Genomic DNA, 72089 nt, shown 5'->3' on the forward strand with positions numbered 1-72089 from the left:
TCTGCAGAGCCCTCCTGCCTTCCAGCAGGTCGACACTCCCTCCAACTTGGTGTCATCAGCAAATTTGCTGATGATGGTCTCAATCCCCTCATCTAAATCGTCAATAAAGATGTTAAACAGGACTGGACCCAACACTGACCCCTGGGGACACCACTAGTGACTGGCCGCCAGCTGGATGCAGCCCCATTCACCAGCACTCTCTGGGCCCGGCCCTCCAGCCAGTTCTTAACCCAGCGTAGAGCGCACTTGTCCACGCCATGGGCTACCAGCTTTTGCAGGAGTATATTATGGGAGACAGTGTCAAAGGCCTTGCTGAAGTGCAGATAGACCACATCCACGGCTTTCCCTCATCCACCAGGTGAGCCACCTGATGATAAAAGGAGATCAGGTTGGTCAGACAGGACCTGCCCCTCCTAACCCCATGCTGGCTGGGGCTGATCCCTTGGCCATCCTGAAGGTGCTGTGTGATTGCATTCAGGATGATCTGCTCCATAACCCTGACAGGGTTTTGATATAAAACCTTTTGGCGGGTGTAATTTTAACACCCAGAACATTGACTTTTCAGCTCAACACAGACACATCAGCTCTGGGGGAGCAACAAAGTTGTTGTTCATCTATTAATGAGAAACGGAGATTCAAAAGATACAGGATCGATCGCGGATCCTCCATCTGGTCACCAGAGACAACACAACAGGGCATTCTCTGATTTATGGGGAGGCCTCACTTCTGGCTTCCCAGCTTGACCTGGTCACAGTCCTTATCTGTGGCTTTAGTGGGTGTTGCAGTCAAATATGACTCAAATAAATTGAAAATAACTTCTATTAGAGATAAATGAGCAAAAGAGCGCTGGGGGGACGGGCAGCCCCTGCCCCAGCCAAGGCACGCAAACTGGTTACAGCACAAAGTGGTTATATCGTGTTTATACACCGTCTGGGAGTGCCCGCCCCCGATCTTCTTCCTGATTGGTCAGATGGGTTGCTATGCGGTCAGCCAGTATGCCCCGCACAGCCACGCACATCCCCCCCCATAAGCACACGACGGCTTTCCCGCCAAAGGTGCAAAGCTGGGTGTGCAACATCTTTCTTTCCCGCCAAAACGTGCAAAGCAGGGCGTGCAACATCTTTCTTTCCCGCCAAAACGTGCAAAGCTGGGTGTGCAACATCTTTCTTTCCCTCCAAAACGTGCAAAGCAGGGCGTGCAACATCTTTCTTTCCCACCAAAACGTGCAAAGCAGGGTGTGCAACATCTTTCTTTCCCGCCAAAATGTGCAAAGCTGGGTGCGCAACGTCTTTCTTTCCCGCCAAAACGTGTAAAGCTGGGTGTGCAACATCTTTCTTTCCCGCCAAAACCTGCAAAGCAGGGTGTGCAACGTCTTTCTTTCCCGCCAAAACGTGCAAAACAGGGTGTGCAACGTCTTTCTTTCCCGCCAAAACATGCAAAGCAGGGTGTGCAACATCTTTCTTTCCCGCCAAAACATGCAAAGCAGGGTGTGCAACATCTTTCTTTCCCGCCAAAACCTGCAAAGCTGGGTGTGCAACGTCTTTCTTTCCCGCCAAAACATGCAAAGCAGGGTGTGCAACATCTTTCTTTCCCGCCAAAACGTGCAAAGCAGGGTGTAGCAAACCACGCTGGTAGAACATCGCAGTTTAACATCTGCACAAGCCGGTAAATTGTTGACTGTCAGGCTGATCTTGGTTCGATTAGCAAATTTTCTTAGCTGCACGATCTGTTACAAAACCGTTTTTTACACGTTTTTAAGGCTCTTTGTCAGCCATTCGTTTTTCGCTTCCTTGGGGTTCAACCAGGGAACGTGTCGGGGCCACAACAACCCCGTGGGCGCTGCAGGGTGGGAGCAGCGGCTGCAAAGGGCCCTGGGGCGCTGGAGGCGGCGGCTGACGTGGGCCAGCGTGTGCCCGGGTGGCCAAAAGCATCCTGGCCCGTGCCAGGAACAGAGTGGCCGGGTAAAGCCTGCCTGAACACTGCTCAAAATCCGTCCAAGAGCACGCTCTCCAGCCTCCAACCCGCATAAACCCCTCAGTAATTCCCCTCACAGCCTTCCACAAGAAAACACAAAACAAAAATATAAGCAAAACAAAACTATAAACAAAACAAAGCCCCCCCCCCCCCAACAAACAGAACCGCACAGACACACGCAAAAACATTCTCTCTTGAGAAAAAATAAATCAGAAGTTGCAGAAGTTGGGTGATTCCAGGTGCTCTGTGCGCACACAAGGTGTTTTATAGCGTGCTGTGAGCATATTTGTGTGACAAACTGAGAATTAACTCGTACCAGAGCGCGGTTCCGCCGCTGAGGGGATGGGGGGGGGGGGGCAACGGCCGGCGGCGCGCGGGGCCGAGGCGGCGGGCTGCGATTGGCCGGCCGGGTGCCGCGTGCCGCCGCGCGGGAGTGCGACCGGTCGCCGTGGAGACGCAGCGGCCGTTCCCGCCCGAGCCTTCGGGCGAGAGACAGAGCGGGAGTGCGGGAGCGGCCGGGAGGAGCCGCGCCACACAGCGCCCAGGAACGGGGGACGGGAGGAGAGGAAGCGGCCCCGCTGCTCCCAGGTGAGGTGCTGGCTGCTAACGGGAACCTTTTCCTCCCACAAGGGCTGTCGGGCGCTGAACGGGCTGCCCAGGGCAGCGCTGGAGCCGCCATCCCTGGAGGGGTTTCCACAGCAGCTCCTGAGGGACACGGGGCAGTGCCGGTTGTGCTTGGACTCGCTCATCTCCGAGGGCTTTGCCAGCCAAAGCCCCTTATCACTGCACCCCCAAAACCTGCACCACCAAATCTTGCACCCTCAAAACTTCCCCCCTCCAAAGCCTGCACTTCAAAACACTGCACCCCCAAACCCTGAAACCCAAATCCTGCCCCCACAGATCCTGTACCCCTAACCCTGCACCCCAACACCCTGCACCCCCGAATCCTGCACCCCCACGTCCCAAAACCCTAAACCTGCGTCCCCAAATGCTGTACTCCAAAACTTCCCTCAACCCTGCACCCCCAAATCCTGCACCCTCAGTTCCTGAACATGCGAACCCTGCACCCCAAACCCTCAGCCCAAAGCCCTGCACCCCCAAATACTGCCCTACCCAACCCTTCACCCCAAGATCATGCTACCCTAAACCCTGCACCCCCAAATCCCGACTAGTCCTGCACCCCGAAACCCTGCACCCCCAAATCCTGCACCCTGAGGTCCCGAGCACACGAACACTGCACCCCCAAATCCTGCAACCTAAATCCCTTCCCTCACAAATCAGGCACCCCAGAACCCTGCACCCCAAACCCATGCAGCCCGAAATATTGCACATCCAAATTCTGTCCCCCAAACTCTGCCCCCCCAAATCCTACACCCCCAACACCCTGCACCTCCAAATCCTGCACACTAAACTTTGCACCCCGAAACCCTGCTGCCCTAATCCTTCCCCCCAAAACTCTGCACCCCAAAAGCCTGTACCCAGAACACTGTCCCGCACAAGTTGCACCCTAAAAACCTGCACCCCCGAATCCCGCACCTCCAAATCCTGCCCCTTAAACTGTGTGTCCCCAAACCCTGCACCCCTAATCCCTACTCTCCAAGTTCTTGCACCCCAAAATCCTGCACCCCCAAATCCTGTACCCTAAATCCCTGCAGCCCCAAATCCCATCTAACCTTGGCCCCCCCAAGCGCTGCACCCCCAAACCCTGCTCCCCAAAACCCAGCACCCTAATCTGGCACACCCAGATCCTTGCCTCCCAAACCCCGCACCACTAAACCTTGCAACCCAAACCCTGCTCCCCTAATCCTCCCCCAAACCTTGCACCCCAAAACACGATACCCCCACTGATGCCCCTCACAAGTTGCACCCTAAAAACCTGCACCCCTGAAACCTGTACCCTCAGATGCTTCCCTCCCAAACACAGCACCCTGCAACCCCTCACCCCAAACACCTCCACCCCCAAATCCTGCACCCCAAGACTCTGCTACCCTAAACCCTGCACCCCAGGGTTCCGAACACACAAACTCTGCACCCGCAGTTCCTGAACATGCGAACCCTGCACCCCCAAACTCTCAGCCCAAGGCCCTGAACCCCAAATCCTGCCCTACCCAACCCTTCACCCCCAACACCTGCACCCCCAGTTTGCAAAGACGTGAAAACTACAGCCCCTAAACCCTGTACCCCCAAAACATTCACCCCTAACACTGCCCCTCCAAATCCCCCACCCCCACATCCTGATCCGCTGATCCCTGCACACCCAAATCCTGCACCCCAAACCCTGCCCCCCTAACCCTGCTCCCCCAGATCCTGCTCTGGAAAAGCCTTCACCCAAAACACTGCACCTCAAAACCATACACCCCCAGATCGTGCAGCCCCAAAACTCTGCACCCCCTATCCCTGCACCCCCAGCTCTAAACACCTGAACCCTGCACTCCCCTGTCCTGAACCCCAACACCCTGCACCCCCAAACCTTGCTCCCCCCAATCCTGACCCCCTACAGCCCTGTAGCCTAAAGCCCTGAAGCCCAAAAACCTGCACCCTAAATCCTGCACCCCCAAATCAGGCACCCCAGATGCTGCTTTCCCAAATGGTGCACCCCCAACAACCTGCACCCTGAAATCCTCCAACTCCCAAGTCCTGCACCCCCAGGTCCTGAACCCCCAAACCCTGCACCCCCAACCCCTCACCCTAAAGCCCTGCACCCCCAAATCCTGCCTCTAAACCCTGAACAACAAGGTTCTGCACCCCCGTATTGTGCCCTCCCAGATCCTGCACCCCAGAACCCTGCACCCCCAAATTCTGATTCCTTCGCCCCAGATTCATCCCTCCCAAAACCTGCACCCTATAACCCTGCACCCTTCAAACCCTGCACCCCAAAACTCTGCACCCCAAACCCTGCACCACCAACTTCTCCAACCCCAGTTCCTTGACATGTGAAGCCTGCACCCCCAAGTGCAGCACTCCAAAACCCTGCACCCACAAATCCTCCAGCCCCACGTCCCGACCCCCCAAACCCTGCACCCCATAACCCTGTTCACTAAAACCCAAACCTCTTCACCCCCAAACCCTGCACCCCAAACCCTGCACCCCCAGCTCTGCTCCCCAAACTCCTCACTGCAAACCTGCACCCCAAATCCCTGGTACGCAGCCCGAGCGGGAGTGCGGGGAGCGGCGGCGCCGGCAGCAGCTGGTGCTGTGACACAGGCAGCGCCGGGTGCGGGATCAGCTGCGGGCCCTGCGGGGACGGGCAGCAGCGGGGCCTGTGGGGGACACGGGGCTGGGGCCGCCCCACAGAGCGCCCAGAGAGCGGGGTGCTGTGACTGTGGCCCAGGAACGGGGGACGGGAGGAGAGGAAGCGGCCCCGCTGCTCCCAGGTGAGGTGCTGGCTGCTAACGGGAACCTTTTCCTCCCACACGGGCTGTCGGGCGCTGAACGGGCTGCCCAGGGCAGCGCTGGAGCCGCCATCCCTGGAGGGGTTTCCACAGCAGCTCCTGAGGGACACGGGGCAGTGCCGGTTGTGCTTGGACTCGCTCATCTCCGAGGGCTTTGCCAGCCAAAGGGTTCTGGGGTTCTGGGCCATTGTCACAGCCCCAAGGTCACCCTGGGCTTTGGAGCAGCGTGTTCTGGAACATTCTCAGTGGGTCAGGGCTGTGTCAAGAGTGGGATGGAAACAAGCAGAGAGGAGATGGAGGGAACAGTGGGGAGATGGAGGAGCAGGAGTGAAGGTGAATAGAGAGAGAGCAAGTGTGTGCAGATCAGCAGGGATCACCCCAAAGCTGCCCCGCAAACACGGCACCCAACCTTCCTGCACCCCAAAATACTCTTTCCAAACCCTGCACCTCCACACCCTGCACCCCAAAACCTTCACCGCAAACCCTGCACCCCAAACTCTTCACCTCGAAATTCTGTCCCCCAAACCCTTCACCCCCCAACCCTACACCCCCAAATTGTGCACCCCCAGATCCTGCCTCCTAAACACTGCACCCCCAAACCCTCTACCCCCAGATCCTCCACCCGGAAACCCTGCACCCCAAAACCCTTTACCTGAAAACCTGCACCAACAAATCCATCCCCCAAAGCCTGTACCCCCAGTTCCTCCCCACCAAACCCTGCACCCCCAAAACCTTGAACCCCCAACCCCTGCACCCCCAAATCCTGACTAACCCTGCACCCCAAATCCTGCACCCAAACCCTGCACCCCAAAACCCTCCACCCCAAAACCTGCATCGAAATACTGCACCCCCATAATCCTGAATCCCCAACACCAGCAACCCCAAAACCCTGCACCCCAAATCCTGCACCCCCAAATCATTTTCCATCAAATCCCACACCCAAAGCTCATAAACCCCAAGATATTGCACCCCCAAGTCCTGCCCTCCCAAACCTGCAATCCCAAACCCTGCACCCCCAAATACTGCCCTACCCAACCCTGAACCCCAAGCCCCTTCACCCCCAGCATTGCACCCCCAAATTCTGACCCCCCAACCCTGCACCCCCAAATCCTGCACCCAAACCCTGCACCCCAAAACCTGACCCCCCAGATCCTGTCTTCCTAGATCCTGCACCCCAAAACCCTGAACCCCAAAATCCTGCTCCCCAAACCCTGCACCCCTCAAACCCTGCACCTCACGATCTTGCTACCCTAAATCTTGAACGCCCAAATCCTGCACCCCCAGGTCCTGCACCCCAAAACATTCACCGCAAACCCTGCACCCCAAACCCTTCCCCTCACTGTGATACTGTGAAATTCTCTCCCCTGAACCCTTCACCCCCCAACCCTACAGCCCTAAATCCCACAACCCCAGATCCTGCCCCCCAAACCCTACACCCCACAACCCTGCACCCCCACATCCTGCCCTCCTAGATCCTGCACCCCAAAACCCCAAAATCCTGCTCCCCAAACCCTTCTGTCCCAAAACCCTGCACCCCCAAATCCTGAACCCCAGGATCCCTCATCCCAAAAGCTTCTCCCCCCAAACCTGCACCCCTAAATCTGCACCCACACATCATGAACACCCAAATCCTGTGCCCCCAGACCCTGTACCCCTAAACTCTGCACCCACTAATACTCCATCCCCTAGAGCTGCACCCCAAAACCCTGGAAACCTCAAACCCTGCCCCCAAATCCCAGCACCCCAGAACCTTGCCCCCCATAACCCTGCTCCCTGTAATCCTGCACCCCCAGTTGCTAAAGACTTGAACCCTGCACCCCCAAACCCTCACCCCAAAGCCCTGCACCCCCAATCCCTGAACCCCCAGATCCTTCCCTCTGAAACCCTTCACCCCAAACCCTGCACTTCAAGATCCTGCTGCATTCAACCCTGAACCCTCAAACCTGCACCCCCAAATCCTCCAACCTGATGTCTTGAACCCTCAAGCCCTGCACCCCCAAACCCTGCACCCCCAAATCTTGCACCCCCAAACCCTGCACCCCCAGATCCCGCTCCCCTAAACCCTGAACCTCCAAATCCTGCACCCCAAATTCTGCTGTAACACTGCACTCCCCCAAATCCTGAACACTCCAAACGTACACCCCCAAATTCTGCTCCCCAAACCTTGCTCCCCCAAATCCTTCACCCCAAAACCCAGCATACACAGAACCTGAACTTGGAAATCCTGCACCCCCAAATCCTCAAGCCCCTCGACCTGAACCACCAAACCCTGCACCCCTAAAGCCTGCAACCACAAACCCTGCACCTCGAAACCCTGCACCCCAAAACCTGCACCCCAAAACCATACAAGCTCAGATCCTGCACCCCTAAATCTCTGCACTCCACAACCCTGCGCCCTCAAATCTTGCAGCCCTATATCCTGCCCCATAAACCCTGCACCTCCAAACCCTTGACCCCCAGATCCTGCAACCCTAAACCAGGCACCCCCAAGCCCTTCTCCACCAAACCCTGCACCCCCACTTCCTCCATCCCCACGTCATGAACCCCCAAACCCTGCTCCCCTAAACTCCGCGCCCCCAAACCCTGAATTCCCACCCCCTGCACCCCAGACTGAGCTGTCCAAACTGTGCACCCCAAAATTATGCCACCCCAAGCCTTCCCCAGCCAACCCTCACCCTAACCCTGGCTCCCCAAATCCTTCCCTGCAAACCCTGCACCCCAGATCCCACACCCCCAGATCCTGCCCCCCAAATCCTACAACCCACAACCCCACACCCCCAAATCATGCCCTACCAAACCCTCTACCCCCAAATCCTCCACCCTGAAACCCTGCACCCCAAAACCCTTTACCCGAAAACCTGCACCAACAAATCCATCCCCCCAAACCCTGCGTCCCCAAATCCAGCCCTACCAAACCCTGCACCCCCAAAACCTTGAACCCCCAAACCCTGCATCCCCAGATCCTGCCCCACACACCCTGCACCTTCAAACCCTGCACTGCCAAATCCCGTCTAACCCTGCACCCCAAATCCTGCACCCAAACCCTGCACCCCCCAAATCTGTCCCCCCAAACTCCGCACCCCAACAGCATGCACCCTCAAATCCTCCACCCCCATGGCCTGACCCCCAACTCCCTCACCCCAAAACCCTGCACCCCCAAAACCTGCACCCCAAACCCTGCACCCCAAATTCTGCACCCATACCCTGCACCCCCCAAATCAGTCCCACCCAACTCTGCACCCCCAAACCCTCCACCCCCACGTCATGAACACCCAAATCCTGCACCACAGACCCTGTACCCCTAAACTCTGCACCCACTAGTGCTCCATCCCCTAACACTGCACCCCAAAACCCTGGAAACCCCCAAACCCTGCCCCCGAAACCCTGAACCCCAAGACCCTGCATCCCCAAACCCTCACCCCAAACCCTGCCCCCACAATCCTGCCCCACAAACCCTGCACCCCCAGGCCCCTGTGCTTCCAATCCCTGTACCCCCATATCGTGCACCCCAAAACCTGACACCCCCAAACCCTCACCCCAAACCCAGCATACACAGAACCTGTCCCCCAAACCCTTCACTTGCCAACCCCACACCCCTAAATGCTGCACCCACTGATCCTGCCCCCCAAACCCAACGCCCCACAACCCTGCACCCCCAAATCCTGCACCCCCAGATCCTTCCTTCCCAAACCCTGCAGCCCATATCCTGCCCTACCAAACCCTTCACCCCAAAGCTCTGCACCCCACAATCTTGCTACCCCACATCCTGCAATCCCAAATCCTTCACCCCAAAACCCTGCACCCCTCAAACCCTGCAACCCCAAATATTGCACCCCCAAATCCTGCATCACTAAACGTTGTGCCCCAAAACCCTGCTCCCCTAATCCTTCCCCCCAAATCTCTGCACCCCAAAATCCTGTACCCCAAAACACTGTCCCCCACAAGTTGCCCCCTAAAAATCTGCAACCCCAAATCCTGCACCCCCAAATCCTGCCTCTTAAACTGTGCTCCCCCAAACCCTGCACCCCTAAACCCTACTCTCTAAGGTCTTGCACCCCAAAATCCTGCACCCCCAAACCCTGAAAACCCAAATCCTACCCCCCCCAAACCCCGCACCCCAAATCCTTCGTTCCCAAAGCCTGCAGCCCCATACCCCGGTACCCCAAATCCTGCCCCCAAAACGCTGCACCCCTAAACCCTGCACCCTAAATCCCTGCAGCCCCAAATCCCATCTAACCTTGGCCCCCCAAACCCTGCTCCCCCAAACTCTGCACCCCAAGATGCTGCTACTGAAACCCTCCAACCCAAACCCCTACACCCCAAAATCCTGCACGCTGAAACCCTGCAGCCCCATATCCCACCCAACCCTGTCCCCCAAATCCTTCACCCCAAACCCTGCACCCCCAAATCTTTCACCTTAAAACCCTGCACCCCTCAAATCTGACCCCCAAACTCCACACCCCAACAGCACGCACCCTCAATTCCTCCACCCCCATGTTCTGACCCCCAAATCCCTCACCCCAAAACCCTGCACCCCAAATCCTGCACCCAACCCCTGCACCCCAAATCCTCCCTCCCAACCCTGGCCCCCAAACCCTGCACCCCTAAATCCTGCCCCCTGAAATCCTGCATGCCCAATCCCAGCCCCCAAAATCTCCATCCCCACGTCCTGAAACCACCAACCCTGCACCCCCAAACCCTGCTCCCCAAAATCCAGCACCCCAAATCTGGTACCCCCAGATCCTGCCCTCCCAAACCCTGCACCTCTAAACCTTGCACCCACAAACCCTGCTCCTCTAATCCTCCCCCAAAAGCTTGCACCCCAAAACACGATACCCCCACTGCTGCCCCCCAAATCCCTCACCCCAACACCCTGCACCCCAAATCCTGCACCCAAACCGTGCACCCATTAATCCTGCACCCCCAAATCCTGCCTCTAAGCCATGAACAAGATTCTGCACCCCCAAATCTTGCCTCCCCACATCCTGCCCCATTAGACCCTGTACCCCAAACCCTGCACCCCCTGATCCTGCACCCCCAAACCCTTCATCCCCAAAACATTCACCCCCTAACACTGCACCCCCACACCCTGGAACCCCAAACCTTGAATTCCCAAACCCTGCACCCACAAACCTAGCACCCCCAAACCCTCACCCCAAACCCTGTGCTTCCAATCCCTGTCCCCCCATATCATGCACCCCAAATTCTGCACCCCCAAACCCTCACCCCAAACCCAGCATACACAGAACCTGAACTTGGAAATCCTGCACCCCCAAATCCTCGAGCCCCTCGACCTGAACCCCCAAACCCTGCACCCCTAAAGCCTGCAACCACAAACCCTGCACCTCCAAACCCTGCACCCCAAATCCTCCCTCCCCAAAACCTGCACCCCAAAACTGTACAAGCTCAGATCCTGCACCCCTAAATCTCTGCACTCCACAACCCTGCGCCCTCAAATCCTGCAGTCGTATATCCTGCCCCCCAAAACCCTGCACCTCCAAACCTTTGACCCCCAGATCCTGCAATCCTAACCCTGGCTCCCCAAATCCTTCCCCGCAAACCCTGCACCCCAAATCCCACCCCCGAAGATCCTGCCCCCCAAACCTTACACCCCAGAACCCGGCACCCCCATATTCTGCACCCCAAGATTCTGCTGCCCTACAACTTGAACCCACAAATCCTGCTCTCCCAGTACCTGCAAGCCCAGATGCTGCGCCCCGAGATCCTGGCCCCCAGCCCTGCACCCCGAAATCCTGCACCCATAGATCCTGACCTCCAAACCCTGCACCCCCAAATATTGCACCCCAGAACACTGCACCCCAAATACTCCACACCCAAATTCTGTCCCACAAACTCTGCACCCCAAACCCCTGCAGCCTCAAACCCTGCCCCCCAAAATCCTGCCCTACCCAAACCCTGAGCCCCAAGATCCTCATACCCTAAACCGTGAACCCCCAATTCCTGGCCTCCAACCCTGCCCCCCCAAACCCTGCACCCTCATACCCTACACCCCCAAATCTTGCAACCCCAGCTCCTTCCCCCAACACTCTGAATCCCAATTCTGCCTCCTCAAACCCTGCACCCCAAACCCCTTCACCCCAAGATCCTGCTGCCCTAAACCCCTATACCCCCAAATCATCCCTCCCAACCCTGCCCCCCAAACCCTGCCCCCAAAAGCCTGCCCCCCTAAATCCTGCACCCCCAAACCATGCGCCCCAAACCCTGCACCCCCAAATCCTGCATCACTAAACATTGCACCCCAAAACCTTGCTCCCCTAATCCTTCCCCCCAAAACTCTGCACCCCAAAACACTGTCCCAAACAATTTCCACCCTGAAAACCTGCGCCCCCGAAACCTGTACCCTCTGATGCTTCCCCCCCAAACCCGGCACCCTGCAATCCCTCACCCCAAACCCTGCACTCGCACATCTCGCACCCCAAAAAACGGGCACCCCCAAACCATTCACCCCATATCCTGCCCATTTAAACCCTGCACTTCAAAACCCTGCACCCCAAATCCTTCCCCCAAACACCATGCACCCATTAATCCTGTACCCCCAAAACACTGTCCCCCCAAACTCTGCACCCCAGAACCCTGCCCCCCAAATCCTCCAGGCCCACGTCCTGAACCCCCCAAAACCCAGCATCCCAAACCCTGCCCCCCAAAACCTACCCCCCAAATCCTGCACCCCCAGGTCCTGAACACCCAAAATCTGCACCCCCACATCCCTTAACTCCCAAAACCTGCACCCCATTTCTGACTCCCCAAATCCTGCACCCCCAAACCCTGCACCACTAAATCCTGCACCCCAAACCCCTGTACCCCAAAACCTGCCCCCCACAAGTTGCACCCTGAAAACCTGCACCCCAAATCCTGTCCTACCCAACCCTTCACCCCAAACCCCTTCACCCCAAGATCCTGCTGCCCTAAACCCTGCACCCCCAGATCATCCCTCCCAACCCTGCTCCCCAAACCCTGTCCCCCTAAAGCCTGACCCCCAGATCCTGCACCCCAGAACCCTGCACCCCAAATTTGATCCCTACACTCTTCACCCCCAGATCCCTCCCAGCCCCAAATCCTCCCCCAAAACACAATGCACCCCCCAACTCTGCACCCCCAGATCCTGCTGCCCCACACCCTGCAGCCCCAAACTCTGCACCCCAGAACCCTGCACCCCCAAATCCTCCAGCTCTGCGTCCCATACTCCCAAACCCTGTACCCCCAAAACCAAGCCCTGATGCCTGAAACACTCCAAACCCTGCACCTCCAACTATTGCACCCCAAATCCTTCCCCAACACCCTGCACCCCCAAAACATGAACCCCAAATCCCTCACCCCAAAACCCTGCACCCCTCAGACCCTGCACCCCAAGATCCTGCTACCCTAAATCTTGAATGCCCAAACTCTGCAACCTCAAAACTTGCACCCCCAAACCCTGAACCCCAAAATCCTGCTCCCCCAAACCCTACCCCCAAAATCCTGCACCCTGAAATTCTGTCCCCCACAAACTTGAACCCTGCAACCCTCAACCCCCACATCCTGCACCCCAGATCCTGCCCCCCAAACCCTTCACCATAGAACCCTGCACCCCCATATCCTGCCCATCCAAATCCTGAACCCCTAAACTCAGCTCCCCAAAACCATTCCCTCCCCAAATCTGCACCCCCAAACCCTGCAACCCCAGATCGTGCCCATCCAAATCCTGCACCCCCAAACCCTGCACCCCCACATCCCACGTCCCTCGTACCCCCAAATCCTGCACACGCTGCACCCCAAATCTTGCATCCCCAGATCATGAACACCAATACTTTCCACCCCCAAATCCTGCACCTCAGTTCTGCACCCCCAGATCTTGGCCCCCCAAGCTTTGCAACCTGAATCCCTGCACCCCAAAACCATGCACCCCCAATCCTGCCTCACCAAGCCCCATACCCCCAAAACCCTGCACCCCAGCAATCCACACCCTGAATCCTGCATCCCCAAACCCTGTACCCCAAATCTTGCACCCTGGATTCTGCATCCCTATTAACCATGCACCCCAAAACCCTGCACCCTAATATCCTGCAACACCAAACCCTGCACCCCAAATTCTGCACCCCCAATTCCGGCCCTACCAAACTCTGCACCCCTAAACCCTACACCCGAAATCCTGCACCCCCTAATCCTGCCCTCCAAAATCCTGCACCCCAAAACCCTGCACGCCCAAACCCTGCACCCCCAAATCCTTCCATCCTAAACCCTGCACCCCTGAACCTTGCCCCCAAACCCTGCACCCCAAAACCCTGCCCCCAAACCCTGCCTCCAACAATGCACCCCCAAACCCTGTACCCCAAATCCTGCACCCTAAAACGCCACACCCCCAAATGTGTCACCCCCAGGTCCTGAACGCCCAAACGCTGCACCCCCAAATCAGGCTGCCCCAAACCCAGCACCCCAAAGTCCTCCACTCCCAAACCCTGTACCCCACAAACCTGGATGCCCACATCTTGCACCCCCAAAATCATGCCCCCCGAAACACTGCACTTCAAAAGCCTGCACCCCCAAATCCTTCCCCAACACCCTGCGCCCCCAAACCCTACACCCCTAAAACCTTTCCCCCCCAAACCCTACACCCCGAGATCCTTCCCCACTTCCTGAAACCCCAAACCCTGCACCCCCAAAGAATTCACCCCCAAACCTTGCCCCCCAAACCTTCCACCTCACAGTCCTGAAAGCCCAAGCCCTTCACCCCATCCCTGCAACACCAAATCCTGTACCCCAAAACCCCGTACCCCAGAATGCTGCACCCCAAATCTTACTCTACCAAACCTTTCACTGCAAAGCCCTGCACCCCAAGATTCTGTTACCCTAAACACCGAACCCCCAAACCCTGCACCCCAAAGCCCTGCACTCTCAAATCGTGCACACCCAGAACATGTGCACCCTAAACAATGCACCCCCAGACACTGCACCCCCAAATCCTGACTCTCCAGATCCTGCACCCCCAAATCCTCCAGCCTCACATCCTGAACTCCCAAACCCTGCCCCCATAGCCCTGTCCCCCAAAACCCTGCACCCACAAACACCTTCAGCCCAAATCCGGCACCCCAATCTCTACCCCCTAAACTTCCCACCACTAAATCCTGCCCTACCAAGCCCTCCACCCCAAACCCTGCACCCCCATATCCTCCTTCCCCAAACCCTGCACCCCAAAACACTGCATCCCAAGCCCTGCACCCCAGAACCCTGCAACCCCAAATCCTGCACCCCCAAATCCTGGCCCCCAAAGCCTGCACCCCAAACTCCTGCACCCGAAGATCCTACTGCCCTAAACCCTGAAGCCCCAAATCCTGAACCCCTGGAACCTGCTCCCCCAGACCCTGTAGCCCCAAATCAGGCCCCACAAAACCCTGCCCCCCCAGCCTTGCACCCCCAAATCCTGCACCCCTAATCCTCCAGCCCCTTAACACTGCACCCCCAAAACCTGCACCACCAAATCTTGCACCCCCAAAACCTCCCCCCTCCAAGCTCTGCACTTCAAAACCCTGCACCCCCAAACCCTGAAACCCAAATCCTGCTCCCCCAGGTCCTGTGCCCCAAACCTTGCACCCCACAACCCTGCACCCCCAAGCCCTTCACTCCCCAACCCTACACCCCTAAATCCAGCACCCCCTGATCCTGCCCCCCAAATCCTGCACCTGCAAACTCTATCCCCCCAAAAGCCTGCACCCCTAAACCCTGCACACCCAATGCCTGCCCCCCAAATCTCTTCTTCCACGTCCTGAACCCACCAACCCTGCACCCCCAGATCCTGCACCCCCAGATCCTGCACCCCCAGATTCTTGCCCCATAAACCCTGCACCTTCAAACCTTGCATTCCCAAATCCCGCCTAACCCTGCACCCTCAAAAGCTGAACCCCAAACCCTGCACCCCAAAATCCTGCATGACTAAATGTTGCACCCCGAAACCCTGCTCCCCTAATCCTTCCCCCCAAAACTCTGCACCCCAATACCCTGTACCCCGAAACATTGTCCCTCACAAGTTGTACCCTAAAAATCTGCACCCCCAAATCCTGCACCCCCAAATCCTGCCCCTTAAGCTGTGCTCCCCCAAACCCTGCACCCCTAAACCCTACTCTCCAAGATCTTGCACCCCCAAACCCTGCACCCCCAAACCCTGCAACTCCAAACACTGAAAACCCAAATCCTACCCCCCCAAACCCTGCACCCCAAATCCTTCCTTCCCAAAGCCTGCAGCCCCATACCCCTGTACCCCAAATCCTCCCCCAAAACGCTGCACCCCTAAACCCTGCACCCTAAATCCCTGGAGCCCCAAATCCCATCTAATCTTGGTCCCCCAAACCCTGCTTCCCCAAACCCTGCACCCCAAGATGCTGCTACTGAAACCCTCCAACCCAAACCCCTACACCCCAAAATGCTGCACGCTGAAACCCTGCAGCCCCATATCCCACCCAACCCTGCCCCCCAAATCCTTCACCCCAAACCCTGCACCCCGAAATCCTGCATGCCCAATCACTGCCCCTAAATCTCCATCCCCACGTCCTGAAACCACCAACCCTGCTCCCCCAAACCCTGCTCCCCAAAACCCAGCACCCCAAATCTGGTACTCCCAGATCCTGCCCTCCCAAACCCCACATCACTAAACGCTGCACCCCAAAACACTGCTCCCCTAATCCTCCTGCCCAAAACTCTGCACCCCACAACCCTATACCCTAAAACCCTGCCCCCCACAAGTTGCACCCTATAAACCTGCACTCCAAAATCCTCGAACCCCTATGTCCTGCACCCCAGAACCCTGCACCCCAAATTCTGATCCCTACACCCTGCACCCCCAGATCCTTTCCTCCCAGCCCCAAATCCTCCCCCAAAACACAATGCACCCCCCAACTCTGCACCCCCAGATCCCGCTGCCCCACACCCTGCAGCCCCAAACTCTGCACCCCAGAACCTTGCAACCCCAAATCCTCCAGCCCCACATCCCGAACTCCCAAACCCTGCACCCCATAACTGTGCCCCCCAAAACCCTGCACCCACAAACACCTTCACCCCCAAATCCTGCACCCCAGTCTCTACCCCCTGAACTTTCCACCCCTAAATCCTGCCCTACCAAGCCCTCCACCCCAAACCCTGCACCCCCATATCCTCCTTCCCCAAACCCTGCACCCCAAAACACTGCATCCCAAACCCTGCACCCCAGAACCCTGCAACCCCAAATCCTGCACCCCCAAATCCTGGCCCCCAAAGCCTGCACCCCAAACTCCTGCACCCGAAGATCCTACTGCCCTAAACCCTGAAGCCCCAAATCCTGAACCCCCGGAACCTGCACCCCCAGACCGTGTGCCCCCAAATTGGCTCCCCAAAGTTCCTCACCCCAAAACCCCCCAGTCTCAAATCTTGCACACCCAAGAACCGTGCACCTCCAAACCATTCACCCCCAAACACTGCACCCCAAATTCTGATTCTCCAAATCCTTCCCCCCCAAACCCTCCATCACCAAAGCCTGAACTCCAGGATCTTACACCCCCAACCCTGCACCCCCAAATCAGGCCCCCCAAAACCCTTCACCCCCACCCTGCATCCCCTAATCCTCCACCCTGTTAACACTGCACCCCCTAATCCTTCTCCCTAACACCCTGCAACCTAAAACCCTGAACCCTAAATCCTGCCCCCCAAAGCCTGCACCCCCAAATCCTGCACCCAAAACAATGCACCCCAAAATCCTGCACCCCACATCCTTCCCCCCAAACCCTTGCACCCCCAAAACCTGAACACCAGGACCCTGCACCCCAAAACTCTACAGCTCCAGATCCTGAACCCTTAAACCCTGCACCCCCAGGTCCTTGCCCACAAAACCAATGCACCCCGAAACCCTGCACCCCCAAATCCTGCACCCAATAACACTGCACCCCAAATGCTTTCCCTCCCCAAAATCAAGTGCCCCCCAAAATTGCACTTAATATGCTGCACCCCCAAATCCTGCATCCCCAGATCCTGCACCCACAGACCCTACACCCCCAAACCCTGCACCCCCAATTCCCGTACCCCAAAATCCTGTACCCCAAATCCTGCACTTCCAAATCCTTCACTCCAAAACCCGGCACCCCAGAACCATGGGGCACCTGCTCCCCCAAACACTGCACCTCCAAATTCTTCCCCTCAACACCCTGCACCCCAAAGCCCTGCACTCTCACGTCATGCACACCCAGAACATGTGCACCCTAAACACTGCACCCCCAAATCCTGACTCTCCAGACCCTGCACCCCCAAAACCTGCAACTTCAAAAGCTGCACCCCAGATCCTGCCTCCTACAACCCCAAACCCTGCACTCCAAACCCTGCACCCCAGAGCACTGCACCCACAAACCCTGCACCCCCAGATCCTGCACCTTAACACACTGCACCCCCAAACGCTTCAGCCCCTGCCTCCCAAAACCCCCAAACTCTGCACCTCAGAGCCCTGCACCCCAAAATCCTAAACCCCTTAACCATGCCCCCCCAAACCCTACACCCCCAATCCCTGCATCTCCAAATCATTTTCCTTCAAATCCCCAAAAGTCTACACCCCAAGATCTTGCACCCCCAAATTCTGCCCTCCCAAAATTCTGCAAACCCAGGTCCTGAACCACGAAAACCCTGCACCCCCTCATCTTACCCCCAAACCCTGCACCCCAAACCCTTGCACCCCATAACCCTGAACCTCCAAACCTTGCACCGCCAAACCCTGCACCCCAGAACGCTGCACCCCCAAATATTGCAACCCCAGCTCCTTCCCCCAACACCCTGAACCCCAATTCTGCCTCTTCAAATGCTGCACCCCCAAATCCTGCATCACTAAATGTTGCACCCCGAAACCCTGCTCCCCTAATCCTTCCCCCCAAAACTCTGCACCCCAATACCCTGTACCCCGAAACATTGTCCCTCACAAGTTGCACCCTAAAAATCTGCAACCCCAAATCCTGCACCCCCAAATCCTGCCCCTTAAGCTGTGCTCCCCCAAACCCTGCTCTCCAAGATCTTGCACCCCAAAATCCTGCACCCCCAAACCCTGCAACTCCAAACACTGAAAACCCAAATCCTATCCCCCCAAACCCTGCACCCCAAATCCTTCACCCCAAACCCTGCACCCCAAAATCCTTCACCCCCAGATCCTGCCCCCCAAACCTTACACCCCAGAACCTGGCACCCTCATATTCTGCACCCCAAGATTCTGCTGCCCTAGAACTTGAACCCGCAAATCCTGCTCTCCCAGTACCTGCAACCCTGGATGCTGCGCCCCGAGATCCTGGCCCCCAGCCCTGCACCCCGAAATCCTGCACCCATAGATCCTGACCTCCAAACCCTGCACCCCCAAATCCTGCACCCCGACGTCCTGAACACACGAACCCTGCACCCCCAAATCCTGCAACCTAAATCCCTTCCCCCACAAATCATGCACCCCATACCCCTGCACCCCGCAACCCTACACCCCCCAATTCTGCCCCTCCAAATCCTGCCCCTCCAAACACTGCACCCGCAAATCCTGCGCCACATACCCCCCAGATCCTGCACCCCAAACCTCCATCCCCTAATCCTGCAGCCTTAACCCTGCACCCCAAAACCCTGAACCCCAAATCCTGCACCCAAATCCTTGCCCCCCATTCCTGCCGACCAAAAGTCAGCACCTCTAACTCTTGCACCCCAATATTTTGCCTCTCCACAACCCTACACCCCCTAAACCCTGCACCCCAAATCTGCACCCCACCCCCAAACCCTGCACCCCAAATCCTTCATCCCCAAGACCCCCAAGGCCGTCGCCCTCAAATCCTGCACCCCTGAAATCCTGTTCCCTAAGACCCTGCACCGCAGGTCCTGAAACCCAACCCCCTGCACCCCAAAATACTGCACCGCAAACCATGCCCCCTAAACATTGTACCCCCAAATCCTGACCCCAAACCCTACACCCTCAAATCATTCCTGCAAATCCTGCTCCCCCAAAACCTTGAACCCCAAAACCCTACAGCCAAAATGCTGTCCCCCAAAACCTGCAGTCCCAAAGCCCTGCACCCCAAAATCCTTCACCACCCAACCCTTCAACCCTAAACTCTGAACCCCCAAATCCTGGCCCCCAACCCTGCCCCCCCAAACCCTGCACGCTCAAACCCTACACCCCAAGATCTTGCAACCCCAGCTCCTTCCCCCAACACCTTGAGCCCCAATTCTGCCTCCCCAAATCCTGCACCCCAAACCCCTTCACCCCAAGATCCTGCTGCCCTAAACCCCTATACCCCCAAATCATCCCTCCCAACCCTGCCCCCCAAAGCCTGCACCCCAAAGCCCTGCACCCCAAAACCCTTCACTGCCAAACCTGGCACCCCAAATCCTCCCTCCCAACCCTGCCCCCCTAAACCCTGTAATTCAAAATCCCGCACCCCCAAATCCTTCCCCCAAACACCCTGCACCCATTAATCCTGCACCCCCAAGTCCAGCACCCCAAGTCCTGAACCCTGCACCCCCAACCCTTCACCCTAAAGCCCTGCACCCCCAAATCCTGCCTCTAAACCCTGAACCACAAGGTTCTGCACCCCAAACCTTGCTCCCTCATATCCTGTCCCCCCAGGTCCTGTCCCATTAGAACCTGCACCCCAAACCCTGCACCCTCAATCCCTGAACGGCCAAATCCTGCACCCTCAGTTCCTGAACACATGAATCCTGCACCCCCAAACCCTGCCCCACAAACCCTGCACCCCCAAACCCCTGTGCTTCCAATCCTTGTATCCCTATATCAGGGATATCCCTATATCAAACCCTGCACCCCAGAACCCTGCACCTCAAATCTTTCACCCCCAAATCTTGCACCCCCAGATCATTTCCCCAACACCCTGCGCCCCCAATTCTGCCTCCTCAGACCCTTCAGCACTAATCCTGCACCTCCAAACCCTGTACCCGAGATCATCCCCCAGCAGCCTTTACCCATCAAACCTGCACCCCCATACCCTGCACCCCCAAATCCTGCCCTCTGGATCCTGCACCCCAAAGCCCTGAAACCCCAAGTTCTGAACCCCCAAGTCCCGCTCCCCCAAACCCTTCAGCCCTAACCCTGCACCCCCAATTGTGCTGTCCAAACTGTGCACCCCAAACCCTGCCTCCTTAACCCTGCACCCCCAAATCCTGCCCCCTCAAATCCTGCCCCTTTAACCTGTGCCTCCCAAAATTTGCATCCCAAACCCGGAACTCCCAAATCCTGCACCCCAATATCCTGCCCTAGAAATCCTGCACCCCAAGACCCTGCCACCCTAAACCATGCACCCCCGAATGGTGCACCCCCAAATCCTGAAGCCCCAGATCCTTCCCTCCCAAATCCTGGACCCCAAAACCTGCACCACCAAATCTTGCACCCCCTAAACCTCTCGCCTCCAAACTCTGCACCCCTAAACACTGCACCCCCAAACCCTGAAGACCAAATCCTGCACCCCCAAATCTTGCACCCCCAGATCCTGCACCCCAACACCCTGCACCCCCAATACTGCACCCCCAAAATCTGCACCCCCAGATCTTGAACCAACAGACCCTTCCCCCAACACCCTGCACCCCCAAACCCTCTACCCCCAAATCCTGCACCCTGAAACTGTGCACCCCAAAACCCTTTACCCAAAAACCTGCACCAGCAAATCCATCCCCCCAAACCCTGCACCCCCAAATCCTGCCTCACCAATCCCTGCACCCCCAAAACCTTGAACCCCCAAACCCTGCACCCCCAAATCCTGCCCCAGCAATCCCTGCACCCCCAAAACCTTGAACCCCCAAACCCTGCACCCCCAAATCCTGCCCTACCCAACCCTTCACCCCAAATCCCTTCAGCCCAAGATCACGCTACCCTAAACCCTGCACCCCCAAATCCCGACTAGCCCTGCACCCCAAACCCCTGCACCCCCAAATCCTGCACCCCGAGGTCCCGAACACATGAACACTGCACCCCCAAGTCCTGCAACCTAAATCCCTTCCCCCACAAATCATACACCCAAAACCCTGCACCCCACAACCCTACTCTCCCCAATTCTGCCTCCCCAAATCCTGCCTCTCCAAACCCTGCATCCGCAAATCCTGCACCACATACCCCCCGGATCCTGCACCCCAAAACTCTGCACCCCAGAATGCTGCACCCCCAAAATCCTTCACCCTAAACCCTGCACCCCAAAACCTCGCACCACATAATCCTACACCCCAAACCCCTGCACCCTGAAACCCTGAACTCCCCAACGCTGCAGCCCCAAATCCTGCACCCCTAAACCCTGCATCCCCGATCACTGCACCCCCAAATCCTGCCCGCCAAACTCTGCACCCCAAAGCCCTGCACCCTCAAAACGTGATCTCCAACTCCTGCACCCCCAGATCCTGCACCCCTAAACCCTGAACCCCCAAGCCCTGCACCCCAAATCCTGAACCCCCAAATCCTGCACCCCAAATCCTGAACCCTGCAGCCCCCAGTTCGCTGTGTGTGCACACGCGTTTGCGTGGGCGCTTATAAACAGGGGTGCCTGTGTGCGTGCTATAGGTTTTAAAACGCATCTGCATATATGTGTGTCGAGGGTTTAGATTGCAGGGTGACATTAAAACGCTGGCAGATGTATTGTTAACCTCCACCCCCTTTCCTCCTTTTACTCCTCTCTTTCCCTGTTCCCACTCAGCACAGGTGATCGGGAGGGACAGAAGGACAGAAAGAGGAGAGCTGGAACAATTAAAGATGTTTGACTAATACGACTGATAAAATAGAGAAAATAACACAAAATACACAAAACCAATCTTGAAAGTCACAGCAACTGCAGAGCTGGCAGCCGAAGTCCTGGACTGGACTATGAAGCCAACCGGAGCTGGATTCAGGCTGTCACTGGCCTCAGTTCACAAGCTGGCAGCTGAAGTCCTGGACTGGACTGTGCAGCAACCGGAGCTGGATTCAGGCTGTCACTGGCCTCAGTTCACAAGCTGGCAGCTGAAGTTCTGGACTGGACTCTGCAGCAACCGGAGCTGGATTCAGGCTGTCACTGGCCTCAGTTGACAAGCCGGCAGCCGAAGTCCTGGACTGGACTGCGAAGCCAACCGGAGCTGGATTCAGGCTGTCACTGGCCTCAGTTCACAAGCTGGCAGCTGAAGTCCTGGACTGGACTGTGCAGCCAACCGGATCTGGATTCAGGCTGTCACTGGCCTCAGTTGACAAGCCGGCAACTGAAGTCCTGGACTGGACTGTGAAGCCAACCAGAGCTGGATTCAGGCTGTCACTGGCCTCAGTTCGCAAGCTGACAGCTGAAGTCCTGGACTGGACTGTGCAGCCAACCGGAGCTGGATTCAGGCTGTCACTGGCCTCAGTTCGCAGGGACGACTCGCAAGTTCCTCTCCTAATGTCACCATCAGGAAAAGGGACGAGATCCTCATGATCTCCCACTGTTATATGAAATATTCACATAAATGGGATGTTACACACAGTTGGTCAGGTTTTGGTCACCTGTTTCTCGCTGTCCCTCTGCCGAGATGTCCATCTGTCCTTATCAATGACCTCACAGTGCTACCAGAACATGTGTCTGGTTCTCCAGGAAAATGCAGCTGATATGAAGCTTTAGTGACAGGCAAACTCACTGAAAGATAAACTTGGTTTTAACAAACCCAGGGCATTCTTGCAGATCGCAGGATTAGCGTTTTTCTTGGTACGGGAGAAATGATGCTGTGGTCAACCCAAGACCTCCCGTCATGGTCCTGGGGTCGTGTGTCAGCCCCCCACGTGGTGCTGGGGTGACATCAGGACCACCCACATATTCAGCTAGAACCACCTTGTTGTGACACTATGGCGAGACACCACGGGGATCTGGGGGTACGGGATTTGGGGTTGGTGGGTTTGGGTGTTAAGGGTTTGGGACGCAGGGGTTTGGGGTTCAGAGTGCAGTGTAGGGGAAAGGGACCTGGGGGTCCTGGGGACAGCAGGGTGACCATGAGCCAGCACTGGGCCCTTGTGGCCAGGAAGCCAATGGTACCTGGGGTGGGTTAGAAGGGGGTGGTCAGTAGGTCAGAGAGGTTCTCCTGCCCCTCTGCTCTGCCCTGGGGAGACCACACCTGGAATATTGTGTCCAGCTGTGGCCCCTCAGTTCCAGCAGGACAGGGAACTGCTGGAGAGAGTCCAGTGCAGGGCAACAAAGATGCTGAAGGGAGTGGAGCATCTCCCGGGTGAGGAAAGGCTGAGGGAGCTGGGGCTCTGGAGCTGGACAAGAGGAGACTGAGGGGGGACTCATTCATGTTTCCAGATATCTAAAGGGGGAGTGTCAGGAGGATGGAGCCAGGCTCTTCTCGGTGACAACCAGTGATAGGATAAGGGGCAATGTCTGCAAACTGGAACACAAGAGGTTCCACTTAAATTTGAGAAGAAACTTGTTCCCAGTGAGGGTGGCAGAGCCTGGCCCAGGCTGCCCAGGGGGTTGTGGAGTCTCCTTCTGTGCAGACATTCCAACCCGCCTGGACACCTTCCTGTGTAACCTCATCTGGGTGTTCCTGCTCCATGGGGGGATTGCGCTGGATGAGCTTGCCAGGTCCCTTCCAGCCCCTGACATCCTGTGACTGTGACTGTGACTCTGTGACTCTGTGACTGTGACACTGTGGCTGTGACTCAGTCTTGGGGTCCCAGCCCAGCAGGAACAGGCTGGGAAATCTCCTCGTGAGCTCAACAGGGACAGGGTGGGACCCACATGCTGCCCCACAACCTCAGCCCCACCAGGAGGGACCCACAACTGGTCAAGCTCTGGACCTTCAACCACCCCCCACCCCAGACCCCCAACTGCCCCCCAACCTTGGCCAGCCAATCAAAAGCCTGGAGCAGCACGGGGTGGGGGCGGGTAGAGCTTGGATCTGGGGGCCAAGGGGCATTCCAGGCAGTAGAGGGGGATCTGTGGGGCTCTGTTGGGATCTATGGGGCAGATGGGGATCTGTGGGGCTCTGTGGGGATTTATGGGGTAGAGAGGGATCCGTGGGACTCTGTGGGGATCTATGGGGCTGAGGACAGAATCTGTCAGGCAGAGATCAGATCTATGGGGCAAATATGGGATCTGTGGGGCATATGGGGTTCTCTGGAGCAGAGGAGGGGATCTATGGGGCAGATGGGGGTTTTATGGGGGACAGGAGGGAATTTGTGGGGCAGACGTGGGATCTATGGGGCAGATGGGTGCTCCAGGCAGTAGAGAGGGGATCTATGGGGCAGAGTGGGATCTGTGGGGCTCCGTGGGAATCTATGGGGCTGAGGACAGAATCTGTCAGGCAGAGATCAGATCTATGGGGCAGATATGGGATCTGTGGGGCAGACGGGGCTTCTTTGGAGCAGAGGAGGGGATCTGTGGGGCAGAGAAAGGGATCTGTGGGGCAGACATGGGATCTGTGGGGCAGGGGGGGGTTTATGGGGCAGAGGAGGGAATTTGTGGGGCAGACAGGGGATCTATGGGGCAGAGATGGGTTCTGTGGGGCAGAGATGAGATCTGTGGGGCAGGCATGGGATCTATGGGGCAGATGGGCATTTTATGGGGCAGAGGAGGGAATTTTTGGGGCAGAGATGGGATCTATGGGGCAGACATGGGATCTATGGGGCAAATGAGTCTTTTATGGGGCAGAGGAGGGAATTTCTGGGGCACACATGGGATCTATGGGGCAGACATGGGATCTATGGGGCAGATGGGGGTTTTATCGAGCAGAAGAGGGAATTTCTGGGGCACACATGGGATCTATGGGACAGAGATGCTTTCTGTGGGGCAGAGATGCGTTCTGTGGGGCAGAGATGAGATCTGTGGGGCAGACATGGGATCTCTGGGGCAAATGGGGCTTTGATGGGGCACAGGAGGGAGTTTGCGGGGCAGAGATGGGATCCGTGGGGCGGGGGCGGGGATGATGTGGCACAATGGGGGGAGGGACCCAGCTGTTCCTCCCCCCCCCCCAGGAATGTGTCACCTCGCGGGGCCACTTGTCACCTCCCGAAGACAAAGTGGACACTGTGTCCTGGGGCGGCTGCCAGACCCCCCACCCCCCGCCCCCCAACCAGCCCCACGGCGCCGCGCTGGGGGGACATGAGAACAATCCCCCGCCCCCCATGTCCCGATATAGACCTGGCAGCCACCAGCTGTCACCACCCCACAAGTGACAGGACATTGGCCAGGGACCCAGGCGTCCGGGCCCCATAGACACCCCCCCCCGCACCAGCCCATTCCCCACAGGGGACCCAGGCGTCCGGGACCCACACACACCCCCCAAATCCCACCTCTAAAGGGGTCCGAGAAGCTCTTACTCTGCCCCATAGTGCTGCCCCATAGATGACGCTGTGGGGTGCGTGTTGTGGGGCCTGGGTCCCCGGAGCGACGCTGTGGGGCTGGGAAGGGGGCGGAGGGGGGGGCTGCCCATCCTCCCCCCTTATCAGCCCCTCCCCCCCCCGGAATGCCCCCTCCCCCTCCCTGCCCCACAGCGCCCTATAAATGCCGTGGGTCTGCGGGGCCGGCACAGGTGCCACTGTGGGGCAGAGAGAGAGGGTGGGAGCATGGGGGGTGGGATATGGGGGGCACAGGGAGGACAGAGCGGGGCTGTGGGGCACGGGGGATCTATGGGGGGGAACAGGGAGGTTGGGGTGCACAGAGGTGATGGGGGGCATGGGGGTGGCTATGGGGCATGGGGGATCTATGGGGTGCACAGAGAGGCTATGGGGCACAGGGGGACTCTGGGGCAGAGATGGGATCTATGGGGCAGATGGGGTGTTATGTGGCACACAGGGGGTCTGTGGAGCACAGGGGGTCTATGCGGCACACGGGTCTATGGGGCACACAGGGGGTCTATGGGACACACAGGAGTCTATGGGGCACGGGAATCTATGGGGCACACAGGGGGTCTATGGGAGACACCGGGGTCTATGGGACACGGGGATCTATGGGGCACACAGGGGGTCTATGGGGCACAGGGATCTATGGGGCACACGGGGTCTGTGGGGCACAGGGGGTCTATGGGGCACGGGGATCTATGGGGCACACAGGGGGTCTGTGGGGCACACAGGGGTCTATGGGGCACGGGAATCTATGGGGCACACAGGGGGTCTATGGGAGACACCGGGGTCTATGAGGCACGGGGATCTATGGGGCACACAGGGGGTCTGTGGGGCACACAGGGGTCTATGGGGCACGGGAATGTATGGGGCACACAGGGGGTCTATGGGAGACACCGGGGTCTATGGGGCATGGGGATCTATGGGGCACAGCCCCTCACCCTCTGCATCCCCCCCAGCTCCCTCCATCTTTGCAGACCCAGAGAGTCCAGGTGAGGGCAGCACCGTGGGGCAGCTGTGGGGCGGGGGGGCTGCTATAGGGCATGCACCTCGCTATAGGGTCCCTGTGTCGCTTTGGGGTCCAGGCTGCGCTATAGGGGTCTGCACGTGGCTATAGGGCACCCTGCATGGCTATAGGGCTCTGTGCACAGCTATAGGGTCCCTGTGGGGGGTGATGCATGGCTATAGGGGGATCTATGTCTCGCTATAGGTGCCTATGGGTCTGGGGCTCTGCTATAGGGCCCCCTGGGGCTATAGGTCCTGGTGCAGGGGTTGCAGCGCCCCCCTGAGGCCGCAGCGCAGATGTCAGAGGCGGCGCTGGGCTATAGGTCCCGGTGCTAGGCTATAGGTCCTGGTGCAGTATCTATAGCTCTGCAGGTCCCGGTGCAGGGTCTATAGGTCCCGGTGCACGGTCTATAGGTGTCTATGTGTCCAGGTCCGTGTCAGATGGCAGAGGCAGCAGTGGGCTATAGGTCTATAGGTGTCTCTATGTCTATATGATGTCTCTATAGGATGTCAGAGGCAGCATTAGGAGCAGCTACCCTGGTCCTGCGCCCGGGGGAGTGCAAACGCCTGGTGCAGGGCTATGGGTCTCTGTGGGTCTCTGTGGGTCTCTATGGGTCTCTATGGGTCTCTATGGGTCTCTCTATGGGTGTCTCTATGTCTATGTGTGTCTATAGGATGTCGGAGGCAGCGCTGGGTGCCGCAGCCCCGTTCCTGCGCCCGGGGGAGCGCGAGCGCTTGGTGCAGGGCTATGGGTGTCTATGGGTCTCTATGGGTCTCTATGGGTGTCTCTATGTCTATGTGTGTCTATAGGATGTTGGAGGCAGTGCTGGGTGCCGCAGCCCTGTTCCTGCACCCAGGGGAGCGCAAGCGCTTGGTGCAGGGCTATGGGTCTCTATGGGTCTCTATGGGTCTCTATGGGTCTCTGTGGTTGTCTATGGATGTCTCTGGGTCTCTATGGGTCTCTATGGGTGTCTCTGTGTCTATGTGTGTCTATAGGATGTCGGAGGCAGCGCTGGGTGCCGCAGCCCCGTTCCTGCGCCCGGGGGAGCGCGAGCGCTTGGCTGCGCAGACTCGACCCTTCGACCCCCGCACCGAGTGCTTCGTGCCCCACCCCCGCATGGAGTTCGTGCGCGGGCGCGTGCGGGGGCGGGACCAGGGACACGTGACTGTGGAGACCGAGCTGGGGGAGGTGGGAGAGGGGCAGGGGGATGGGGGAGGGTCTGGTGGGGGTGGGGTTAATGGGGGAGGGGCTGGTGAGGAGGGAGTAGGGGATAATGGGGAGGGGGGAGAGGCTGATGGGAGTGGTGTTAAAGGGGGAGGAGCTGATGGGGGGGTGAGGTTGATGGGGGAGGGGCTGGTGGGGAGGGTGGGGGAGGGGTTAATAGGAGAGGGGTTAATGGGAGAAGGGTTAATGGGGGAGGGGCTGATGGGGAGGGGTTGGCATTAATGGAGGAGTGGTCAATGGGGAGGAGGGAGGGGCTCATGTGGGAGGAGTTAATGGAAAGGGGGTGGGGGTAATGGGGGAGGAGCTGGTGGGGGAGGGGGGTTAATGGGGGAGTGGTTAATAGGGGATGGACCAATGGGGAGGGGGTGGGGTTAATGGGGAGGGGGTTAATGGGAAGGGGGGGGGGCTAATGATGGAGTGGGATGGGAGGTGGTAATGGAGGGAGGGGTTAGTGGGGGAGGGGTTGATGGGGAGGGTCTATGGGGGGAGGGGGAGGTTGATGGTTTGCGGGTGGAAGGGGGTGATGGAGGAACCATCAGGTGCCCCCCGAAATCCATGGTGGGACCTCCCAGCCCAGCGAGGGCGCACTCACACCCATAGAGGACCCCTCTGACCAATCAGGATACCCCTAAACCCACTGGAGAACCCTCAACCCATGAAGGACCCCCAACCCAACCACGGGAAATCCCCCAACCCATCGGAGAACCCTCAACCCATGAGGGGCCCCTCAACCCAGCCCATTGGAGATTCCTCAACCCAACCCATTGGAGATCCTCCAACCCATTTGAGAACCCTCAACCCATGAAGGGCCCCCCAACCCAACCCACTGGAGATCCCCTAACCCACTGGAGATCCCCCAACCCAACCATGGGAGATCCCCCAACCCATTGGAGGACCCTCAACCCATGAGAGATCCCCCAACCCAACCCACTGGAGATGCCCTAAACCACTGGAAATCCCCCAACCCAACCATGGGAGATCCCCCACCTGTAGAAGAAGCCCTGCCCCCAGCCCACCCCCACCACATGTGGGAGGTCCCCCTGCCCTGGGGTGCCCCCAACTGTCCCCTCATGTCCCTCTGCAGACGGTGACGGTGAAGGAGGCCGATGTCCACCAGCAGAACCCACCCAAGTTCGACAAGATTGAGGACATGGCCATGCTGACCTTCCTGCATGAGCCCGCTGTCCTCTACAACCTCAAGGAGCGCTACGCCTCCTGGATGATCTATGTGAGCCTTCCTGCCAGCCCCTGGGGCAGATGGGAGGTGGGCGGGGTCTGCCCCACAGTCTATGGGGTGGCTGGAAGCTGATGGCGCTGCCCTGAAGCTCTTGAGGTTCACTAGAAAGGGATGGACCTCCAGAAGGGTCTATGGGGCACCTAGAACCTGGGTGGGTTCTCCATGGATTTTGGGGCACCTAGAACCTGGTGGCCCTTCCCCAGCACCGTTGGGCCACCCAGACCCAAGATGTCCCATCCCTGGACCCCATGAGGCCACCAAGGCCCACCATGTCCCATCCCCGGACCCCTTGGGCCACCCAGACCCAAGATGTCCCATCTCTGGACCCGTTGTGCCACCCAGACCCAAGATGTCTGATCCCTGGACCCTGTGAGGCCACCAAAGCCCAACATGTCCAATTCCTGGACCCCTTGGGCCACCCAGACCCAACATGTCCCATCGCTGGACCCTTTGGGCCACCCACACCCTCCTGGTGAGGCAGGACGTCCTAGTTCTGACCCACCTGCCCCTTGTCCAGACCTACTCAGGGCTCTTCTGTGTGACCGTCAACCCCTACAAGTGGCTGCCTGTCTACAACGCCGAGGTGGTGGCCGCCTACCGGGGCAAGAAGCGGAGTGAAGCTCCGCCCCACATCTTCTCCGTCTCAGACAACGCTTACCAGAACATGCTGACGGGTAGGAACCTCCTGCTGGGACCTGGATCCCTCCCCAAAAATGGGTCCTGACCTAGAGCTGGTCCTCACCTGGAGGACAGAGAATCCCATCCAAGATTCCAAACACCTCTTCCAACTTCATCCCTCCTCACCTGGAGGAGGGTGAACCCCAAGATCGCAAACATCTCCCCCAGTGTCATCCCATTTCTCTCCTCCTGGCAGACCGTGAGAACCAGTCCATCCTCATCACGTAAGTCCCTGCCCCCCAGGGCCCTGCCCCACACCAGTGGGGTGGGATGAAGAAGCCACCATGATGTTCTCCAACATCTCCCGGTTGTCCCCAGCGGAGAATCCGGGGCGGGGAAGACGGTCAACACCAAGAGGGTCATCCAGTACTTCGCCAGCATCGCTGCCATTGGTGACCGCAAGAAGGAGGTGGCCAATAGCAGCAAGGTGAGGCCTCAGGCCACACCCCCTCAGTGGTGACCTTCCTCCAATGGTGGCCACACCCATTGTCCCACCCTCTCAGGGTACCCTGGAGGACCAGATCATCCAGGCCAACCCCGCCTTGGAGGCCTTCGGCAACGCCAAGACCGTCCGCAATGACAACTCCTCCCGATTCGTGAGTGGAGGGGGCGGGGCCTATGGGGCAGGTCTGTGGGGCGGAGCCTGCTGGGGCAGGTGGCCATCTCCATCTCCGGCTGCTGCTCTCCCAGGGGAAATTCATCCGGATCCATTTTGGGGCCACGGGGAAGTTGGCGTCGGCCGACATCGAGACCTGTGAGTGGACTGAGGGTCCATCAGATGACATCTGGTTGTCCATCATCCACCCACCCACCTGTCTGTCCATCTGTCCATCCAGCTGTCCGTCCCTCCACCTCCTCATCCCACCATCCATCTAACCCCCCTTCTCCATCTCTTGGTGTCTCTGTCTCCTCATCCACCATCTCCTCATCTCTCCATGTCTCCACCCATCTCCTTACCCCACCCTTGACCCACCTTGTCTCCATCCCCACCTCCAGACCTCTTGGAGAAGTCACGTGTCATCTTCCAGCTCAAGGCTGAGAGGAACTACCACATCTTCTACCAGATCCTCTCCAACAAGAAGCCGGAGCTGCTGGGTGAGTTGGGAAGAGTTAACCCTGTGGTTGCTGTTGGGTCTTCTCCTTCCTCTCCTTCTCTGCTTGTCCCCTACTTGGGGTGATTTGGGGACAATTTGGGGCTGTTTGGCTGCTGGAAACGCTCAGTTTTTGTCTCTGTCCTCGGCTTCCATGGTCCAGAGATGCTTCTCATCACCAACAACCCCTACGACTACAGCTACGTCTCCCAAGGAGAGGTGACTGTGGCCTCCATTGACGACTCAGAAGAGCTGTTGGCAACCGATGTGAGCAGTGGGGCAGGCAGGGGGACATCTCGTGGCCGAGGAGAAGGAGGAGCCGTGGGTGGAGAGGGGGGATGATAGAAGATGGATGGATGGATGGATGGATGGATGAGTCCATGGGTGGATGAGTCCTCTGAAGGACGGGTGGATCCATGGATAGATGAGCCCATGGATGGATGGATGAGCTCATGGATGGGTGGATGGATAAGTCCATGGGTGGATGAGAGTCCTCAGATGGACAGTGCTCTGATGGATGGATAAATCCATGAAGAGATGAGTCCATGGATGGATGAATCCATCGGTAGATGAGTCCATGGATGGATGGACAGGCTGGGCAGAGGGACACACATGGTGACCAGCAGCTGGCTGTGCCCTCAGCTCCGTGGTGGGGGTGGCAAGGTCCTCTCCAACCACGCCCCATCCCCCTGTCCCCCAGAGCGCTTTCGATGTCCTGGGCTTCACCGCTGAGGAGAAGACCGGCGTCTACAAGCTGACAGGTGCCATCATGCATTTTGGCAACATGAAGTTCAAGCAGAAGCAACGGGAGGAGCAGGCAGAGCCGGACGGCACCGAAGGTGGGTGCAGAGATGGGGGGGACACAGGTTTGGGTGCCACCAATCAATCTCTCCCCAAGCAGGTGGTGAGGTGGGACCTGACCACGTGTCTTCCTCTCCGTGCTCTGCAGATGCCGACAAGTCAGCCTACTTGATGGGACTGAACTCAGCCGATCTCCTCAAGGGGCTGTGTCACCCCCGCGTGAAGGTGGGCAATGAGTACGTCACCAAGGGGCAGAATGTCCAGCAGGTCTACTACTCCATCGGGGCCTTGGCCAAGGCTGTCTACGAGAAGATGTTCAATTGGATGGTGGTGAGGATCAACAACTCACTAGACACCAAGCAGCCACGTCAGTACTTCATCGGTGTCCTGGACATCGCTGGATTTGAGATCTTTGATGTAAGGCCTGTGGGGGCCACTGGGTGGTTGCATTGGTCCTCTCAGGGGTTGAGTTGAGCCAGCCGGGTGTTGAGTGAACCTCCTTAAGCTTCACATTAACCTTTGGTGGAAAGTTGCCCTCTTCGGGCATCATGTTGACCCCATTGAGTGTCCAGTTGACCCTGTTGATTCCACTGGGTATTATGTTGACCCCACTGGGTGTTGACTTGACTCCATTGATCCCATTGGGCTTAACACTGACCTTATTCAGTTCAGTTGACCACAGCGGGTGCTGAGTTGACCCCATTGGGCATTGCCTTGACCCTGCTGTCCGTCCTCTCCCTCCCCAGTTCAACAGTTTCGAGCAGCTCTGCATCAACTTCACCAACGAGAAGCTGCAGCAGTTCTTCAACCACCACATGTTCGTGCTGGAGCAGGAGGAGTACAAGAAGGAGGGGATCGAGTGGGAGTTCATTGACTTCGGCATGGACCTCCAGGCCTGCATTGACCTCATTGAGAAGGTACCACCTCCTGCCAGGTCTGCTGGGGGCTGCAGGGGCTCCTGGAGGAGGATCCTCCCAGCTGGTGCTTCCCAGAGACCTTGAAGGCGGCCAGTTGGGTGGTACTTGGTGTCCTCCATGGCCAACAAGGTCTTCTCCTCCCCAGCCCATGGGGATCATGTCCATCCTGGAGGAGGAGTGCATGTTCCCCAAGGCCTCAGACATGACCTTCAAGGCCAAGCTCTATGACAACCACCTGGGCAAGTCAGCCAACTTTGGGAAGCCACGCAACGTCAAGGGGAAGACAGAGGCCCACTTCTCCCTCACCCACTATGCCGGCACAGTGGACTACAACATCATTGGGTGGCTGGAGAAGAACAAGGACCCCCTCAATGAGACAGTGGTGGGGCTCTACCAGAAGTCGGCCCTCAAGCTGTTGGCCAACCTCTTCTCCAACTATGCTGGGGCAGATGCCGGTGGGTGGATGGATGGACGGAGAAGACATTTTCCCACAAGAGTCTTGTCCCCTGTCTCACCCCACCCCTCTTGTCCCCAGGCGGCGATGGAGGGAAGGGGAAAGGAGCCAAGAAGAAAGGTTCCTCCTTCCAGACCGTCTCTGCCCTGCACCGGGTAAGGGACCTACACAGGAGACCTGCCGTGGGGCAAAGGGAGGACAACCTCCCATGTGGAGGTTTGACCACCCAGCCCCATCCCTGCCTACCCATTGGTCAGCCTCTCCTCTCTCCTCCCCAGGAGAACCTTAACAAGCTGATGGCCAACCTCAAGACCACCCACCCCCACTTCGTCCGTTGCCTCGTTCCCAATGAGCGGAAGGAGCCGGGTGAGAAGAGCCAGGGGGACAGAGCGGTGGGTTGTGGGTGTGGCTTGGGGCTGACCCCACCCCTTTACCCACCCCTCAGGTGTGATGGACAACCCCTTGGTGATGCACCAGCTCCGCTGCAATGGGGTGCTGGAGGGGATCCGCATCTGCCGCAAGGGCTTCCCCAACCGCATCCTCTACGGGGACTTTCGCCAGCGGTAGGGATGGAGGACAAGACATGGGGAGGGGCGAACAATCCCACCAGGGCTGACTTTGGGGTGTCCTGTCCTCTCCAATCGCCAGGTACCGCATCCTGAACCCCACAGCCATCCCCGAGGGACAGTTCATCGACAGCCGCAAAGGCGCCGAGAAGCTCCTGGGGTCCCTTGACATTGACCACAACCAGTACAAGTTCGGACACACCAAGGTGAGGTTTCTGTTCCTTGTGGCCCCACCATGCACCCCATGGTCCAGGAGGTCTTGTTGACCCTACAGTCCCACCATCCAGGAGGACTTGTGGACCTCATGGTCCCACTGTGCACCTGTCCACCTGCCCATCGACTGCCCCCTCCATCCTTCCATCCACCTGCCAACCCATCAGTCCCTCCGTCTGTCCACTGATCCTTCCGCCCAACCCTTCCCCAGCCAACCCATCTTCTTGCCCATCTCCTCCTCACCCAGCCGCTTCCTCCATCAGGTCTTCTTCAAGGCTGGGCTGCTGGGGCTGCTGGAGGAGATGCGGGATGAGCGTCTCTCCCGCATCATCACCCGCATCCAGGCTCAGGCCCGGGGGCAGCTGATGCGTATCGAGTTCAAGAAGATCCTGGAGCGCCGGTGAGAGGAGGGGTGTCCCCTCAGGAGTGGGACCTCCAGTGGGCCACCAGATCCATGGGGTGGCAACATCTGTGTCCCCGTCACAGGGACGCGCTCCTGGTGATCCAGTGGAACATCAGAGCCTTCATGGGGGTGAAGAACTGGCCTTGGATGAAGCTCTACTTCAAGATCAAGCCCTTGTTGAAGAGTGCTGAGACAGAGAAGGAGATGCAGGTGATGAAGAGGACGGGATGAGCGGCGGGTGGGTTGGGACAACCAGTGACACATGTTGGGTGGAGTTGGTGGATAGGGGGATTGGACATTGTTGTTGGTCTCCTTGGGCACTGGTGCAGACCATGAAGGAGGAGTTTGGGCGGCTGAAGGAGGCCCTGGAGAAGTCTGAGTCCCGGCGGAAGGAGCTGGAGGAGAAGATGGTCTCCATGCTGCAGGAGAAGAATGACCTTCAGCTCCAAGTGCAGGCCGTGAGTGAGATCTTCCCCAAACCCAAGTAAAGGAGGTAACAACCACCCCCACTGGGGGACCCTACTTCATCCACCACCCTAACACAGGAGCAGGACAACCTCAATGATGCTGAGGAGCGCTGCGACCAGCTGATCAAAAACAAGATCCAGCTGGAGGCCAAGGTGAAGGAGCTGACAGAGCGTCTGGAGGATGAGGAGGAGATGAACGCTGAGCTGACAGCCAAGAAGAGGAAGCTGGAGGATGAGTGCTCAGAGCTCAAGAAGGACATTGATGACTTGGAGCTGACTCTGGCCAAGGTGGAGAAGGAGAAACATGCCACTGAGAACAAGGTGAGGGTGGGGAGAGACCTCATACTCGAGGAGACCAAAGGTTGGTTGAGCCCAAACCAACTATATCAAGAAGACCCAAGGCCTTTTGAGTTCTGCATTGAAGTGGTCTCACTGGCCATGGCCAACAAGAATCTCCCCCAGCTCTGCTCTACCTCTGGCACCGAGCTGGAGGCCTGATGGTCATCCTGCAGGTCAAGAACCTCACAGAGGAGATGGCCGGGCTGGACGAGACCATTGCCAAGCTGACGAAGGAGAAGAAGGCCCTTCAAGAAGCTCATCAGCAAGCTCTGGATGACCTGCAGGCAGAGGAAGACAAGGTCAACACGTTGACAAAAGCCAAAGTCAAACTGGAACAGCAAGTGGATGACGTGAGTGTGGACAGTCCCAATAGCGAGGAGCTTCACGGGGCAGAGATGATGAAAACCTGAGGTTTCTCCCCATTTCTGTGTTTCCACACAGCTCGAAGGGTCGCTAGAACAGGAGAAGAAGATCCGGATGGACCTGGAACGGGCCAAGAGGAAACTGGAAGGTGACTTGAAGCTGACCCAGGAGAACATCATGGATTTGGAGAATGACAAGCAGCAGCTGGAGGAGAAGCTCAAGAAGTGAGGCTGGGCCTCCTGCCCCATCCCAAGCCAGCCGAGGAGTGCAGGCGGGGACCTCAGTGCTCTCCACCTTCCTCTGTAGGAAAGACTTCGAGATCCACTTGCAGAACAGCAAGATCGAGGACGAGCAGGCGCTTGCCCTGCAGCTCCAGAAGAAGTTGAAAGAGCTTCAGGTGAGGGATGCGGTCTGCACCTGGTTGGGCTGCGCTGGAGCATCTCCAGCTGGTTGGGTTGAGTTGAGCAGGTGAGCTGGGCAGAGCCAACCCAGGCGATGACACCCCTGTCCCTGTCCCGCAGGCGCGGATCGAGGAGCTGGAGGAGGAGCTGGAGGCGGAGCGGACGGGCAGGGCCAAGGTGGAGAAGCTGCGCTCAGAGCTGTCGCGGGAGCTGGAGGAGATCAGCGAGCGGCTGGAGGAGGCGGGAGGAGCCACCTCGGTGCAGATCGAGCTCAACAAGAAGCGAGAGGCGGAGTTCCAGAAGATGCGGCGGGACCTGGAGGAGGCCACGCTGCAGCACGAGGCCACGGCCGCCGCGCTGCGCAAGAAGCACGCGGACAGCGTGGCCGAGCTCAGCGAGCAGCTTGACAACCTGCAGCGCGTCAAGCAGAAGCTGGAGAAGGAGAAGAGCGAGCTCAAGCTGGAGCTGGACGACCTAAGCTCCAACATGGAGCAGCTGATCAAGGCCAAGGTAGGGAGAGGCCAAGGCAGACATCTCACCTCCACCGCGGCCACCAGCCTCTTGTGTCATCGCTCCCCTCCATCTTTTGCGGCTCTAAGGTGGGCATGGAGAAGGTCTCCCGCACCATGGAGGACCAGATGGCCGAGCACCGGGCTAAGCTGGAAGAGACCCAACGAGTCCTCAATGACACCAGCACCCAACGGGCCAAACTCCAGACTGAGAATGGTGGGAGCCCCTAATCCACAGCACTCCCTAACCCAAAGCACTCCCCACCTTCACCCCCACCCTACCTGTCCACCCCCTGTCCCACCCCTCAAGACCTTCCCTACCTCTGCAGGAGAGCTGTCCCGCCAGCTGGAGGAGAAGGAGGCCCTCATCTCCCAGCTCACCAGGGGCAAGCAGTCTTACACCCAGCAGATGGAGGACCTGAAAAGGCAGCTGGAGGAGGAGATGAAGGTGAGGTTCTTGGGGTGGCTAAGACCACTGTGGTCTGGAGTTCTCCAGGAGGGCCACAGCACAAGGTCTCCTTCGCCCTCATGTTGGTGGCACCAAAAATGTGTCAAGTTCAGACTGGTTGGATTGGGTGGTTCCATCTAAGGGTGATTCCATCTAAAGGTGGTTTCAGCTAAGGGTGGTTCCCTCTAAAGGTGCTTGAGTTGGGCTGTGTTGGTCTGACAATGGGTGGGTTGGGCTGAGCAGGTTGATTGGGAGGTGGTTGGGCTGGTCTATAGGTGCCTGAGTGGGGCTGGACCAGGTGAAGTCAGACTGGATCAGCCTAAAGATGGTTGGGTGTGTCGAGAGGCGTTGAGGTTGGGATGGGATGGTCTAGAGAAAGCTGGGCTGAGAAACATCACCACGTACTGAGTTGGAAGACCTCAAGATAGCTCAAGGTGACATGGACCCAATGGTCTTACCTTCTTCTTGCCCCTTCCAGGCCAAGAATGCACTGGCCCATGCCCTCCAGTCGGCCCGGCATGACTGCGACCTGCTGCGGGAGCAGTATGAGGAGGAGACAGAGGCCAAGGCTGAGCTCCAGCGGTCACTCTCCAAGGCCAACTCTGAGGTGGCGCAGTGGAGGACCAAGTACGAGACAGACGCCATCCAGCGCACCGAGGAGCTGGAGGAGGCCAAGTGAGTCATCTCCTCATGGATGCTGAGGTTCTCCCATGGGTGATGGAACCTGCTCGACCTTGCTAGTCACAGTGTCACAGTATGTTTGGGATTGGAAGGGACCTCAAAAGATCATCTAGTCCAATCCCCCTGCTGGAGCAGGAACGCCTAGGTGAGGTTGCACAGGAACATGTCCAGGCGGGTTTTGAATGTCTCCAGAGAAGGAGACTTCACTACCTCCCCTCTTCCCTCAAGCAACCACCACGCAGGATGTTGGGTTTTTTCATGCTTGGTAGATCTAGAGCTCAAGTTGGGGACCTAGAACCTGTGTTGAGTAACCTAGACCATCCATGACCCTCATAAGTCATTGGGGGGATGGACAAACGTGTCCCTAAGGTGGGAACACCATGAGATCATCCAAGCGTTCAGGCCACCCTGAAGGACACTTGCAGGAGGAGGTCACTGTCCTGCCCAAGGGCAACCTTGATGGGGTTTGGGATTGGAGAACCCCTTGAACCTTGAAGTGTGGACCTATGAGGAGACCCCTCCACCCCATGGGCAATCCCATGTGCTGGGGCAGCTGCTGTGGGGAAGGGGATAGTGGAGACGCCACAACTGTAGAAGGATCTGGAGAAGGCTGAGGGACATGGAGATGGTAGAGGAGAAACAGCAGCGTCTTGGCAACCTCAGGGTGGAAGAAGGTCCAGTTGGCCCATTTGGTCCATGGGTCACCACAACCCATGTGGTTGTCCCCTGGGGCAGGAAGAAGCTGGCCCAGCGGCTGCAGGAGGCAGAGGAGGTGGTGGAGGCTGTCAATGCCAAGTGCTCCTCCCTGGAGAAGACCAAGCACCGGCTGCAGAATGAGATTGAGGACCTGATGGCGGACGTGGAGCGGTCGAACGCAGCTGCTGCTGCCTTGGACAAGAAACAGAGGAACTTTGACAAGGTGGGAGCACACAGTGGTGGGATGGGCAGGAGGTGGGGACACATGATGGCAGGGTGACCACTTGCTTGGCCCCAGATTGTGGCGGAGTGGAAGCAGAAGTTCGAGGAGTCACAGACGGAGCTGGAGGCCTCGCAGAAGGAGGCCAGGTCCCTCAGCACCGAACTCTTCAAGCTGAAGAACGCCTATGAGGAGTCGCTTGAGCACCTGGAGACCTTCAAGCGGGAGAACAAGAACCTCCAAGGTGAGACCTTGGGCCTCCCCCCATCCACTTGCTTGTCCTCCACCACCTTCCACATGGTCTGATGGGATCTCACCTGGGCAGAGGAGATTTCGGACCTCACAGAGCAGCTGGGTGCCAGCCACAAGACCATCCATGAGCTGGAGAAGGTCCGGAAGCAGCTGGATACCGAGAAGCTGGAGCTCCAAGCTGCTCTGGAGGAGGCTGAGGTGAGCCAAGCCATGTCCCCATGCACCCCCACATTCTCCTGGTCTCTGCAGTCCTCAATGTCCCCTGTGTCCCCATCCCAGGCCTCTCTGGAGCACGAGGAGGGGAAGATCTTGAGGGCCCAGCTGGAGTTCAACCAGGTCAAAGCGGACTACGAGCGCAAGCTGGCCGAGAAGGACGAGGAGATGGAGCAGGCCAAGCGCAACCACCTGCGGGTGGTGGACTCCCTGCAGACCTCACTGGACGCTGAGACCCGGAGCCGCAATGAAGCCCTGAGGCTGAAGAAGAAGATGGAGGGTGACCTCAACGAGATGGAGATCCAGCTCGGCCATGCCAACCGCATGGCGGCTGAGGCCCAGTCCCACCTGAAGGGAGCCCAGACTCACCTCAAGGTGAGACACACCCACCTCTATGAGGTCCTCCCAGCCCCATGGACCTGCTGGCTGAGGTCCATCCCCGTTGTCCCGCCAGGACACCCAACTGCAGCTGGATGACGTGGTCCGGGCCAACGAGGACCTGAAAGAGAACATCGCCATCGTGGAGAGGAGGAACAACCTCCTGCAGTCAGAGCTGGAGGAGCTGCGGGCCGTGGTGGAACAAACGGAGAGGGCCCGCAAGTTGGCTGAGCAGGAGCTGATTGAGGCCAGCGAGAGGGTCCAGCTTCTTCACTCCCAGGTGAGGACACCCTGGTGAAGAATTCTCCCTTGTCTCACCGAGAAGGTCCCACTGGAGAATGGCATGGCTGTGAGCGTCCTTCAGAAACCCCATGTCCCAGTCCCGTCTTTGCTCTGCCAAGCCCCTGAGATACCTCCTGGCCCAAATCCCCTTCAAGAGCTTCCACCCCCCAGTGACAACCCAGCCACTGAGTCCCCCACAACACAGGTCCTGTCTCCAGATAGACCCCTGTGATGCCTGTGGTCTTCTCTTCCAGAACACCAGTCTCATCAACCAAAAGAAGAAGATGGAGGCGGACATCTCCCAGTTGCAGACGGAGGTGGAAGAGGCCATCCAGGAGTGCAGGAACGCTGAGGAGAAGGCCAAGAAAGCCATCACTGATGTGAGTGCTGTGGTGGAACCAATATCTAAGACACCTTCCACCATAGTGCGATGGAGAACATACCTTGGACCTTCTTCTCTGGTTGCTTCTCCCCTGGGGCAGGCAGCCATGATGGCAGAGGAGCTGAAGAAGGAACAGGACACCAGCGCTCACCTGGAACGGATGAAGAAGAACATGGAGCAGACCATCAAAGACCTGCAGCTCCGGCTGGATGAGGCGGAGCAGTTGGCCCTCAAGGGGGGCAAGAAGCAGCTGCAGAAGCTGGAGACCCGCGTGAGGGAGCTGGAGAACGAGCTGGAGGCTGAGCAGAAGCGCAACGCTGAGAGCATCAAGGGCCTCCGCAAGTCTGAGCGGCGTGTCAAGGAGCTCAGCTACCAGGTGGAGCCACTGCAACCCATCCCTCCTCCATCCAGGCCCATGGCGTGACCTAAAACATGGCAGAGCTGGTGGCCAGAGGGACAGGGACAACCTAGAATGTCACCCACTGCCCTGTGTTCATGTAGATAGGACATGGTTGACCTGGTGGCTGTAGGAACATGGGTGACCCTGGTGGCCACAGGGGCAAGGATGACCTAGAACATCACCTGCTTGCCCTGTGTCCATGTATATAGAACACGGTTGACGTGGTGGCCACAGGGACATGGTTGACCCAGAATATTGATCTGTGGTTGGAGGGAGACACGGGACCCAGAAGTTTAATCTGGTGGCCAGAGGGACATGGTTGACTCAGAACATTGACCTGGTGGCTGTAAGGATGTGGGTGACCTAGAAGGCTGACCTGGTGGCCACTGGGGCAAGGATGACCTAGAACATCACCTGCTTCCCCTGTGTCCATGTAGATAGAACATTGTTGACCTGGTGGCCACAGGGACATGGTTGACTCAGAACATTGACCTGGTGGCTATAAGGATGTGGGTGACCCAGAAGGTTGACCTGGTGGCCACTGGGACATGGGTGACCCAGAATGTTGATCTGGTGGCTGTAGGGACTGTTGCCCCCAGAAAGGTTGACCTGGTGGCCACAGGAACGTGGCAACCCAGAACACTGAGCTGGTGGCTGTAGGGACGTGGCTGACACAGAACATCACCTGTTTCATAGAATGCTTCATAGAATGTCCCGAGTTGGAAGGGACTCACAAGGATCGAGTCCAACTCCTGTCCCTGCACAGGACAACCCCACAGTTCATGTTGTGTGTCTGAGGGTGTTGTCCAGTCTCTTCTTGAACACTGTCAGGCTTGGGGCTGTGACACCTCCCTGGGGAGCCTGTTCAGTGTCCAGCACCTCTGGGTGAAGAACCTTTTCCTCATGTCCAACCTAAACCTCTCCTGGCACATCTTCCTGCCACATGTTGCCTCCATACCTGTACAGGAACAAGACACAAGAAACATAGACCTCACCCATTGCTGTAGGGTGACCTAAAACATGATTGACCCAGTGGCCACAGGTTCATGTAGAAGGCAGACCACAGCTCAGCCTCTGCCCAGGAGGTGTCCAGGCAGGGAAACTGAGGCATGATGAGTGCATCAAGCCTGGGAGAGGTGGTGTTTTGGGGTCAATCTTCAGCCCTGTCTCTCCTCCCCACAGACGGAGGAGGACAAGAAGAACCTGCTGCGGCTGCAGGACCTGGTGGACAAGCTGCAGATGAAAGTCAAGGCCTACAAGCGTCAGGCAGAGGAGGCGGTGGGTGCCGGGATCTGGGGGGTTGGAGGAGGGAAAGGGATGGACACATGGATGATGGGACAGAAGGACGGGAGGTGGGTTAGATGGACCAATAAGGATGGATAGTTTTTGAGCAGATGTTTGGATGGATGGAAGGTGAGATGGGTGGTTGAGTAGGTGGTTGGATAGATGAATGTTGGTTGGGTGGCTGAGTAGATAGAAGGTTTGCTGGAGGGTTGAGCAGATGGTTGGATGGATGGAAGGTGGGAGCATGGTGGAACAGCTGGGTAGGTGGCAGCTCCACTGACACCCATCAAACCTCACCACCCAGGAGGAACAGGCCAACACCAACCTGGCCAAGTTCCGCAAAGCTCAGCACGAGCTGGACGAGGCGGAGGAACGTGCTGATATGGCTGAGTCCCAGGTCAACAAGCTGCGGGCCAAGAGCCGGGACATCGGGGCCAAGGTGGGACCTTCCCCCACCCCATGGTTGCCCCATGGCTGCCCCACAGTTGCCACACAATGACCCCCTCACCTTCCTCGTCTTCTCTCCCACCCCAGAAGCTTCATGATGAGGAATGACCTCACCACCATGAATGACCCCAGCACCACCACAAATGACCCCACCGCCACCCTCCTCCATCCAAGATGGGGGCCTAGAAATGTAGAAGTAGTTAATTGAGTAATTAACAAGGACCGGAGTGACCCAGGCATCCGGGAGTGGTGGAGGGACACAATGTCTTCTCGTCCACCTCCCAAAAACCCCATGACCACAGAGAAGCACCAGTGTCAGGCATGGCCATCGTAACCAGGAGATAGTGGGGTCTCAGGTCCAAAGGGCAGCACCTGGGACTCCGGAGGAGACGACTTTCTGCTCATTTCTCTATGGAGTTTATGTAAAATGGGAGCCTGAATCCACACGAGGTCTGTGGGAGAAGGAAAACCAGGTAGGACACAAAGAATACTAATATCACAGGTATAAAATAAACCAAAAAAAAAGGCACTATGGAAAAATAAAGACATGTATGAAGAAAAGTTAGTCCTGGCTTTTCCTGAGTTACGGTGGAAGCCCCAGTGGGGTGATAGGCACCTTTAAAATCTGAAAAATCACACATTCACACAGTTTACACAAGAAATTTCCTGGTTCCTCATGCTGTAGATGAGGGCAGCACCATGAACACAAAACACCCAGAAGTTAAACAGGCACTGACTACAAGAAGCCCAAGTTCCCTGAGGTAGGACTGTGAGCAGCAGAGCTTGAGGATCTGGGGGTTTCGCAGAAGAACTGGCCCAGGGCATTGCCCTTGCACAGGGGCAGTGAAAATGTATTGGCCACGAGCAGCAGAGCAGTGAGAAACCCAGCGGCCCAGGCAGCTGCTGTCATGTGGACAAAGAGAGACAAATAGAGATCCATGGAGAACAGAGAGAACCATAGAGACCCATAGAGACAATAGAGACTCATAGAGATCATAGAGACCATAGAGACCGCAGGGACCATAGAGATCCATAGAGAACTATGGAGACCATAGAGACCCATAGGGACCATAGAGACCATAGAGGCCATAGAGACCTATAGAGGCCGTAGAGACTGTAGAGACCATAGAGACCATGGAGATCCATAGACACCCATGGAGACAATAGAGACACATAGAGAGCCATAGAGACCATGGAGACCATAGAGACCATAGACACCCACAGAGACCCATGCAGACCATAGAGAATCATAGGGACACATAAGGACCATACAGAGCCACAGAGATCCGTGGAGGCCATGGAGACCTATAGAGACCCATAGAGACCACAGAGACTCATAGAGAACCATGGAGATCATAGAGGCCTATAGAGACCATAGAGATCATAGGGACCCATAGAGACCCAGGGAAACCATAGAGACTCATAGGGACCCATAAGGACCATAGAGAGCCATAGAGATCCGTGGAGGCCATGGAGACCTATAGAGACCCATACAGAACATAGAGACTCATAGAGACCATAGAGACCCATGGAAACCTAAACAGGCCATACAGACCATAGAGATCATAGGGACCCATAGAGACCCAGGGAGACCATAGAAACCCATAGACACCTTAGACATCCGTAGAGACCATAGAGACCCATAGGGACACATAGAGACCTTAGAGACCCGTAGAGACCATAGAGACCATAGAGACCCATAGGGACACATAGAGACCCATGGAGACCATAGAGACCCATATGGACCATAGAGACCATAGAGATCATAGAGAACTATAAGGGCCGTAGAGACCGCAGAGACCATAGACACCATAGAGATCCATAGAGACCATAGAGACCATAAATACCATAGAGATTCAGAGAGACCCATAGAGAACCCTGCGGACCATAGAGACTTGTAGGAACCCATAGAGATCCATAGGGACCCACAGAGATCCATAGGGACCCATAGAGACCCTAGACACCCATAGAGACCCATCGAGACAAGTAGAGACCATAGAGACGTGTAGAGACCAATGCAGACCATAGAGACCCATAGGGATCCATAGGGATCATAGAGACCCACAGAGACTCATAAAGACCATAGAGACCCATAGAGACCCGTTTAGACCATAGAGACACCTAGAGACCCATGCAGACCATAGAGACCCATATGGACCCATAGGGACCATAGAGACCCATAGAGATCCATGGAGACCATAGAGTGACATAGCGACCATAGAGACTCATAGAGACCACAGAGTCCCATCAAAACCCATAGAGATCGTAGAGACCCATAGAGATACATAGGGACCCATAAGACCCAAGGAGACCATAGAGACCCATAGGAACCATGGATACCATAGAGACCATAGAGACCTATACAGGCCATAGAGACCATCGATACTGTCGAAACCATAGAGACCATAGACACCCATAGAGACCATAGAGACCCATAGAAACCCATGGAGAGCACAGACCGGCATAGAGACCATAGAAACCCGTAGAGACCATAGAGACCCATAGAGACCCATGCAGATCAAAGAGACCCATATGGACCCATAGGAACCATAGAGACACATAGAGATCCATGGAGACCATAGAGACCCATAGAGACCATAGAGACTCATAGAGACCCATAGAGACCCATGGAGACCATAGAGACCCAAAAGGACCATAGAGACCATAGGGGCCATAGAGGCGCATAGAGACCATAGAGACCATAGACACCCACAGAAACCCATAGAGACCCATGCTAACCACACAGACCCATAGGGACCCATAGAGACCCTACACACCTATAGACACCCATGGAGACCTGTACAGACCAATAAAGAACATAGAGACCAATGCGGACCATAGAGACCCAGAGAGAGCCAGAGAGACCATAGAGACCCATAGATACCCTAGAGACTCAGAGAGAACATAGACAGCCATAGAGGCTCATAGAGACCATAGAGACCCATATAGACCATAGAGACCTATACAGGCTGTAGAGACCGTCGAGACCATAGAGACCCTAGAGTCCCATAGAGACCATAGAGATCCATAGAGACCCAAGGAGAAGCATAGAGATCCATAGAGAACCATGTGGACTATAGAGACCCATAGGGACCCATAGAGAGCGATGGAGACCATAGAGACCCATAGGAACCATAGAGACCAGAGACCCCATAAAGACCATAGAGACCTATACAGGCCGTAGAGACCATAGAGACCACAGAGACCCATAGAGACCCATGGAGACCATAGACACCCATAGAGACCATAGAGACCCTAGAGACCAATAGAGACCATAGACACCTGTAGAGATCCATAGAGACCCATGTCACTATAGATACTCTTAAGGACCCATAGAGTTCCATAGGAATCCATACAGACCTTAGACACAAATAGAGACTCATGGAGACTCAGAGAGATCATAGAGACCCATAGAGACCCAAAGAGACCCATAGCGACCACAGAGATTCATAGAGACCATAGAGACCCATAGAGACCCATGGAGACAATAGAGACCGCAGAAACCATAGAGATCCATAGAGACCAATGGAGACCATAGAGACCAATTGGGGCCATAGAGACCAGAGAGACCATAGAGACCCATAGGGGCCATAGAGACCAGAGAGACTATACAGACCTATAAAGACCATAGAGACCGTAGAGACCATAGACACCCATGGAGACCATAGAGACCCATAGAGAGCCATAGAGACCATACAGACCATAGGGACCTAAACAGGCTATAGAGACCGTAGAGATCACAGAGACCCATAGAAACGATAGAGACCCATAAAGACCCAAGGAGACCATAGACACCCATAGAGACCCATAGAGACACATGTGCACCACAGAGACCCATAGAAACACATGCAGATCATAGAGACCGATAGGGACCTGTAGAGATCCATAGGGACACATAGAGATGCTAGACACCCATAGGTACCCATAGAGCCCACAGAGAACAGAGAGAGTCATAGAGATCAAATGGAGACCATAGAGGCCTGTAGGGACCCATAGAGACCACAGAGACGATAGAGGCCATAGAGACGCATAGAGACCATAGAGACCACAGATACCCACAGAGACCCATAGAGACCCATGCTAACCACACAGACCCATAGGGACCAATAGAGACCCTACACACCTATAGACAACCATGGAGACCCGTAGAGACTCATAAAGACCATAGAGACCGATGGAGACCATAGATACCCATAGAGACCCATAGAGAGCCAGAGAGACCATAGAGACCCATAGATATCCTAGAGACCCATAGAGACCATAGACAGCCATAGAGACCCAGAGAGACCATAGGGACCCATAGAGAGCGATGGAGACCATAGAGACCCATAGGGACCATAGAGACCAGAGACCCCATAGGGACCGTAGAGACCCATAGAGACCCATAGAGACCATAGACACCCATTTAGACCGTAGAGACCCACAGGGACTGATAGGAACCATAGAGACGCATAGAGATCCATTCGGACCATAGAGACCGATAGAGACCCATTGAGACCATAGAGACTCACAGAGAGCATAAAGACCCATAGAGACCCATGGAGACAATAGAGACCGCAGAAACCATAGAGATCCATAGAGATCCATGGAGACTATAGAGACCCACAGAGACCCATAGAGACCATAGAGACTCATAGAGACCATAGAGACCCATAGAGACCCATAGAGATCATAGAGACCCATAGAGATGCATAGGGATCCATAGAGACCCATGAAGACCATGGAGACCGATAGATATTCATAGAGACCTATGCAGAGCATGGAGACCGATAGATACCCATAGGGACCACAGAGACCCGTAGAGACACATAGAGACCATAGAATCTCGTAGAGACCATAGACACCCGTAGAGACCTATAGAGACCCATGGAGACGATAGAGACCCGTATGGACCCATAGAGATGCACAGGGACCTATAGAGACCCTAGACACCCAGAGAGACCCAGAGAGACCCATGCAGACCATAGAGGCCCATAGAGAACATAGAGACTCATAGAGACCCATAGAGACTCACAGAGACCCATAGGGACTCATAGAGAGACCCAGAGAGAGCCAGAGAGACCATAGAGACCCATAGATACCATAGAGACCATAGACAGCCATAGAGACCCATAGAGACCATAGAGACCCACAGAGACCATAGAGACCTACACAGGCTGTAGAGACCGTCGAGACCATATTGACCGTAGAGTCCCTTAGAGAACACAGAGATCCATAGAGACCCTTGGAGGAGCATAGAGATCCATAGAGAACCATGCAGGCCATAGAGACCCATAGGGACCCATAGAGAGCTATGGAGACCATAGAGACCCATAGGGACCATAGAGACCATAGAGCCCATAGGGACCACAGAGACCCATAGAGACCCATAGAGATCATAGACACCGATAGAGACCCATGTAGACCGTAGAGACCCATAGGGACTCATAGGAACCATAGAGACGCATAGAGATCAATTCATACCATAGAGACCAATAGAGACCCATTGAGACCATAGAGACTCACAGAGAGCATAAAGACCCATAGAGACCCATGGAGACAATAGAGACCGCAGAAACCATAGAGATCCCTAGAGATCCATGGAGACTATAGAGACCCACAGAGACCCATAGAGACTCACAGAGACCCATAGGGACTCATAGAGAGCAAACAGAGACGATAGAGACCCATAGGGACTATAGAGACCATAGAGATCATAGAGAACAACATAGGCCGTAGACATCGTAGAGACCCTAGACACTCACAGAGACCCATCGAGACCTGTAGGGACCGTAGAGACATGTAGAGATCAATTCAGACCATAGAGACCCATAGGGATCCATAGGGACCATAGAGACCCATAGAGATACACGGAGACCACAGAGACCCATAGACACCCATAGAGACCATAGAGACTCATAGAGACCATAGAGACACATAGAGATCCATAGAGACCCACGGAGGACCATAGAGATCCATAGAGACCCATGCGGACCATAGAGACCCATAAGGACCCATAGAGAACGATGGAGACCATAGAGACCCATAGGGACCATAGAGACCATAGAGCCCATAAAGACCATAGAGACCTAGACAGGCCGTAGAGACCATAGAGACCACAGAGACCCATCGAGAGCCATAGAGACCATACAGACCATAGGGACCTAAACAGGCTGTAGAGACCGTAGAGACCATAGAGATCATAGAGACCCATAGAAACCATAGAGACCCATAAAGACCCATGGAGACCATAGACACCCATAGAGACCCTTAGAGACCATAGAGACCCATAGAGACACATGTGCACCACAGAGACCCATAGAGACCCATGCAGATCATTGAGACCGATAGGGACCCGTAGAGATCCATAGGGACACGTAGAGATGCTAGACACCCATAGGGACCCATAGAGCCCACAGAGAACAGAGAGAGCCATAGAGACCAAATGGAGACCATAGAGGCCCGTAGGGACCCATAGGGACCATAGAGACCCATAGAGATCCATGGAGACCACAGAGACCCATACAGACCCATAGAGACCTATAGGGACCCGTAGAGATCCAAAAGGAACCCTAGAGATCTATAGGGACACATAGGGACCCATGGTGACCCGTAGAGACCATAGACAGCATATAGACCCATGCAGACCATAGAGACTCATAAGGACCCATAGGGACCATAGAGACCCATAGAGACTCATAGACACCATAGAGACGCATAGAGACCCATGGAGACCATAGAGACCCATAAGGACCATAGAGACCATAGAGACCATAGGGGCCATAGAGACGCATAGAGACCATAGACACCATAGACACCCACAGAGACCCATAGAGACCCATGCTAACCACACAGACCCATAGGGACCCATTGAGACCCTACACACCTATAGACACCCACGGAGACCCGTAGAGACCCATAAAGACCATAGAGACCCATGGAGACCATAGATACCCATAGAGACCCAGAGAGAGCCAGAGAGACCATAGAGACCCATAGATAACCTAGAGACCCATAGACACCATAGACAGCCATAGAGACCCATAGAGACCATAGAGACCCACAGAGACCATAGAGACCTACACAGGCTGTAGAGACCGTCGAGACCATATTGACCGTAGAGTCCCTTAGAGAACACAGAGATCCATAGAGACCCATGGAGGAGCATAGAGATCCAGAGAGAACCATGTAGACCATAGAGACCCATAGGGACCCATAGAGAGCTATGGAGACCATAGAGACCCATAGGGACCATAGAGACCATAGAGCCCATAGAGACCACAGAGACCCATAGAGACCCATAGAGACCATAGACACCGATAGAGACCCATGTAGACCGTAGAGACCCATAGGGACTCATAGGAACCATAGAGACGCATAAAGATCAATTCAGACCATAGAGACCAATAGAGACCCATTGAGACCATAGAGACTCACAGAGAGCATAAAGACCCATAGAGACCCATGGAGACAATAGAGACCGCAGAAACCATAGAGATCCATAGAGATCCATGGAGACTATAGAGACCCACAGAGACCCATAGAGACCATAGAGACTCAGAGAGACCATAGAGACCCATAGAGACCCATAGAGACCATAGAGACCCATAGAGATGCATAGGGAACCATAGAGACCCATGGAGACCATAGAGACACATAGAGACCATAGAGACTCATAGAAGCGCTTTGAGACCATAGAGACTCATAGAGACCACAGAGACCCATAGGGACCATAGAGACTATAGAGACCATAGAGACCTATTTAGAACGTAGAGATCAGAGAGACCATAGAGAACCATGCCAACCATAGAGACCCATAGAGACCCATGAAGACCATAGAGACCGATAGATATTCATAGAGACCTATGCAGAGCATGGAGACCGATAGATACCCATAGGGACCACAGAGACCCGTAGAGACACATAGAGACCATAGAATCTCGTAGAGACCATAGACACCCGTAGAGACCTATAGAGACCTATGGAGACCATAGAGACCCCTATGGACCCATAGAGATGCACAGGGACCTATAGAGACCCTAGACACCCAGAGAGACCCAGAGAGACCCATGCAGACCATAGAGGCCCATAGAGAACATAGAGACTCATAGAGACCCATAGAGACTCACAGAGACCCATAGGGACTCATAGAGATCAAACAGAGACGATAGAGACCCATAGGGACTATAGAGACCATAGAGATCATAGAGAACAACATAGGCCGTAGACATCGTAGAGACCGTAGAGACCATAGACACCATAGAGACCCATAGAGACCATAGAGACCATAGATACCATAGAGACTCATAGAGACGCATAGAGAACCCTGCCGAACATAGAGACTTGTAGGGATCCATAGAGATCCATAGGGACCCATAGAGACCCTAGACACTCACAGAGACCCATCGAGACCTGTAGGGACCGTAGAGACATGTAGAGATCAATTCAGACCATAGAGACCCATAGGGATCCATAGGGACCATAGAGACCCATAGAGATCCACGGAGACCACAGAGACCCATAGACACCCATAGAGACCACAGAGACTCATTGAGACCATAGAGACACATAGAGATCCATAGAGACCCACGGAGGACCATAGAGATCCATAGAGACCCATGCGGACCATAGAGACCCATAAGGACCCATAGAGAACGATGGAGACCATAGAGACCCATAGGGACCATAGAGACCATAGAGCCCATAAAGACCATAGAGACCTAGACAGGCCGTAGAGACCATAGAGACCACAGAGACCCATCGAGAGCCATAGAGACCATACAGACCATAGGGACCTAAACAGGCTGTAGAGACCATAGAGACCATAGAGATCATAGAGACCCATAGAAACCATAGAGACCCATAAAGACCCATGGAGACCATAGACACCCATAGAGACCCTTAGAGACCATAGAGACCCATAGAGACACATGTGCACCACAGAGACCCATAGAGACCCATGCAGATCATTGAGACCGATAGGGACCCGTAGAGATCCATAGGGACACGTAGAGATGCTAGACACCCATAGGGACCCATAGAGCCCACAGAGAACAGAGAGAGCCATAGAGACCAAATGGAGACCATAGAGGGCCGTAGGGACCCATAGGGACCATAGAGACCCATAGAGATCCATGGAGACCACAGAGACCCATACAGACCCATAGAGACCTATAGGGACCCGTAGAGATCCAAAAGGAACCATAGAGATCTATAGGGACACATAGGGACCCATGGTGACCCGTAGAGACCATAGACAGCATATAGACCCATGCAGACCATAGAGACTCATAAGGACCCATAGGGACCATAGAGACCCATAGAGACTCATAGACACCATAGAGACGCACAGAGACCCATGGAGACCATAGAGACCCATAAGGACCATAGAGACCATAGAGACCATAGGGGCCATAGAGACGCATAGAGACCATAAACACCATAGACACCCACAGAGACCCATAGAGACCCATGCTAACCACACAGACCCATAGGGACCCATTGAGACCCTACACACCTATAGACACCCACGGAGACCCGTAGAGACCCATAAAGACCATAGAGACCCATGGAGACCATAGATACCCATAGAGACCCAGAGAGAGCCAGAGAGACCATAGAGACCCATAGATACCATAGAGACCATAGACAGCCATAGAGACCCATAGAGACCATAGAGACCCACAGAGACCATAGAGACCTACACAGGCTGTAGAGACCGTCGAGACCATATTGACCGTAGAGTCCCTTAGAGAACACAGAGATCCATAGAGACCCTTGGAGGAGCATAGAGATCCATAGAGAACCATGCAGGCCATAGAGACCCATAGGGACCCATAGAGAGCTATGGAGACCATAGAGACCCATAGGGACCATAGAGACCATAGAGCCAATAGAGACCACAGAGACCCATAGAGACCCATAGAGACCATAGACACCGATAGAGACCCATGTAGACCGTAGAGACCCATAGGGACTCATAGGAACCATAGAGACGCATAGAGATCAATTCAGACCATAGAGACCAATAGAGACCCATTGAGACCATAGAGACTCACAGAGAGCATAAAGACCCATAGAGACCCATGGAGACAATAGAGACCGCAGAAACCATAGAGATCCATAGAGATCCATGGAGACTATAGAGACCCACAGAGACCCATAGAGACCATAGAGACTCAGAGAGACCATAGAGACCCATAGAGACCCATAGAGACCATAGAGACCCATAGAGATGCATAGGGAACCATAGAGACCCATGGAGACCATAGAGACACATAGAGACCATAGAGACTCATAGAAGCGCTTTGAGACCATAGAGACTCATAGAGACCACAGAGACCCATAGGGACCATAGAGACTATAGAGACCATAGAGACCTATTTAGAACGTAGAGATCAGAGAGACCATAGAGAACCATGCCAACCATAGAGACCCATAGAGACCCATGAAGACCATAGAGACCGATAGATATTCATAGAGACCTATGCAGAGCATGGAGACCGATAGATACCCATAGGGACCACAGAGACCCGTAGAGACACATAGAGACCATAGAATCTCGTAGAGACCATAGACACCCGTAGAGACCTATAGAGACCCATGGAGACCATAGAGACCCCTATGGACCCATAGAGATGCACAGGGACCTATAGAGACCCTAGACACCCAGAGAGACCCAGAGAGACCCATGCAGACCATAGAGGCCCATAGAGAACATAGAGACTCATAGAGACCCATAGAGACTCACAGAGACCCATAGGGACTCATAGAGAGCAAACAGAGACGATAGAGACCCATAGGGACTATAGAGACCATAGAGATCATAGAGAACAACATAGGCCGTAGACATCGTAGAGACCCTAGACACTCACAGAGACCCATCGAGACCTGTAGGGACCGTAGAGACATGTAGAGATCAATTCAGACCATAGAGACCCATAGGGATCCATAGGGACCATAGAGACCCATAGAGATACACGGAGACCACAGAGACCCATAGACACCCATAGAGACCATAGAGACTCATAGAGACCATAGAGACACATAGAGATCCATAGAGACCCATGCGGACCATAGAGACCCATAAGGACCCATAGAGAACGATGGAGACCATAGAGACCCATAGGGACCATAGAGACCATAGAGCCCATAAAGACCATAGAGACCTAGACAGGCCGTAGAGACCATAGAGACCACAGAGACCCATCGAGAGCCATAGAGACCATACAGACCATAGGGACCTAAACAGGCTGTAGAGACCGTAGAGACCATAGAGATCATAGAGACCCATAGAAACCATAGAGACCCATAAAGACCCATGGAGACCATAGACACCCATAGAGACCCTTAGAGACCATAGAGACCCATAGAGACACATGTGCACCACAGAGACCCATAGAGACCCATGCAGATCATTGAGACCGATAGGGACCCGTAGAGATCCATAGGGACACGTAGAGATGCTAGACACCCATAGGGACCCATAGAGCCCACAGAGAACAGAGAGAGCCATAGAGACCAAATGGAGACCATAGAGGCCCGTAGGGACCCATAGGGACCATAGAGACCCATAGAGATCCATGGAGACCACAGAGACCCATACAGACCCATAGAGACCTATAGGGACCCGTAGAGATCCAAAAGGAACCATAGAGATCTATAGGGACACATAGGGACCCATGGTGACCCGTAGAGACCATAGACAGCATATAGACCCATGCAGACCATAGAGACTCATAAGGACCCATAGGGACCATAGAGACCCATAGAGACTCATAGACACCATAGAGACGCACAGAGACCCATGGAGACCATAGAGACCCATAAGGACCATAGAGACCATAGAGACCATAGGGGCCATAGAGACGCATAGAGACCATAAACACCATAGACACCCACAGAGACCCATAGAGACCCATGCTAACCACACAGACCCATAGGGACCCATAGAGACCCTACACACCTATAGACACCCACGGAGACCCGTAGAGACCCATAAAGACCATAGAGACCCATGGAGACCATAGATACCCATAGAGACCCAGAGAGAGCCAGAGAGACCATAGAGACCCATAGATACCATAGAGACCATAGACAGCCATAGAGACCCATAGAGACCATAGAGACCCACAGAGACCATAGAGACCTACACAGGCTGTAGAGACCGTCGAGACCATATTGACCGTAGAGTCCCTTAGAGAACACAGAGATCCATAGAGAACCATGCAGACCATAGAGACTCATAGGGACACATAGAGAGCTATGGAGACCATAGAGACCCATAGGGACCATAGAGACCATAGAGCCCATAGAGACCACAGAGACCCATAGAGACCCATAGAGACCATAGACACCGATAGAGACCCATGTAGACCGTAGAGACCCATAGGGACTCATAGGAACCATAGAGACGCATAGAGATCAATTCAGACCATAGAGACCAATAGAGACCCATTGAGACCATAGAGACTCACAGAGAGCATAAAGACCCATAGAGACCCATGGAGACAATAGAGACCGCAGAAACCATAGAGATCCATAGAGATCCATAGAGATCCATGGAGACTATAGAGACCCACAGAGACCCATAGAGACCATAGAGACTCAGAGAGACCATAGAGACCCATAGAGACCCATAGAGACCATAGAGACCCATAGAGATGCATAGGGAACCATAGAGACCCATGGAGACCATAGAGACACATAGAGACCATAGAGACTCATAGAAGCGCTTTGAGACCATAGAGACTCATAGAGACCACAGAGACCCATAGGGACCATAGAGACTATAGAGACCATAGAGACCTATTTAGAACGTAGAGATCAGAGAGACCATAGAGAACCATGCCAACCATAGAGACCCATAGAGACCCATGAAGACCATAGAGACCGATAGATATTCATAGAGACCTATGCAGAGCATGGAGACCGATAGATACCCATAGGGACCACAGAGACCTGTAGAGACACATAGAGACCATAGAATCTCGTAGAGACCATAGACACCCGTAGAGACCTATAGAGACCCATGGAGACCATAGAGACCCCTATGGACCCATAGAGATGCACAGGGACCTATAGAGACCCTAGACACCCAGAGAGACCCAGAGAGACCCATGCAGACCATAGAGGCCCATAGAGAACATAGAGACTCATAGAGACCCATAGAGACTCACAGAGACCCATAGGGACTCATAGAGAGCAAACAGAGACGATAGAGACCCATAGGGACTATAGAGACCATAGAGATCATAGAGAACAACATAGGCCGTAGACATCGTAGAGACCCTAGACACTCACAGAGACCCATCGAGACCTGTAGGGACCGTAGAGACATGTAGAGATCAATTCAGACCATAGAGACCCATAGGGATCCATAGGGACCATAGAGACCCATAGAGATACACGGAGACCACAGAGACCCATAGACACCCATAGAGACCATAGAGACTCATAGAGACCATAGAGACACATAGAGATCCATAGAGACCCACGGAGGACCATAGAGATCCATAGAGACCCATGCGGACCATAGAGACCCATAAGGACCCATAGAGAACGATGGAGACCATAGAGACCCATAGGGACCATAGAGACCATAGAGCCCATAAAGACCATAGAGACCTAGACAGGCCGTAGAGACCATAGAGACCACAGAGACCCATCGAGAGCCATAGAGACCATACAGACCATAGGGACCTAAACAGGCTGTAGAGACCGTAGAGACCATAGAGATCATAGAGACCCATAGAAACCATAGAGACCCATAAAGACCCATGGAGACCATAGACACCCATAGAGACCCTTAGAGACCATAGAGACCCATAGAGACACATGTGCACCACAGAGACCCATAGAGACCCATGCAGATCATTGAGACCGATAGGGACCCGTAGAGATCCATAGGGACACGTAGAGATGCTAGACACCCATAGGGACCCATAGAGCCCACAGAGAACAGAGAGAGCCATAGAGACCAAATGGAGACCATAGAGGCCCGTAGGGACCCATAGGGACCATAGAGACCCATAGAGATCCATGGAGACCACAGAGACCCATACAGACCCATAGAGACCTATAGGGACCCGTAGAGATCCAAAAGGAACCATAGAGATCTATAGGGACACATAGGGACCCATGGTGACCCGTAGAGACCATAGACAGCATATAGACCCATGCAGACCATAGAGACTCATAAGGACCCATAGGGACCATAGAGACCCATAGAGACTCATAGACACCATAGAGACGCATAGAGACCCATGGAGACCATAGAGACCCATAAGGACCATAGAGACCATAGAGACCATAGGGGCCATAGAGACGCATAGAGACCATAGACACCATAGACACCCACAGAGACCCATAGAGACCCATGCTAACCACACAGACCCATAGGGACCCATTGAGACCCTACACACCTATAGACACCCACGGAGACCCGTAGAGACCCATAAAGACCATAGAGACCCATGGAGACCATAGATACCCATAGAGACCCAGAGAGAGCCAGAGAGACCATAGAGACCCATAGATACCATAGAGACCATAGACAGCCATAGAGACCCATAGAGACCATAGAGACCCACAGAGACCATAGAGACCTACACAGGCTGTAGAGACCGTCGAGACCATATTGACCGTAGAGTCCCTTAGAGAACACAGAGATCCATAGAGAACCATGCAGACCATAGAGACTCATAGGGACCCATAGAGAGCTATGGAGACCATAGAGACCCATAGGGACCATAGAGACCATAGAGCCCATAGAGACCACAGAGACCCATAGAGACCCATAGAGACCATAGACACCGATAGAGACCCATGTAGACCGTAGAGACCCATAGGGACTCATAGGAACCATAGAGACGCATAGAGATCAATTCAGACCATAGAGACCAATAGAGACCCATTGAGACCATAGAGACTCACAGAGAGCATAAAGACCCATAGAGACCCATGGAGACAATAGAGACCGCAGAAACCATAGAGATCCATAGAGATCCATAGAGATCCATGGAGACTATAGAGACCCACAGAGACCCATAGAGACCATAGAGACTCAGAGAGACCATAGAGACCCATAGAGACCCATAGAGACCATAGAGACCCATAGAGATGCATAGGGAACCATAGAGACCCATGGAGACCATAGAGACACATAGAGACCATAGAGACTCATAGAAGCGCTTTGAGACCATAGAGACTCATAGAGACCACAGAGACCCATAGGGACCATAGAGACTATAGAGACCATAGAGACCTATTTAGAACATAGAGATCAGAGAGACCATAGAGAACCATGCCAACCATAGAGACCCATAGAGACCCATGAAGACCATAGAGACCGATAGATATTCATAGAGACCTATGCAGAGCATGGAGACCGATAGATACCCATAGGGACCACAGAGACCCGTAGAGACACATAGAGACCATAGAATCTCGTAGAGACCATAGACACCCGTAGAGACCTATAGAGACCCATGGAGACCATAGAGACCCCTATGGACCCATAGAGATGCACAGGGACCTATAGAGACCCTAGACACCCAGAGAGACCCAGAGAGACCCATGCAGACCATAGAGGCCCATAGAGAACATAGAGACTCATAGAGACCCATAGAGACTCACAGAGACCCATAGGGACTCATAGAGAGCAAACAGAGACGATAGAGACCCATAGGGACTATAGAGACCATAGAGATCATAGAGAACAACATAGGCCGTAGACATCGTAGAGACCCTAGACACTCACAGAGACCCATCGAGACCTGTAGGGACCGTAGAGACATGTAGAGATCAATTCAGACCATAGAGACCCATAGGGATCCATAGGGACCATAGAGACCCATAGAGATACACGGAGACCACAGAGACCCATAGACACCCATAGAGACCATAGAGACTCATAGAGACCATAGAGACACATAGAGATCCATAGAGACCCACGGAGGACCATAGAGATCCATAGAGACCCATGCGGACCATAGAGACCCATAAGGACCCATAGAGAACGATGGAGACCATAGAGACCCATAGGGACCATAGAGACCATAGAGCCCATAAAGACCATAGAGACCTAGACAGGCCGTAGAGACCATAGAGACCACAGAGACCCATAGAGAGCCATAGAGACCATACAGACCATAGGGACCTAAACAGGCTGTAGAGACCGTAGAGACCATAGAGATCATAGAGACCCATAGAAACCATAGACACCCATAAAGACCCATGGAGACCATAGACACCCATAGAGACCCTTAGAGACCATAGAGACCCATAGAGACACATGTGCACCACAGAGACCCATAGAGACCCATGCAGATCATTGAGACCGATAGGGACCCGTAGAGATCCATAGGGACACGTAGAGATGCTAGACACCCATAGGGACCCATAGAGCCCACAGAGAACAGAGAGAGCCATAGAGACCAAATGGAGACCATAGAGGCCCGTAGGGACCCATAGGGACCATAGACACCCATAGAGATCCATGGAGACCACAGAGACCCATACAGACCCATAGAGACCTATAGGGACCCGTAGAGATCCAAAAGGAACCATAGAGATCTATAGGGACACATAGGGACCCATGGTGACCCGTAGAGACCATAGACAGCATATAGACCCATGCAGACCATAGAGACTCGTAAGGACCCATAGGGACCATAGAGACCCATAGAGACTCATAGACACCATAGAGACGCATAGAGACCCATGGAGACCATAGAGACCCATAAGGACCATAGAGACCATAGAGACCATAGGGGCCATAGAGACGCACAGAGACCATAGACACCATAGACACCCACAGAGACCCATAGAGACCCATGCTAACCACACAGACCCATAGGGACCCATTGAGACCCTACACACCTATAGACACCCACGGAGACCCGTAGAGACCCATAAAGACCATAGAGACCCATGGAGACCATAGATACCCATAGAGACCCAGAGAGAGCCAGAGAGACCATAGAGACCCATAGATACCATAGAGACCATAGACAGCCATAGAGACCCATAGAGACCATAGAGACCCACAGAGACCATAGAGACCTACACAGGCTGTAGAGACCGTCGAGACCATATTGACCGTAGAGTCCCTTAGAGAACACAGAGATCCATAGAGACCCATGGAGGAGCATAGAGATCCATAGAGAACCATGCAGACCATAGAGACCCATAGGGACCCATAGAGAGCTATGGAGACCATAGAGACCCATAGGGACCATATAGACCATAGAGCCCATAGAGACCACAGAGACCCATAGAGACCCATAGAGACCATAGACACCGATAGAGACCCATGTAGACCGTAGAGACCCATAGGGACTCATAGGAACCATAGAGACGCATAGAGATCAATTCAGACCATAGAGACCAATAGAGACCCATTGAGACCATAGAGACTCACAGAGAGCATAAAGACCCATAGAGACCCATGGAGACAATAGAGACCGCAGAAACCATAGAGATCCATAGAGATCCATGGAGACTATAGAGACCCACAGAGACCCATAGAGACCATAGAGACTCAGAGAGACCATAGAGACCCATAGAGACCCATAGAGACCATAGAGACCCATAGAGATGCATAGGGAACCATAGAGACCCATGGAGACCATAGAGACACATAGAGACCATAGAGACTCATAGAAGCGCTTTGAGACCATAGAGACTCATAGAGACCACAGAGACCCATAGGGACCATAGAGACTATAGAGACCATAGAGACCTATTTAGAACGTAGAGATCATAGAGACCATAGAGAACCATGCCAACCATAGAGACCCATAGAGACCCATGAAGACCATAGAGACCGATAGATATTCATAGAGACCTATGCAGAGCATGGAGACCGATAGATACCCATAGGGACCACAGAGACCCGTAGAGACACATAGAGACCATAGAATCTCGTAGAGACCATAGACACCCGTAGAGACCTATAGAGACCCATGGAGACCATAGAGACCCCTATGGACCCATAGAGATGCACAGGGACCTATAGAGACCCTAGACACCCAGAGAGACCCAGAGAGACCCATGCAGACCATAGAGGCCCATAGAGAACATAGAGACTCATAGAGACCCATAGAGACTCACAGAGACCCATAGGGACTCATAGAGAGCAAACAGAGACGATAGAGACCCATAGGGACTATAGAGACCATAGAGATCATAGAGAACAACATAGGCCGTAGACATTGTAGAGACCCTAGACACTCACAGAGACCCATCGAGACCTGTAGGGACCGTAGAGACATGTAGAGATCAATTCAGACCATAGAGACCCATAGGTATCCATAGGGACCATAGAGACCCATAGAGATACACGGAGACCACAGAGACCCATAGACACCCATAGAGACCATAGAGACTCATAGAGACCATAGAGACACATAGAGATCCATAGAGACCCACGGAGGACCATAGAGATCCATAGAGACCCATGCGGACCATAGAGACCCATAAGGACCCATAGAGAACGATGGAGACCATAGAGACCCATAGGGACCATAGAGACCATAGAGCCCATAAAGACCATAGAGACCTAGACAGGCCGTAGAGACCATAGAGACCACAGAGACCCATAGAGAGCCATAGAGACCATATAGACCATAGGGACCTAAACAGGCTGTAGAGACCGTAGAGACCATAGAGATCATAGAGACCCATAGAAACCATAGAGACCCATAAAGACCCATGGAGACCATAGACACCCATAGAGACCCTTAGAGACCATAGAGACCCATAGAGACACATGTGCACCACAGAGACCCATAGAGACCCATGCAGATCATTGAGACCGATAGGGACCCGTAGAGATCCATAGGGACACGTAGAGATGCTAGACACCCATAGGGACCCATAGAGCCCACAGAGAACAGAGAGAGCCATAGAGACCAAATGGAGACCATAGAGGCCCGTAGGGACCCATAGGGACCATAGAGACCCATAGAGATCCATGGAGACCACAGAGACCCATACAGACCCATAGAGACCTATAGGGACCCGTAGAGATCCAAAAGGAACCATAGAGATCTATAGGGACACATAGGGACCCATGGTGACCCGTAGAGACCATAGACAGCATATAGACCCATGCAGACCATAGAGACTCATAAGGACCCATAGGGACCATAGAGACCCATAGAGACTCATAGACACCATAGAGACGCATAGAGACCCATGGAGACCATAGAGACCCATAAGGACCATAGAGACCATAGAGACCATAGGGGCCATAGAGACGCATAGAGACCATAGACACCATAGACACCCACAGAGACCCATAGAGACCCATGCTAACCACACAGACCCATAGGGACCCATTGAGACCCTACACACCTATAGACACCCACGGAGACCCGTAGAGACCCATAAAGACCATAGAGACCCATGGAGACCATAGATACCCATAGAGACCCAGAGAGAGCCAGAGAGACCATAGAGACCCATAGATACCATAGAGACCATAGAGACCCACAGAGACCATAGAGACCTACACAGGCTGTAGAGACCGTCGAGACCATATTGACCGTAGAGTCCCTTAGAGAACACAGAGATCCATAGAGAACCATGCAGACCATAGAGACCCATAGGGACCCATAGAGAGCTATGGAGACCATAGAGACCCATAGGGACCATAGAGACCATAGAGCCCATAGAGACCACAGAGACCCATAGAGACCCATAGAGACCATAGACACCGATAGAGACCCATGTAGACCGTAGAGACCCATAGGGACTCATAGGAACCATAGAGACGCATAGAGATCAATTCAGACCATAGAGACCAATAGAGACCCATTGAGACCATAGAGACTCACAGAGAGCATAAAGACCCATAGAGACCCATGGAGACAATAGAGACCGCAGAAACCATAGAGATCCATAGAGATCCATGGAGACTATAGAGACCCACAGAGACCCATAGAGACCATAGAGACCCATAGAGATGCATAGGGAACCATAGAGACCCATGCAGACCATAGAGACACATAGAGACCATAGAGACTCATAGAAGCGCTTTGAGACCATAGAGACTCATAGAGACCACAGAGACCCATAGGGACCATAGAGACTATAGAGACCATGGAGACCTATTTAGAACGTAGAGATCAGAGAGACCATAGAGAACCATGCCAACCATAGAGACCCATAGAGACCCATGAAGACCATAGAGACCGATAGATATTCATAGAGACCTATGCAGAGCATGGAGACCGATAGATACCCATAGGGACCACAGAGACCCGTAGAGACACATAGAGACCATAGAATCTCGTAGAGACCATAGACACCCGTAGAGACCTACAGAGACCCATGGAGACCATAGAGACCCCTATGGACCCATAGAGATGCACAGGGACCTATAGAGACCCTAGACACCCAGAGAGACCCAGAGAGACCCATGCAGACCATAGAGGCCCATAGAGAACATAGAGACTCATAGAGACCCATAGAGACTCACAGAGACCCATAGGGACTCATAGAGAGCAAACAGAGACGATAGAGACCCATAGGGACTATAGAGACCATAGAGATCATAGAGAACAACATAGGCCGTAGACATCGTAGAGACCCTAGACACTCACAGAGACCCATCGAGACCTGTAGGGACCGTAGAGACATGTAGAGATCAATTCAGACCATAGAGACCCATAGGGATCCATAGAGACCATAGAGACCCATAGAGATACACGGAGACCACAGAGACCCATAGACACCCATAGAGACCATAGAGACTCATAGAGACCATAGAGACACATAGAGATCCATAGAGACCCACGGAGGACCATAGAGATCCATAGAGACCCATGCGGACCATAGAGACCCATAAGGACCCATAGAGAACGATGGAGACCATAGAGACCCATAGGGACCATAGAGACCATAGAGCCCATAAAGACCATAGAGACCTAGACAGGCCGTAGAGACCATAGAGACCACAGAGACCCATCGAGAGCCATAGAGACCATACAGACCATAGGGACCTAAACAGGCTGTAGAGACCGTAGAGACCATAGAGATCATAGAGACCCATAGAAACCATAGAGACCCATAAAGACCCATGGAGACCATAGACACCCATAGAGACCCTTAGAGACCATAGAGACCCATAGAGACACATGTGCACCACAGAGACCCATAGAGACCCATGCAGATCATTGAGACCGATAGGGACCCGTAGAGATCCATAGGGACACGTAGAGATGCTAGACACCCATAGGGACCCATAGAGCCCACAGAGAACAGAGAGAGCCATAGAGACCAAATGGAGACCATAGAGGCCCGTAGGGACCCATAGGGACCATAGAGACCCATAGAGATCCATGGAGACCACAGAGACCCATACAGACCCATAGAGACCTATAGGGACCCGTAGAGATCCAAAAGGAACCATAGAGATCTATAGGGACACATAGGGACCCATGGTGACCCGTAGAGACCATAGACAGCATATAGACCCATGCAGACCATAGAGACTCATAAGGACCCATAGGGACCATAGAGACCCATAGAGACTCATAGACACCATAGAGACGCATAGAGACCCATGGAGACCATAGAGACCCATAAGGACCATAGAGACCATAGAGACCATAGGGGCCATAGAGACGCATAGAGACCATAGACACCATAGACACCCACAGAGACCCATAGAGACCCATGCTAACCACACAGACCCATAGGGACCCATTGAGACCCTACACACCTATAGACACCCACGGAGACCCGTAGAGACCCATAAAGACCATAGAGACCCATGGAGACCATAGATACCCATAGAGACCCAGAGAGAGCCAGAGAGACCATAGAGACCCATAGATACCATAGAGACCATAGACAGCCATAGAGACCCATAGAGACCATAGAGACCCACAGAGACCATAGAGACCTACACAGGCTGTAGAGACCGTCGAGACCATATTGACCGTAGATTCCCTTAGAGAACACAGAGATCCATAGAGACCCATGGAGGAGCATAGAGATCCATAGAGAACCATGCAGACCATAGAGACCCATAGGGACCCATAGAGAGCTATGGAGACCATAGAGACCCATAGGGACCATAGAGACCATAGAGCCCATAGAGACCACAGAGACCCATAGAGACCCATAGAGACCATAGACACCGATAGAGACCCATGTAGACCGTAGAGACCCATAGGGACTCATAGGAACCATAGAGACGCATAGAGATCAATTCAGACCATAGAGACCAATAGAGACCCATTGAGACCATAGAGACTCACAGAGAGCATAAAGACCCATAGAGACCCATGGAGACAATAGAGACCGCAGAAACCATAGAGATCCATAGAGATCCATGGAGACTATAGAGACCCACAGAGACCCATAGAGACCATAGAGACTCAGAGAGACCATAGAGACCCATAGAGACCCATAGAGACCATAGAGACCCATAGAGATGCATAGGGAACCATAGAGACCCATGGAGACCATAGAGACACATAGAGACCACAGAGACCCATAGGGACCATAGAGACTATAGAGACCATAGAGACCTATTTAGAACGTAGAGATCAGAGAGACCATAGAGAACCATGCCAACCATAGAGACCCATAGAGACCCATGAAGACCATAGAGACCGATAGATATTCATAGAGACCTATGCAGAGCATGGAGACCGATAGATACCCATAGGGACCACAGAGACCCGTAGAGACACATAGAGACCATAGAATCTCGTAGAGACCATAGACACCCGTAGAGACCTATAGAGACCCATGGAGACCATAGAGACCCCTATGGACCCATAGAGATGCACAGGGACCTATAGAGACCCTAGACACCCAGAGAGACCCAGAGAGACCCATGCAGACCATAGAGGCCCATAGAGAACATAGAGACTCATAGAGACCCATAGAGACTCACAGAGACCCATAGGGACTCATAGAGAGCAAACAGAGACGATAGAGACCCATAGGGACTATAGAGACCATAGAGATCATAGAGAACAACATAGGCCGTAGACATCGTAGAGACCCTAGACACTCACAGAGACCCATCGAGACCTGTAGGAACCTTAGAGACATGTAGAGATCAATTCAGACCATAGAGACCCATAGGGATCCATAGAGACCATAGAGACCCATAGAGATACACGGAGACCACAGAGACCCATAGACACCCATAGAGACCATAGAGACTCATAGAGACCATAGAGACACATAGAGATCCATAGAGACCCACGGAGGACCATAGAGATCCATAGAGACCCATGCGGACCATAGAGACCCATAAGGACCCATAGAGAACGATGGAGACCATAGAGACCCATAGGGACCATAGAGACCATAGAGCCCATAAAGACCATAGAGACCTAGACAGGCCGTAGAGACCATAGAGACCACAGAGACCCATCGAGAGCCATAGAGACCATACAGACCATAGGGACCTAAACAGGCTGTAGAGACCGTAGAGACCATAGAGATCATAGAGACCCATAGAAACCATAGAGACCCATAAAGACCCATGGAGACCATAGACACCCATAGAGACCCTTAGAGACCATAGAGACCCATAGAGACACATGTGCACCACAGAGACCCATAGAGACCCATGCAGATCATTGAGACCGATAGGGACCCGTAGAGATCCATAGGGACACGTAGAGATGCTAGACACCCATAGGGACCCATAGAGCCCACAGAGAACAGAGAGAGCCATAGAGACCAAATGGAGACCATAGAGGCCCGTAGGGACCCATAGGGACCATAGAGACCCATAGAGATCCATGGAGACCACAGAGACCCATACAGACCCATAGAGACCTATAGGGACCCGTAGAGATCCAAAAGGAACCATAGAGATCTATAGGGACACATAGGGACCCATGGTGACCCGTAGAGACCATAGACAGCATATAGACCCATGCAGACCATAGAGACTCATAAGGACCCATAGGGACCATAGAGACCCATAGAGACTCATAGACACCATAGAGACGCATAGAGACCCATGGAGACCATAGAGACCCATAAGGACCATAGAGACCATAGAGACCATAGGGGCCATAGAGACGCATAGAGACCATAGACACCATAGACACCCACAGAGACCCATAGAGACCCATGCTAACCACACAGACCCATAGGGACCCATTGAGACCCTACACACCTATAGACACCCACGGAGACCCGTAGAGACCCATAAAGACCATAGAGACCCATGGAGACCATAGATACCCATAGAGACCCAGAGAGAGCCAGAGAGACCATAGAGACCCATAGATACCATAGAGACCATAGAGACCCACAGAGACCATAGAGACCTACACAGGCTGTAGAGACCGTCGAGACCATATTGACCGTAGAGTCCCTTAGAGAACACAGAGATCCATAGAGAACCATGCAGACCATAGAGACCCATAGGGACCCATAGAGAGCTATGGAGACCATAGAGACCCATAGGGACCATAGAGACCATAGAGCCCATAGAGACCACAGAGACCCATAGAGACCCATAGAGACCATAGACACCGATAGAGACCCATGTAGACCGTAGAGACCCATAGGGACTCATAGGAACCATAGAGACGCATAGAGATCAATTCAGACCATAGAGACCAATAGAGACCCATTGAGACCATAGAGACTCACAGAGAGCATAAAGACCCATAGAGACCCATGGAGACATTAGAGACCGCAGAAACCATAGAGATCCATAGAGATCCATGGAGACTATAGAGACCCACAGAGACCCATAGAGACCATAGAGACCCATAGAGATGCATAGGGAACCATAGAGACCCATGCAGACCATAGAGACACATAGAGACCATAGAGACTCATAGAAGCGCTTTGAGACCATAGAGACTCATAGAGACCACAGAGACCCATAGGGACCATAGAGACTATAGAGACCATGGAGACCTATTTAGAACGTAGAGATCAGAGAGACCATAGAGAACCATGCCAACCATAGAGACCCATAGAGACCCATGAAGACCATAGAGACCGATAGATATTCATAGAGACCTATGCAGAGCATGGAGACCGATAGATACCCATAGGGACCACAGAGACCCGTAGAGACACATAGAGACCATAGAATCTCGTAGAGACCATAGACACCCGTAGAGACCTACAGAGACCCATGGAGACCATAGAGACCCCTATGGACCCATAGAGATGCACAGGGACCTATAGAGACCCTAGACACCCAGAGAGACCCAGAGAGACCCATGCAGACCATAGAGGCCCATAGAGAACATAGAGACTCATAGAGACCCATAGAGACTCACAGAGACCCATAGGGACTCATAGAGAGCAAACAGAGACGATAGAGACCCATAGGGACTATAGAGACCATAGAGATCATAGAGAACAACATAGGCCGTAGACATCGTAGAGACCCTAGACACTCACAGAGACCCATCGAGACCTGTAGGAACCTTAGAGACATGTAGAGATCAATTCAGACCATAGAGACCCATAGGGATCCATAGAGACCATAGAGACCCATAGAGATACACGGAGACCACAGAGACCCATAGACACCCATAGAGACCATAGAGACTCATAGAGACCATAGAGACACATAGAGATCCATAGAGACCCACGGAGGACCATAGAGATCCATAGAGACCCATGCGGACCATAGAGACCCATAAGGACCCATAGAGAACGATGGAGACCATAGAGACCCATAGGGACCATAGAGACCATAGAGCCCATAAAGACCATAGAGACCTAGACAGGCCGTAGAGACCATAGAGACCACAGAGACCCATCGAGAGCCATAGAGACCATACAGACCATAGGGACCTAAACAGGCTGTAGAGACCGTAGAGACCATAGAGATCATAGAGACCCATAGAAACCATAGAGACCCATAAAGACCCATGGAGACCATAGACACCCATAGAGACCCTTAGAGACCATAGAGACCCATAGAGACACATGTGCACCACAGAGACCCATAGAGACCCATGCAGATCATTGAGACCGATAGGGACCCGTAGAGATCCATAGGGACACGTAGAGATGCTAGACACCCATAGGGACCCATAGAGCCCACAGAGAACAGAGAGAGCCATAGAGACCAAATGGAGACCATAGAGGCCCGTAGGGACCCATAGGGACCATAGAGACCCATAGAGATCCATGGAGACCACAGAGACCCATACAGACCCATAGAGACCTATAGGGACCCGTAGAGATCCAAAAGGAACCATAGAGATCTATAGGGACACATAGGGACCCATGGTGACCCGTAGAGACCATAGACAGCATATAGACCCATGCAGACCATAGAGACTCATAAGGACCCATAGGGACCATAGAGACCCATAGAGACTCATAGACACCATAGAGACGCATAGAGACCCATGGAGACCATAGAGACCCATAAGGACCATAGAGACCATAGAGACCATAGGGGCCATAGAGACGCATAGAGACCATAGACACCATAGACACCCACAGAGACCCATAGAGACCCATGCTAACCACACAGACCCATAGGGACCCATTGAGACCCTACACACCTATAGACACCCACGGAGACCCGTAGAGACCCATAAAGACCATAGAGACCCATGGAGACCATAGATACCCATAGAGACCCAGAGAGAGCCAGAGAGACCATAGAGACCCATAGATACCATAGACACCATAGAGACCCACAGAGACCATAGAGACCTACACAGGCTGTAGAGACCGTCGAGACCATATTGACCGTAGAGTCCCTTAGAGAACACAGAGATCCATAGAGAACCATGCAGACCATAGAGACCCATAGGGACCCATAGAGAGCTATGGAGACCATAGAGACCCATAGGGACCATAGAGACCATAGAGCCCATAGAGACAACAGAGACCCATAGAGACCCATAGAGACCATAGACACCGATAGAGACCCATGTAGACCGTAGAGACCCATAGGGACTCATAGGAACCATAGAGACGCATAGAGATCAATTCAGACCATAGAGACCAATAGAGACCCATTGAGACCATAGAGACTCACAGAGAGCATAAAGACCCATAGAGACCCATGGAGACAATAGAGACCACAGAAACCATAGAGATCCATAGAGATCCATGGAGACTATAGAGACCCACAGAGACCCATAGAGACCATAGAGACCCATAGAGATGCATAGGGAACCATAGAGACCCATGCAGACCATAGAGACACATAGAGACCATAGAGACTCATAGAAGCGCTTTGAGACCATAGAGACTCATAGAGACCACAGAGACCCATAGGGACCATAGAGACTATAGAGACCATGGAGACCTATTTAGAACGTAGAGATCAGAGAGACCATAGAGAACCATGCCAACCATAGAGACCCATAGAGACCCATGAAGACCATAGAGACCGATAGATATTCATAGAGACCTATGCAGAGCATGGAGACCGATAGATACCCATAGGGACCACAGAGACCCGTAGAGACACATAGAGACCATAGAATCTCGTAGAGACCATAGACACCCGTAGAGACCTACAGAGACCCATGGAGACCATAGAGACCCCTATGGACCCATAGAGATGCACAGGGACCTATAGAGACCCTAGACACCCAGAGAGACCCAGAGAGACCCATGCAGACCATAGAGGCCCATAGAGAACATAGAGACTCATAGAGACCCATAGAGACTCACAGAGACCCATAGGGACTCATAGAGAGCAAACAGAGACGATAGAGACCCATAGGGACTATAGAGACCATAGAGATCATAGAGAACAACATAGGCCGTAGACATCGTAGAGACCCTAGACACTCACAGAGACCCATCGAGACCTGTAGGGACCGTAGAGACATGTAGAGATCAATTCAGACCATAGAGACCCATAGGGATCCATAGAGACCATAGAGACCCATAGAGATACACGGAGACCACAGAGACCCATAGACACCCATAGAGACCATAGAGACTCATAGAGACCATAGAGACACATAGAGATCCATAGAGACCCACGGAGGACCATAGAGATCCATAGAGACCCATGCGGACCATAGAGACCCATAAGGACCCATAGAGAACGATGGAGACCATAGAGACCCATAGGGACCATAGAGACCATAGAGCCCATAAAGACCATAGAGACCTAGACAGGCCGTAGAGACCATAGAGACCACAGAGACCCATCGAGAGCCATAGAGACCATACAGACCATAGGGACCTAAACAGGCTGTAGAGACCGTAGAGACCATAGAGATCATAGAGACCCATAGAAACCATAGAGACCCATAAAGACCCATGGAGACCATAGACACCCATAGAGACCCTTAGAGACCATAGAGACCCATAGAGACACATGTGCACCACAGAGACCCATAGAGACCCATGCAGATCATTGAGACCGATAGGGACCCGTAGAGATCCATAGGGACACGTAGAGATGCTAGACACCCATAGGGACCCATAGAGCCCACAGAGAACAGAGAGAGCCATAGAGACCAAATGGAGACCATAGAGGCCCGTAGGGACCCATAGGGACCATAGAGACCCATAGAGATCCATGGAGACCACAGAGACCCATACAGACCCATAGAGACCTATAGGGACCCGTAGAGATCCAAAAGGAACCATAGAGATCTATAGGGACACATAGGGACCCATGGTGACCCGTAGAGACCATAGACAGCATATAGACCCATGCAGACCATAGAGACTCATAAGGACCCATAGGGACCATAGAGACCCATAGAGACTCATAGACACCATAGAGACGCATAGAGACCCATGGAGACCATAGAGACCCATAAGGACCATAGAGACCATAGAGACCATAGGGGCCATAGAGATGCATAGAGACCATAGACACCATAGACACCCACAGAGACCCATAGAGACCCATGCTAACCACACAGACCCATAGGGACCCATTGAGACCCTACACGCCTATAGACACCCACGGAGACCCGTAGAGACCCATAAAGACCATAGAGACCCATGGAGACCATAGATACCCATAGAGACCCAGAGAGAGCCAGAGAGACCATAGAGACCCATAGATACCATAGAGACCATAGACAGCCATAGAGACCCATAGAGACCATAGAGACCCACAGAGACCATAGAGACCTACACAGGCTGTAGAGACCGTCGAGACCATATTGACCGTAGATTCCCTTAGAGAACACAGAGATCCATAGAGACCCATGGAGGAGCATAGAGATCCATAGAGAACCATGCAGACCATAGAGACCCATAGGGACCCATAGAGAGCTATGGAGACCATAGAGACCCATAGGGACCATAGAGACCATAGAGCCCATAGAGACCACAGAGACCCATAGAGACCCATAGAGACCATAGACACCGATAGAGACCCATGTAGACCGTAGAGACCCATAGGGACTCATAGGAACCATAGAGACGCATAGAGATCAATTCAGACCATAGAGACCAATAGAGACCCATTGAGACCATAGAGACTCACAGAGAGCATAAAGACCCATAGAGACCCATGGAGACAATAGAGACCGCAGAAACCATAGAGATCCATAGAGATCCATGGAGACTATAGAGACCCACAGAGACCCATAGAGACCATAGAGACTCAGAGAGACCATAGAGACCCATAGAGACCCATAGAGACCATAGAGACCCATAGAGATGCATAGGGAACCATAGAGACCCATGGAGACCATAGAGACACATAGAGACCACAGAGACCCATAGGGACCATAGAGACTATAGAGACCATAGAGACCTATTTAGAACGTAGAGATCAGAGAGACCATAGAGAACCATGCCAACCATAGAGACCCATAGAGACCCATGAAGACCATAGAGACCGATAGATATTCATAGAGACCTATGCAGAGCATGGAGACCGATAGATACCCATAGGGACCACAGAGACCCGTAGAGACACATAGAGACCATAGAATCTCGTAGAGACCATAGACACCCGTAGAGACCTATAGAGACCCATGGAGACCATAGAGACCCCTATGGACCCATAGAGATGCACAGGGACCTATAGAGACCCTAGACACCCAGAGAGACCCAGAGAGACCCATGCAGACCATAGAGGCCCATAGAGAACATAGAGACTCATAGAGACCCATAGAGACTCAC

The 72089-nt window shown here is 54.2% G+C and overlaps 1 protein-coding gene across 1 annotated transcript; it reads left to right on the forward strand.

Moving 5' to 3' along the window:
* The first annotated feature begins 25844 nt into the window (after positions 1-25844).
* On the forward strand, positions 25845-42588 carry LOC102088960 (myosin-6). The gene is made up of 40 exons (XM_065041201.1): positions 25845-25888; positions 26631-26663; positions 27673-27865; positions 28986-29129; positions 29656-29812; positions 30013-30040; positions 30135-30243; positions 30320-30412; positions 30507-30570; positions 30813-30911; positions 31071-31174; positions 31608-31746; positions 31857-32125; positions 32455-32625; positions 32771-33080; positions 33161-33234; positions 33358-33445; positions 33525-33642; positions 33728-33851; positions 34122-34258; positions 34345-34471; positions 34591-34719; positions 34807-35049; positions 35241-35417; positions 35509-35654; positions 35737-35827; positions 35952-36341; positions 36431-36557; positions 36670-36788; positions 37267-37463; positions 38205-38388; positions 38464-38629; positions 38711-38835; positions 38917-39225; positions 39305-39508; positions 39765-39890; positions 39993-40268; positions 41475-41570; positions 41881-42015; positions 42111-42588. The coding sequence occupies exons 3-40, from the start codon at positions 27674-27676 to the stop codon at positions 42129-42131; spliced, it is 5808 nt and encodes a 1935-aa protein (XP_064897273.1). The 5' UTR covers positions 25845-25888; positions 26631-26663; position 27673; the 3' UTR covers positions 42132-42588.
* The last annotated feature ends 29501 nt before the right edge of the window (positions 42589-72089 follow it).

This window comes from Columba livia, chromosome 25 (assembly GCF_036013475.1).
Source record: "Columba livia isolate bColLiv1 breed racing homer chromosome 25, bColLiv1.pat.W.v2, whole genome shotgun sequence".
NCBI classification, from domain to species: Eukaryota; Metazoa; Chordata; class Aves; order Columbiformes; family Columbidae; genus Columba; species Columba livia.

Coding starts and splice junctions, on each gene's coding strand:
- LOC102088960 (XM_065041201.1), top strand. CDS start 27,674: ATGTCGGAGGCAGCGCTGGGTGCCGCAGCCCCGTTCCTGCGCCCGGGG. Junction 39,226..39,304: donor GAGCCCAGACTCACCTCAAG/GTGAGACACACC, acceptor TTGTCCCGCCAG/GACACCCAACTGCAGCTGGA. Junction 42,016..42,110: donor GCCGGGACATCGGGGCCAAG/GTGGGACCTTCC, acceptor CTCCCACCCCAG/AAGCTTCATGATGAGGAATG.